Source organism: Haplochromis burtoni, unplaced genomic scaffold (genome assembly GCF_018398535.1).
Source record: "Haplochromis burtoni strain Fernald_Lab_line unplaced genomic scaffold, NCSU_Asbu1 Contig_126, whole genome shotgun sequence".
NCBI lineage: Eukaryota > Metazoa > Chordata > Actinopteri > Cichliformes > Cichlidae > Haplochromis > Haplochromis burtoni.
This window is the reverse complement of record NW_024582487.1, coordinates 986,663-1,058,254: the sequence shown is the minus strand read 5'-3', so window position 1 is coordinate 1,058,254 and position 71,592 is coordinate 986,663. Positions and strand designations below refer to the sequence as shown.

The 71,592-nt window shown below is 40.0% G+C and overlaps 4 protein-coding genes across 10 annotated transcripts in view; 2 read left to right on the top strand and 2 right to left on the bottom strand.

Annotated features, from left to right (window-relative positions):
- pex3 (peroxisomal biogenesis factor 3) overlaps positions 1–4,390 on the bottom strand; it is a 7,123-nt gene extending 2,733 nt beyond the window's left edge. Inside the window, exons 1-10 of the mRNA XM_005929897.3 lie at positions 4,174–4,390; positions 2,667–2,798; positions 2,493–2,574; positions 2,227–2,270; positions 1,947–2,068; positions 967–1,033; positions 811–865; positions 480–618; positions 322–392; positions 106–228 (exon numbers count right to left, since the gene is read on the bottom strand). Coding sequence (XP_005929959.1) covers positions 106–228; positions 322–392; positions 480–618; positions 811–865; positions 967–1,033; positions 1,947–2,068; positions 2,227–2,270; positions 2,493–2,574; positions 2,667–2,798; positions 4,174–4,246 — 908 coding nt within the window. The 5' untranslated portion in view covers positions 4,247–4,390. The remainder of the gene's footprint in view (positions 1–105; positions 229–321; positions 393–479; positions 619–810; positions 866–966; positions 1,034–1,946; positions 2,069–2,226; positions 2,271–2,492; positions 2,575–2,666; positions 2,799–4,173) is intronic.
- Positions 4,391–4,864: 474 nt separating this feature from the next.
- On the top strand, positions 4,865–8,318 carry adat2 (adenosine deaminase tRNA specific 2). Of its 3 annotated transcripts, none has more exons than XR_006054760.1 (6): positions 4,865–5,137; positions 6,397–6,501; positions 7,368–7,518; positions 7,597–7,794; positions 7,903–7,975; positions 8,131–8,161. XR_006054760.1 is itself a non-coding variant. In XM_005929895.2 (6 exons), the coding sequence occupies exons 1-5, from the start codon at positions 5,042–5,044 to the stop codon at positions 7,934–7,936; spliced, it is 483 nt and encodes a 160-aa protein (XP_005929957.1). In that variant the 5' UTR covers positions 4,867–5,041; the 3' UTR covers positions 7,937–7,975; positions 8,131–8,149. The 3 variants fall into 3 exon arrangements, 2 of the variants coding, with proteins under 2 accessions (XP_005929957.1, XP_005929956.1); XM_005929895.2 differs by having other exon boundaries at positions 4,867–5,137; positions 7,597–7,703; positions 7,913–7,975; positions 8,131–8,149; XM_005929894.2 differs by having other exon boundaries at positions 4,868–5,137; positions 7,597–7,703; positions 8,131–8,318.
- A 5,571-nt stretch (positions 8,319–13,889) lies between these two features.
- On the bottom strand, positions 13,890–44,087 carry aig1 (androgen-induced 1 (H. sapiens)). The gene is made up of 6 exons (XM_005929896.3): positions 43,783–44,087; positions 33,432–33,587; positions 29,552–29,653; positions 17,682–17,797; positions 17,223–17,389; positions 13,890–14,495 (listed from the first exon to the last, which is right to left on the bottom strand). The coding sequence occupies exons 1-6, from the start codon at positions 43,921–43,923 to the stop codon at positions 14,476–14,478; spliced, it is 702 nt and encodes a 233-aa protein (XP_005929958.1). The 5' UTR covers positions 43,924–44,087; the 3' UTR covers positions 13,890–14,475.
- A 19,503-nt stretch (positions 44,088–63,590) lies between these two features.
- hivep2a (HIVEP zinc finger 2a) overlaps positions 63,591–71,592 on the top strand; it is a 117,663-nt gene continuing 109,661 nt past the window's right edge. For all 5 annotated transcript variants that reach the window (XM_014336030.2, XM_005929891.2, XM_042224033.1 and 2 more), the window contains exon 1: positions 63,591–64,078. The gene's annotated coding sequence lies outside the window, so the exon portion shown is untranslated. The remainder of the gene's footprint in view (positions 64,079–71,592) is intronic.

Sequence of the window (71,592 nt, the reverse complement as noted above, 5' to 3'; positions counted from 1 at the left end):
CTCCAGCTGCTATCACATATGTAGGGATTTAATAAGATTTCTCCATGTTTCAAATGCAAATTATAGCAGTAAAACAAATAAATAAAACAGGTGTCTATGGCTTACCTATCAGGTGCACAGCTGGGGGCAGAGTCACTTGGAGGCGGGCGGAAGAACTCTGCCAGGTTGTCACAGAGACGGGAGAAACCTCGGTTCAGACAGACTTTGAGGACAGTGGTGAAGTCTGGACTGAAGTCAGACACAAAAAGCAGAAATTCACCTTTCACAGGAGCACAAACACAATCTTGTTAAAGCATACCTACAGACAGGTGTGTCATTTACCTATCCAGCATGTCTCTAGTCTCGTTAAGCAGCTTTATGGTCATAATGTCATTCTCTGTGAGCCCGCACGCCTACAGGAGCAGAAGAAAAGAGATCTGTAAGACTCTGTAATGGGGTTTTCCCGTGAACGGCAGTGTAAATCTGCTTTGAGCAGTCACCTGATCGGCCAGCACGTTCTCGTCATCTGCAAGCAGGTACCAGGACAGAGACCGCCTCGAGCTGGCCTCCACCTCCGCTCTGATCCAGTTCAGCTGCTGCTCCAGCTCCAGCAGAGACCAGGTCTCCTTCAGAGACACGCTGGAGATGAGAAATAAACCACGTTGATGTTTTGATGATTGATTTTTTTCATTTAAAAGATGCACAACAAAGATCAATACAAAGAATTTGTTCCACATTGTTTTTACCAGCCTAAGCTACGTTGTTAATAACTTGTTCTGTTGCTTTATAGATCACTGATGGATAATGAAGAGAATAATTGTTGCAGATCACCTTCCCAGTGAGCTCTGTACCGCCTTCTTCACTACTGTTATCAGCTCTGCCAAACCTAGTGTGAGACAGAGACAGAAGTCTGTTACTACAAGAGTCCTGCACTGACAGATGGAAACAAGGATTTTACAGGTTTATGCTTTTGTGTCAGTGCTATACCGTCTCCCAGTAGGTGCTGGATACTTGACAAGTACTGCTGCTGGACATCTGGGGGGGCAAGAGGGGTCTGCAAGCAGACACACAACACAGACACACTCCTGAATAATATTCACCTCAGCTTTAAACAGGCAGAGATTTTTTGAGCCAATCTAAGCTTATTTTAATCAACAGGTCATTAATTAAATCTTTAACGTATTCTCTTCTATGTTATTCAGTTCAGGCAAAAAGCACTGCTGTGCTGCTCTCTTTAATCACAGCCATGTGTTACACTGCACCGAAAATCTTCACCAGTTTTACTGGGGAATCAAATTAACCTGTTAACATGTTCGTCAGGGAAACCTTGGGTCCTGGCATATGTGGATATCGATTCAAACATTTTCACACAAACCTTAGATAATCTTTCATTTTACAACAGGAAACAGGTTTCTGGTGCAGGAGTCAGTACACAGGATGAGTATTTCCCAGCTGTGGGTACACCAAAATATTACCCGTCTTACTCTCAGACTGACACAAATCAGCGTAACTGGACACAAACTGGGAACTAGCAGGTCAGAAATGGGCATTCTCACATTCTCATATCACTGACAGATGTGGGAAATATTTTCTGACATGTACCACCCACCCAAACAATGTCCACCCTGCCAGTGGACATGTATGGAGCATGACAAAGAACCCAAGGCTTTGCCCTGGGCTCCAAACTCTCCAACAGACAAACCACCCCACAATTCATCACCTCAGTGTGGCAGAAACTGCAGGACGGCCTGAGAGGTTCACAACAGGTCAGGGCTTTTTTGGGGAAACCAGGTAATGTTTAAAAGGTGTATTTTTTATGATCATGGATAAATATTATCAGACCGATATTTAACCTGTCTAATATGTATCTCTCTTTCCAAACAGTTTCCAAAACTCCTGACACAGTGAGCTGCAGCTGATCATTTTACACACAGTCAATCAGTTCTAGGAGTCACTGTGCTCCTCACCGTTGTGCTCTTTCCCACTGAGTTATCCAGGTACAGGTATCCTCCAATGATGTTCAGCTGGACTCTCAGTAAAACCACCAGCATACAGGTGCTGTACACCGCCACAACTGTGCGTGTAAAACCTGAACGAAACGACAAGTTCTGTTATCATATTTTAAGTTTTCTTGTGTTTGTTTTTAAATCCAATAAGTCAATTATTATTTATTATTATTAGATTATTTAGAGGCATTTAGATTTTACTCAGATACACTCAGTGACATCTGAACTGAAAAACACTTACTGATGATCTTTAAATCTTCCCAGATCTCCAGTTTATTAGCCGGTCTGTAAAGTAGATGTGAATGAGGGAAATGGTCGTCAGCCACTGTACACATTTATTTCACTACATGAACTTGTGCTAATTTCAAAATTTAATGTTTTCCTCAAGAATAAAATCAACAACTGCAATAATCAACATAAAATAACAAACAAAAGAAAAATGTAGCCTTAAACAATAAACTTGTGTACTACTACTGTTTGACCAAGTTAAAGAAGCTTTTTCCTCACTTGGACTTGAGTAGTGTTGTGAGACTTTCTGAGTTGAGTTGCGTGACGATGGCTTCTTTGAGCGCTGGGAGCATGGACAGCACTGCAACACATTTAAATCTTTCACTGTAGTGTTGGTCCTCACCTTTTTCTGTCAACTGTTAGTCATAACCAGGTCAAGTGTAAAATAATTACCAGTCATGTTGCAGGTCCTCTGGTTGCTCTCGAAGTGGAACTGTCTTCTGGCCTGAGCAATGTACTCTGTAGCCTCCCTCTCTTGGATCTCACTGAACTTCTTCTGGGCATATTTACCTAGAAGGTATACGCCTGAGGAGGGACGCAGAGAGCACAATGAGGTCACATTAAATGCAGAAAACTATCCTTGGCTTTGGTACGATGCAAAAGCTAACCAGGATTTGCACTGCAGATATTTATGACATGGAATAATACCAGAGGGCTGTACTTTCAGTAGCAGATTTACAGACTTGTGACAAATTAAAGGTGTTGAATCACTGTGTAAAATGTAACAGCTGAAATGAGCCTTGAAATGGATTCTCCAAGTTTCTCCAGTGCAAGGATAAACACTGTTTTTCAGAAGTATATTCCCTAAACCTAACCATCCAATAATTGTAACTGTGAAAACATTATGGTGCAAATTACACAGGACGGGCCATTGGGACTTCATTAAATCACCTTTAGCACCTTTATGGGGAAAGAATTTTAATTGGTGGGTCACAGGTTGACTGGCTACAGTGGCGTAAGGCAGGCATCCTCTATGTATCACATTTATTTGACTGCAGAACCAAACATTTCCTGAGCTTCGATCAGATTGTTAAGCTATATAATTTGCAGTGCAATCAATTCTGGAGATATGTCCAAATGCGCAGTTCTTTATCAAAATGGCTGGAAAGCCCCATGAGTTGTCCTGCAGGCAGCCCTGTGGAAGCACTGCTTTCAAGATCACCCTTTGGTAAAGGTATTACCTCTAAGATGTACCGTTTACTGCAAGACCAGTTAGCTGACCCTCTTTCCAAAGTTAAAAGTTGTTGGGCCCAAGATCCCCCCCACCCCCATATTTACCACTCAGTTTTAAACCAGTAAAGTCAAATAGCCACCGGATCCCACTTACAAATGTGTGCAATGTTACGACTTGCTGCAGATGCTATAGTTTATCAATTAATATGGTAAGTGAGACTGAATTTTCCATAATGCCACGTGAGATAAAAGGCCAGCAGTTATGTGGAGGTCAGCATACACTTAATTAATTTTAAACACGAATAATGAACAGCTACACCAAACTTCATTCATTTGTTGGCTATTTAAAGAGCCCCAAATAAAATACACAGTAAGAACTCCAATGAATAGTATTTAACTTAGTAATCAACTACCACATAAAGCAGTGTTAATTTCGGTGAAACTAAGTGGTTTCCTAAAAAGGTCTTTTCAATGCAAACACACCTTGTGGGTTGTTAAAAAAAACAGGGTAGTTTCACTAAATATTCTGCGGCACGATGGAGAAAACAAATTCCGAATAAACCAAATACCATTCTTTTTTGATGCTTTTGAAATATGGGTTAGCGTGCATTTCTTCCGTCTTTATTTTACAAGGGGATAAAAAGCCCAGTCTAAAGGCTGTTCTGCGGAGTCTGGCGTGTTGCTGCAGTCTTGCATTAGCACGGCGGCTAACAGGAACATGACTTACCTCCAATTAGAGCTCCGGTGAAAATAAATTTCTTTTTATGGCGTTTTATAAAATTCCACGCAGACGAAAACATCCTCGGACAGAGAGAGGGCCACCAACTAAAACAACAAAAACTCTATTTCTAAATTCTTTCTTACTATTTTACGGACATGTTTCGGGTAGCAGCTTGCTAACTCTCAAAAGTGCCAAAGTACTTTGGTCATGGTAACTATTGTAATGACTTCCGGTTATTTATGTCAAAATAAAACCACAAGTCGAACTACAGTAGTCATAAAGTGACTTTGTGTCTGCAACAAGGCTCCTGGAAACATTCTTATTTATTTAGGCAAGGAAAAAACACTTAATGTTTTTAAATGCTTTTAAAATATACAATACAATGCAATATACCAGTGCACATACAAGCTTTGTAAAACTGAGCCACAAATTTTAAAATAAAATATTTCAAAATTTGACGAAAACAAAAATGAATATCTAATATATAGATAGTTTTGAGACACTACTTTGTCACCATCGTCAGACTGGTCTCTGAAGTAAAACACAATAGATTTTTTTTAATCTTATAAACGAATCGTATCGAGCCCTAAAAATTTAGTTTATCCCTGTATAAACTTAATTTTGTTCTCTTATTTTTGGGGGTTAAATCGATAACATCCGGTTTAGATCCCTCCACAATAGTCATCAACTTGACGTCATTAGACCAGAACGAGCGTGGAGCGCAGGTGCAGCGAGTGGTCCGTCCAATATTATCTTCCCCCCCACCGGTGTGAGTTCGTTACATCGGCGCGGCTACGGGTAAAACAGGAATTAAAAATTAGCAGGTGTATTATATGCAGCTTTTTTATATTGAGTTTTGGTCACAGCAGTTGAAATGGGAACAGAGGAGGGTAGTAAAGAAGAGTCTGTGGAGCTGTTCTGTCCGAGTGAAGAGGAAATTGAGAGGTGGATGGCCAGAGCTTTTGACATGGTGAGCTCGTGTTTTTAATCACTCCGTTAACTCTTCAGCCGAGTCACGGCGACTTTGTTTGTTTTGTAAAATTGCAGTTTTAAAGTAATTATTTAATTTTCATTTAAACTACTCGGTATGTGAACTACGAAGTTTCTATTTTTTTATTTGCCTTATTGTATTGATTGAGGTATTGGTTATTTTTCTAGCTAATTTTATATAGTAATGCTACTTAGATGTCTTTATTTGTATTTCAGTTTTTCTGTTATAGACCTCTGATGCCCTTTTTCTGCTGTTTATCCAGGCTCTGATCATGTTTAGGGATTAAGTAGTGATATTATATACAGCTTGAAAAAAGTTTCTTTATAATAGTAAGTAATAAATAATGTAAACATTTGTCAGATGTGGTCACACAGGTGTCTCCGTGAACCTCGTGGATGTTTGTAGATAGCACTGTGATCTGTAGTAAACAGGTTGAAGAGAGTGTAATGAAAATCAGATAGAAAATCTGTGTGTGAATGAGAACGAGATAAATGTAATAGTCAAGGTAGACGAGTTTAAATACCTGAGGTCAACCATCCCAAGCAACAGACAGTGCACAAGAGAGATGAAGAAGAGAGTACAGCCAGGATGGAGCAGGTGGAGACGAGTGTCAGGGGTGATTGTTGACAGAAGGTCAGCAGCAAGAGTAAAAGTGAAGGTGATGGTAGTGAGACCTGCTGTGATGGTTTGGAGATGTGGCACTGAGAAAAATACAGGAGGCCGAGCTGAAGATGCTCAGATTTTCAGTTGCAGTGAGCAGGATGCACAAGATTAGAAATCAGAGGGAAAGCTTAAGTATTTGGAGATAAAGAGGCAAGGCTGAGTTGGTTTGGACATGTGCAGAACATGTACTGGATAAAGGGTGTTGAATGCAGAGTTGCCAGGCAAGGCCACAGAGGAGGTTCATGGATGTAGTGAAAGAAGGGTTAGTATAGCAGAGGAGGATGATAGAGATGGCAGGAGGCAGATGACCCACTATAATAACCCCTAAATCCTTAATAATTAGTGTATAATGTTAAAAATAATTTCATGTGCCTCCTTTATGATATTAAGAAATGTCTAAAAGTTTAATCTAGAGAACCCTAAAGACACCACGCTCTCAAAGCTGTGAGCTGCAGCCAGAGATCTGTGCACAGGTGTATTGGGGATTTTTCTCTTCTGAAGTTCTTCTTAACACTAACCAATTTTCCATCTTTAGTTGCTTCCTGTTAACTGCCTTTTCAAATGTGTTGCTGCAGGCCAAAGAAGCTCTGGAGAATGGAGAGGTGCCTGTCGGATGTCTCATGGTCTACAAAGACGAAGTTGTGGGGAAGGGAAGGAATGAAGTCAATGAGACTAAAAATGTAGGCAAAATGTACAGCACAGTTATTTGTCTCTGCAAATGCAGATGTATGTATGAGTGGTCTTCTTTCAAAACTCATAAGTCAACAACTAAGACAAAGCAAAATGAATAAATTATAGAACTGATACAATAACTACTGGTGAGGAGAAGAAGAAATAATATATTGGTATATTAAAATGTAACAAGTTCAATAGTTTGAACAATTATCTGTTCAAACTATTGAACAAACAGGTCCCAGAGGGTCTGGGTTGATGGTCTCTGTACAGTAATCCCCCACTGTGTAGTTTGCTTTGACCGACCTAATTAGTTTCTGTAATCTGCAAGTGTCAGATCAATCACTGATCAATATTTGTCCTTAAGTAAGCCGGTGACTCTGCAATAGCGAGTCCTCTGCAGCGTGTGGAGTGAGAGCCCATAGCTGAGAAAATTCTTTCATGGTGTGAACAGTTTTCCTTCCAAGTAAATGTGGCTCAAACTAAGGAAAAGTCCCCGCTGTCCCTGCATCATGTCTGATGAAAGATGAGCAAAAGGCCGTGAACAGTGCAGAGATACATCTGGGCACCGAAGTGCAAAAAGTTCCCACCTGACCTCCACAGAATCAGCTGTGCTTTTTTGTTTAATGATTTCAGCCCATCTCATTAAATTACAAAGAGTCTTTTGTAAGTTTTGAAAGTTTCAGGGCTGAACCTCTGTTTAAAAACTGCAACCAAATCAATTTAAAGCCACTCCAAGGGTCACACTCGCCATTAGCTTTTGAGCATCAGAGTTTCAATCAGCTGTTTAATGAAGTAGAGGAACAAATACCTGAGCGTCAACACGATACCTGAGGTTTGCATACGTTTCTTTGTGCGTGGTGGTTTTTTTCAGGCCACTCGGCACGCTGAGATGGTCGCTCTGGATCAGGTCCTGGACTGGTGTTGGCAAAGCAGCTTGGACGTGAAGAGCGTGTGCGAGCGGATAGCGCTGTACGTCACCGTGGAGCCATGCATAATGTGTGCTGCAGCGCTGCGCCTCCTCAGTATCCTCACCTCACCTCTCTTCTAGTGTGTGTGTGTGTGTGTTGGGATTCAGTTGTTGTTCCTTTACCAGCTGTCAGACATCCCCGTGGTCGTGTATGGCTGCAGGAACGAGCGTTTCGGAGGCTGCGGCTCAGTCCTGGATGTCTCCTCTGCAGACCTGCCTCACACTGGGACCCAGTTCAAGGTCCGTGTTTGCTCCTGGTGTCTTTCTGGATTCCGCCTGCATGTTTGTGGAGTAGTTTGTGCTTCCTGCAGCTGAGTTCAGAAATCTTTAGGCAAGCAGATCAGCTCCTTTTCTGAATGGGATGTTCAAGCGTTACATGAATGTAAAGTCCTTGTGTGGTGCAGTGTGTAGTGTGTATTATATGTGTGTGTGTGTTCAGTGTATTTCAGGTCACAGAGCAGAGGAAGCCGTAGACATGCTGAAGACTTTCTACAAACAGCAGAATCCAAATGGTGAAAAACAAAACCACTCTGCATGTCTTTTTTTTTTCTCCTCCTCACGCTCCATTATCAAAATGTTTTATATTTTCATACTTTACTGTTGCTTTTTTTACACTATTATTCCTTCTCTTCTTTTCTCACAGTGTTAAACTTTCTGTCTGTTTCAGCCCCCAAACCCAAAACAAGGAAGGAGTGATCTCCAAGAAACATCCTATTACAAGGATTTTTTTATAATATTATTAATTAAATTATATTTTACATACATTTTTGTCTATTGCTTTTTTTTTTCTTTTTTTTTTACCTTTTTTTTTACCTATTAATATGACATTAATAAAGGACATCTTATTTACAGTTAGAATTTAGCATTAGTGTTTCTGTTCATGCAGACTGCCACCAGAGGGCGCTATAGACCAGCGGTCTTCCTGTCACTGAACCTCGACATAGAAGAAATAAAACTATAGTCTTTGGACTAATAAATACTATATTTAAAAGAAATGTATGATATTTTCCAAAAGTAAAGGCTCAAGTATGACAATAAGAAATCATTTTTAGAAAGGAGGAGGCAAATCTTCACTGGATGTTGTGTGGGTGAACTTTACACGCTCTTTTCTCCGTCTTGCGTATTGATTTGTATCGTTCAGAAGCACACTCTTGGCCTGCTTCAGCTCTAAATGTGATGCATACCACTTCCTGTGATATTTTTCCGAGAACGAGTCAGGCAGTGTGAGAAACTAAGGAAGTGTGCCTGAGAGCGCTTCTCAACGGGAGTGACCTTCACAGCTGCTCGTATAAGAGAAACACACATGCTGACACAATTCAGCTCGTTTCACTTCCTCTCAGACACACACACACTCTGTGGTGTGTCAGTTGGTAGCATTAGCAGTTAGGTTGTATTGACAGTGTCTGTGTGTGCGTTGCTGGGTATGTGTGTCTGTTTCATGTGTCCTGCTGTTTTTATTCCTCCCCCTGGCTCAAAAAAGGGATTGATGGAATTTAAACTTTTTTGCACTTTCTTTTGCTCTTTGTCTTTTCAAGGTTGTCACCACTTCCTTCCTGTCTCCTTCCTTCCTTTTTGTGGCTGATAACTTCCTTCCTTCCTTCTCCATTTCCGTCCTTTTATTTGTTAATTTCCCACTCCCCTTCTTTTCCATAATTTTGTAAAAGTAGTTTTTTGTCTTAACTTTCTTCTGCTTTCCGTCCTTTTTCTGCTTTTTACTTTTTTAATTTGCCATTCTCATTTTTTGCTATCTTAAAGTAGAAAGTTATTTTATGTCACTGCATAATAAAATAATAATAATGATGAAACAGAATAACATTGTGCTAACACGATCAAGCTGATATATAATACACCTGCTAATTAGCACTATGTAATAGACTAAGTGCTACATTTTAATCACCAAAACTGAAGCACAAACTTATTGAAGCTCAAAGCAGTTCATGTTATTTGTTACATAGTAATTCCATTAAAAATGCACTAAAAGCATAAATGTGACGTTCAGATCAGCGACTCTCTTTAGATAATAAGAGTTATAAGCTTTAGCAGTGATGCTTAGCAGACGGCTATCGCACATCAATAATCTAATATTCCATAATGTTAGTTAGTTTGTTTTTCCCCCATATACTACACATGGCTTTCTGATGTGCTGTTTTGAAACTTTAAGATTTCTTAGACGTGACGAAGGAGGCCCTGATTGTTTAACTGGACGCTAATTGTCTAATTACTGACATCTCGTTAGCCAATGAGTATATCATTTTGATACTACCGCCAATCCTTCATTTTAAAACACAAGAATCCTTTTCTAAACAGCTTCAATTTTTTTAGTCTGTATGACTAAAAATGAGTGACTGAGCCAATAAACTCAGCAGGAAAGTATTTACGGGGGTGAAGTCAGAAAGCTGTTTTTCCACAGACTCTTACAGGCCTGGAAGTTTTGTTTTGTTTTTATTTTTTGCATTCACAGCTATCGCCACACTTCCACATTGGCTTCATTTTTCCCTCCTACACATACTCCAGGTAGGCTACGCTGCACAAAAAACTGTATTTATATTTATATATATTTATATGAAGCTTTGCTGCTGACCTACAAATGAATCCTGTAGGATACACTTCTGTGATAAGATGCCTTTTATAGGGTGAATAAAATGCTTTCAGTCTTCTACAGGATCAAATCCATTGGGATTAGTTCCCATAACAGTTGGGATACTGATATGGGAACTAATCCCAATACTTTCTGTATTTCAGCTTAAAATTGACTTAAATATTACACTTTTAGAAGGAAATTGAACTAATCAAACACGGCAGTGGGATTTGAAAATACTTATGTGCCATTATCTTTCCTCTTCTCACCTGTTTTTATTGCTGAGCTTGTCATTAGTTGGAATTGAACTTAACTTGAAAATTAAAGCAGTTAATGGCGAATGAAGTTTTCATCAAGAGTCACAACTAAAGTTTGTTAAATTCCAAATGGCTGTTCTATAGAATCTAATTTTGTGCAAATGTTGGTGTCGCCTCCTGCTGGTCGTTAGAAAGAGTACAGGTTTCTGGCACGTTCACGTGTTGTCTTTCATTTACAGTCTGTGATCTTAGATGGTGTGATGTTTTAAACTGCCTTCTTCCTTTTTCTTTCTTGTGTTAGCAGTTCCTCACCAGTTAATTTACTTCAGCGTTTTTCCACTTCCTTTTATGACCTTTTTCACTTTCCCCTTCATTCCCCCTTACTATCTCTTCTATCATACAGGGTTTTTTTTATTTCCCACTTCCACTTTTTCGTTCCTTTTATTACAAACTTGTAAAATACATGCACACGTTCCCACAATATTTTTTGTTTACTAAAATCATCACAAGAAGCAGCTGAGAATTTAAAGCCGCGTAGGTTTTCTCATGAACCCGTTTTCCTGAGGACACTGAGCTCACAGATACATCAGATATATCAGATACACAGTTCTTTGTATTCACGTGAAACACGTGCCTCAGTCCAGCTCCTCTCGTCTCGTTAGCATGTAAATATATGCTAATACATGCAGAGCAGAATATTCGAGAATGTTTTAATGTGTCACCTCAGAGTGGAGGAGTTGATGTGTTAATGAAGAGACAGTGCGCACACACACACACAGAGCAGTGCAGGGTTGGCTGCGAGGCGCTAATGAACAGAGTGTGTTGTGTCAAACTCTCCTTTCCAAAACGACAGCGAGAGGAGTCTCACACAACCACACTTCTACACACACACACACACACTGGAGAACACCAAAAAAAAGGAAAAAGCTGTGTAATACGAGATGTCACGTTGTGTAAAGGTGTTTTTATTATATTACTGTCACAAGAGAAGAGGTGTGTTTGTGTTCAAGGAGGAAGCAGATGCGGGGGGAGCTTAGCTGCTGACAGGAAGTGTTGCATTGATGTGTTTTTTGTGGGTTCACAATTTTAACCTTTGCAGTCTAAAGAAATCGAACTAAAAGGGTCGTGCTCCACCTTTCTGCTCAGCACAGAGGGGGAGGCATCTTAGCTTCTGCCTCTGCTTTGTTTTGCAAATTCTTTTAAGTCAAATATGTTTCAATCAGTCTGCATATATTTACTTTATGGTCCTAACTTCTCTTTCATCCTTCCTGCGTGTCTGTTTTCTTTGTCACATCTGTCCAACATTGAGAAACCCACCGCATTACTTATTTTCTGTTTGTTCCCGCTTTATTATTTTTTTCTGCTTTGGTAATTTTCTGCACACATCAGTTTTATTTTCGTCTCCTTATTTAATTAGTTCCTCTTTCATTGTGGGTCCAACTGCTTCGGTTCCTTCTTTCATTCTTGACATATTTGCTTTCAGCCTCGCACATCTGGGCGACAGATCTCGATTTATTTTGTTCTGGTTTATTCAGCAGAGGCCTTGGCAATTTACAGCTAACGGGGTGTCATGAGTGTCATTCACATCGTGTCTTATTGTTGCTTGAAGTTTCCATTGTGACAGAGAGCTGGAAAACTCGGGCGCGGTGAATTCTTTCTCTCTTTGCTCACTGCTTTAACCCATCTCTGCTTGTGTGTGCGACCAGCATGGACACAGAGGCCAAATATTACAGACTTTATAAATCAAAGTAGTGTGTAGACTGTTAGCATCTTGTAATGTGTGTGGGTGTAATTAGGGATGAATTTATATTTCTATTCTTGGTTTTAGAGGCCTTATGAAGGTTTTATGACTAAACTGATGTTTTTATTAGTCTGATTATCTGATTATTATTCTCTAATTGGATGACTGAATTCTACCTGGTGTGTGAGTGATTATACGAACACTTTGTACCAATTGGAGGTCAGTTCGACCAAAACCTTGTGACTCAATCAAAAAAAAAGTGTTAAGTGACACAGTAGGAGAAATGTATCATTCATTTTTGCAGAAAAGGCACATAAAGTGAAAAAGGGGGTGTGGCTTGAATCTTAAATGACAATGAATCTGATATGTTGCAGATATCAAATTCAAAATAAACCTTATTTCCTATCAAACTACCTTATTTGTTGAAGAAGATGTCGATGAATCTCACCATCATCCATGGGTTCAACTTCTTATATCAGTGTTGGTCGAGTTACTTGAAAAAAGTAATCAGTAACTAATTACTGATTACTTCTTTTCAAAAGTAATTAGTTACTTAGTTACTTTTTAAAAACATGATACACAACCTGAATAGGTGATAAAGTGATAGATCTTTCAGCCCAATTCTACTTTTTCTGCATAATCCATCATATAAAATGTAATCAAATGGAAAAGTCTCTTTTTAAAACTTGTTTTATTAGTTTTAATCTTTTAACTTTATGCATGAAGCAAACATTAAATTATATGCAACATTCTCTGACTGGAAGAAATTAGTTTATCATTTAAACCTATTTTCTGCACATTCCAGCACATAAAATAAAATCGTTTTTTGTGTTTCGGGGTTTTCTTCGCTGTAAAAAGAAGTTTTCTTCCCACGCAGTGAACAGCGGACGCTAATGTTTTTGTCACTTTTACAGAATCAAACTCAAAGTAAGGTCAGTACTTCCACGCTTCAAACGCTGCACGCTCATCCTCTCTCCCGCACTCGATATATCATCCAGCTGTTGTCACGAACGTCGCACTTGTTTATGTCATTGTCATAAAACACTCTCGCAAACGAAATCACGGTTTCGTAACGCAGCGTGCTTACGGGAAAGTAACAGTAATCTAATTACCTTTTTTGCAATAGTAACCCCTTACTTTACTCGTTACTTAAAAAAGGTAATTGGATTACTGCCCATCTCTGTTGGCGACAGATGTAGTGAAGTACACACATTGGAGGACCTTTGATGAATCTGTCTTTCAGTCTCAAGTACAATATTCAGCTTTCAGACACCTTTTTTTTTTCCAGGTGTTTCTTTGATTAGATGTGTCGCCAGCTTTGCTGATGTTGTTGCAGGAAGCCTCGTCTCCCGTGACATGGTCTTGCTGTGTTTCTTACTCCAAATCAGATGGACTCTGGTCTATAGTATTCGGTAGTACTGACATAAATCTGATTGGCACACTAAAAAGGACAGAGTATGGTAAACGAGTCTAAGCATCACAGCTGAGCAGAGAGCACTAACTACTCTGTTAGATCCACTACTTCAATTTAACTGCCAGGAAAAAGCTACTTTCTATTGCCCCCTTTGTCACCATTTGACATACCTGTAAACACCATACTACAGCTGTCCTGATTATTATCAGTGGCCTCCAACAGCATCAATCAGTCAGGTCATCATGTAAAGTGTGGCTGTATTTCCTGTCTTGTGACTTGCTATTAATATGTTTTGAACTTTGAACAGTTTGTTAAATCGACAGCTGCACAGAGCTGCTGCGGTTGTAACTCGCAGCCAAAACGAACCTGTTCTCGTAAGTTTCTTTGGTTTTTTGCAGCATCGAGTGCAACTCTGGATTCACATGAAGAAAGAAAGTATTTTTAAATCAGACTTTATTGATAATTTACCGACCTCTAGTTTCTTTCACACATGTAGTGAGAGCGCAGGATGAATAGCACTAATAATAATAATAATAATAATCTTCAACACAGCACTGGTTTTCAATCATTATGAAGAAGCTAATAAAGAAATTTGTTCACTTGAATGTGCTCATTCCACAAAAACAAGTCCCATTAATGTGTGTTTCCTTTCCCTGCATACATGTGTTACATACATGTGTTTGCTGCATGTCAGAGTTGATGTCCTATGTTTTATGAAGATGTATGTATGTGCATATTTCGTCCATGTTTTGTCCTTGATCTGCAGGATGGATGCTTAGCTTTCGCTTCTGAGGAAACGAAAGAAAGCAAACAAAAAGATGAGCTCTCATTCATTACCTTTTTTTCTTCCTTATTTACATTTAATCGATGATGCATCTGTCTTCTTCTTTTTACTGCGTAATGTTATGGATAGAGTTCAAAAAGTACGTGTCTTTTCCACGTCCAGAGATGTCGCTTGTTTGTGTTCTGGTGCTGTCCTGTGAGCGCGGGGCAGGAGCAGTCCTCTGAAATGATTCTGAAGATCACTCACCTTTGACCTTTTCTTTGAGACAGAGACAAAAGGGGCCAGATTTAGTGAAAAAGATGGCAGGTGACCTTTATGTTACAAAAAATAGAAATCTGAGCATTTTTTGAGCAAAAACTTGAGCCTGCACAGAGCCACCTTTGGTCCTTAGAGTGTAGGTGACACAGGTTAATGAGCAGGTGTGCGGCTACTCTTCAGAGCGCATTTATGATTATTTGGTCCTTTTAACTGTGCATTTTAAATAATATTACGGTTTTGTTGCATTTAAGAAGAAATGCTCATGTATAGGCACGCTGTGAACACACAGTTACTATAAAGATACATGTTTTTGTGCAAATTAATCAAACTAAGTGACCTAATTTAATAATAAATAAAATAGAATAACTTTGAAAATACTACAAAAATAACAGTGACAAGCTTCATTTCTATAGCAAAGCACTCACAAGGTGCTCCACAATAAATAGCAGTGTTAAAACATTACAAAGTACGTGAAATGAGTAAACGTGAGGCTTGAACAAAATTATTATAAAACATTAAACAAAAGCCAGCCTCCACATTTTGTTTTGTTTATTTACTGAGGGGAACTGATTGTGCTGATCGTAAGAGGAAAATTGTTCCACAGTTTGGGCCAAAACGGCAAAAAGCAGCCAGATTCCAGCCCAGACCTGGAATCTATAACAGGAATTGATTGTCTGATCTGAGGGACTCAGGGTCGACATGTAGTGATTTTAAAGTAATCAGTGAAATTTTAAATTGGATTCTGTAGCGGATGGGAAGCCAGAGTAATTCTGCGAGGGCTGGAGTCGAGTGCTTGTGAGCGATATTTCTGCTGTGTTTTCTACTAACTGTAGACAGGAAACTGCTGCATCACTGAGGCATGTTTACAATGAGTTGCAATAATCTAATCAGGAGGAAATGAGGATATGGATAAGATGTTCGATTGCATTATTTGGAAGAACTGGTTTGACCTTTGCATTTGTAATCTGCGCACAGTGAGGCCGGACAAGACTTCTGATATACTGATTGAAACAGAGACGTTGACAGAAAAAATTGCATTTTTTTGCATAGGTTTCTAGGAAATTGCTTCGGGTCAGTTATCAGGACACTTTCAATATAATTTTGACTCAGGTCCACCCACAGACCAGGCATGCCGCTAAGCCAGCAGTGTTGGTGGTGAAAGCAAGAAATCTGTCCACTGTTGTTTGGATTTAGAGTCCAAAGCTAGGGGGACTCAAAACTAACCTTTTAAATACTAAACACCACAACTGAGCTTCAGATAAACTAAGAGGATAATGAACCAGGTCATAGACACAGACTGTGAGTCGCATTTTAGTTGTCAAAACATGAACTTTTTTGTAAAATTCTGTGTATTTGTTGCATAGTTTTTGCACTTTCAGTGCATCTGGAAAGTATTCACAGCACTTCACTTGTTCCATATTTTGTTATGTTACAGCCTTTATATTCAACTTTAAAATTATGCACATAACACCCCATCATTTGAAAGTGAAAAAAGGTAGCTTGAAGTTTTTGCAAATGTATTAAAAACAAAAACATAACATACACATAAGTATTCAGAGTCTTTGCTTAATACTTTGTTGAAGCATGCTCTTTTTAAGTACGAAGCTAAAAGCTTGGAACACATATTTATGGGACGTTTCTCTCATACTTCCTTGCAGAACCTCACAAGCTCCACCAAGGTTGGATGGGGTGTGTTGGTTCAAGTCTGGGCTCTGGCTGGGGCGCACAACGGCACTCAGAGAGGATCCTGAAGCCACTCCTTCCTTATTTTGGTCGTGTGCTTAGAGTTGTTGTTGGAAGATGAATTTTCGCCCCAGTCCAAAGTCCAGAGTGCTCAGGAGCAGGTTACCATCAAGGATGTCTTTCTTTTTGCTCTACTCACCTGTCCCTCGACCCCAACTAGCCTCCCAGTTCTTCATGATGACAAACTTCCCCACAGCATCATGGAGCCTCTACCATGCTTCACCAGGTGATAAGTGGCGCCTAGTTTTGTTTGTGTTTAAATAAATTTGCAAGAATTTCAAGGTAACTTTTTACATTTTGTCATTATGGGGTACTGTGTGTAGAGCTTTGCGGTATAAAATGAATTTAACCCCATTATGGATTAGGGCTGTAACACAGTCAAATGTGGACCAAGTGAAGCGCGCTGAATCCTTACGGATGCACTGTAGAGAATGGAAAGAATCACTTACAGCAATGATGAGTGAAAATGACACTTGTTTTATTGCTAAAGAGCAGCGTGCAGCTACAGAGTCGCAGGTTCTGTCTTGCGGCAACAATAAAAAGGTTTTTGCTCTTAAGCGTCTGTCCTTGTGTGTTTTCAGATCTCTGCTTGGAGCCTGATTTTGACTCTGTCGTCTCTGAGAAGCTTGTATCTAGTGACCGTTATTTTACAACGTTCGATTGGTTCTGAATCACATTTTATTCAACTTGAAAATAACAAAATAATTTCTTATTATTTCTTATTACTTCAAAAGGATGTTTTGCGAATTTAGCCCTCGATGTGTGACAGCTGAAGGGATTTTTGAGACTCAAAATGTGGTTTTAGTGTCAGGGTTACAATTGGGTTATGGTTATGGTAGGTTTAGGGTCAGCATTAGGCATTCATTTTTGATGCTTAGGGTTAGGGTAAGTGGCTATGGAAAGCATTATGTCAATCAGATGTCCCCACAAGATATAAATGCCCAGTGTGTGTGTGTGTGTGTGTGTGTGTGCGCGTGTGTATACCTGTGTGTGGTTTCTCCCAGATGTAGCTGTTGAGGATTTCTCCGAGGACATAGAAGACACCAATTACTGCCATCATTGCACTGAAGAAGGCGACTCGAGCTACGGGTGCGATGCGCTCCAGCACCGGGTACACCCACACGCCTGTCACCTGGTGCACCCAACATGTCCTGAGCAAGCAGAGATATTGATGGGCTTTATTTTACACATCAGTTACTGTAGTCCTTTGGCTTAAGTTGAACTAGAGGTAGACTGGATGCTACACTGACTATTACTGTATTCTGTGGCATAATAAAACCAGTAGATTTCACCGCAAAGCTAAACATACGGAATTGTTGTTTGATTACTGCACCTTTAATTCTCCCATACTGCTAAATGTCAAGGCACTTCACTTGTTACTTATTTAGGACGTGTGGTGTACGCGGCATTTATTGACTGCTGAGAAGAGTAAACATTCATTACCAGAGGATATATCCCACACCGAAGCAGCACACTGCCGCCAGACCCCACAACCTGCTGGGATACCGATGGTGGGTGGTCCGCATCTCGATGATGATGAAGGGAAGAACAGTGGTGTGCTGAGCGAAAGAGAGGGGAACAGATGAAGGTAAGGATAGCTTCAAAACAGTAAACATCTTTCTGGCATTCATTGAGATGTTTCTCTTGAACTACCCAAAACCGACAAAAGCAAAAATGGGAATTAGGGAACTAATTGCCATTTTTGGCGTATTGTACCCAATATTCATCGGCGCTACATCATGGACAAGGCTCAGTGCAGACTTAAATCGAAAGATGGTAAAGTGACTGCTGAAGCTAGTTAAATCTTTGAAAAAGAAGTGCTTTCCTTTTCAAGGATTATTTTATATTACTAAACCAAAGACTTCCAGTTTCAAAAAGTCACAGTTACACAAAACATCAGGAAAAAAAGTTCACAAATCTTATAATCTTTACAGGACAAGAAGGTTACGGCTTAGTTTTAACCTTGGGGTGCTGAAGGCCATGGAAACACTGGCATGATAATTAACATGGCTGGAGTAGAGACTGAAGATTTTTAAGACTGAGATGATATCCTAAAAGTTTCATTTTCAAGTTAATTTAATTGAAAACGACTTTATTATATTTTTTTTGTTCGTACTGTGATTTAATTTTTTTACCAGCTTGATAATGTTGAAGTCATAATGACGTGGATAAGAAAAAACGAAAGGATTTTAAAACGCTTTTTGATTGAAGCTTAAGTTCCTTTATTTAGAAACAACCACCTAGTGGCCATTTGTGGTACTGCACATGAAAGCAGCCAAGCTATAAACAGCCAACACTTTATTATTATTGTCATCACCATTATTGGAAAAATCTCGATTATGAAGACAGAGCCATGACTCTATTCTGCTCTGTATTCCTTTATCCAACCAGCAAAACAAACAAGGAAATAACACACTATCCACCAGCGTTTAATTTTCTTTAATTGATTCATTTCTGCAGTCCCAGAAGTCCAGAAAAACTGGAATAAAATACATAAAATAAGATCCCTGTACTCTTTTTACATTGCATGTAACCCCAATTGTCACTGGTTTGGTCTGTTTTTAATTATTCATTCATCTCTAAATACAGAATGCGCGCGCGCGCGTGTGTGTGTGTGTGTGTGTGTGTGTGTGTGTGTGTGTGTGTGTGTTCAGGCACCAGAGTTATCCATCTAAACACAAAAGTGCCATTTAATGGAGGTCACGACATGTGGTGCTATTTTCTCTGAAGCCATTTCTCACAAAAACACATGAGAATTGTCATTAATGTGACACACTCACAGCTGTTTGCACACGCACAAACACACACTTCCTGCATGCTTGTAACATCTGTCTTATTCATAATCCACCAAACATCAGTAATTTAATCATTTCATCCCACTATTAAAGTCCACCAGTGTGCACTACTGTCCAGCAGGGGGCACTCACACACATGCCTACGAACCAAAAATCAAGCATAATTGTCTCAGTAGAGTTTAAACCTCTTACTTCACTTGCTCTCAGAGGAGCACAGCTGTTGATCGGTGTGTGTGTGTGTGTGTGTGTGTGTGTGTGTGTGTGTGTGTGTGTGTGTGTGTGTGTGTGTGTGTGTGTGTGCATGCCTAACCTGAGAAGAGTCAAACAGTTGAGCCTTTTAGTCTCCAGCAGTTGAGCTAGTCGGATTTGTTATGTTACAATGGGATGATGTTCCCAGACGGACAGCTGGGAGTGATGCTGTTTGTACGATGCTGTGGGCTACAAAACGCTGGTGCATTTAATTCAAGTTTCTCCTATAAGAATTCTTTATAAGGAAATTCATAAACAATAAATGCCTGCATCAGTGTGAACAGCTAAAAATGGAGTACCCAGCCACAAACTGAAGAAACAGCTGTAACAGAGGCGCAAAAGACAACAAAACTGTAATTCAATCAATTAGCTACACAATTATGCAACAGTATCCACGCTTCACTCAACAAAGTAACAGATTAGCGGCTCCTGTGCGAGTGACTCAGCGTATCTCAGCAGGTTCACTGTAGGAGATGATCTCTGCTGGTGTGTGAGAAAAGTCGCTGCAGTGACAGAAACTGAACGCTTTCAGGTGCCACCTTAGTTACTCATGCATAAAGTTCAGGTAAGCAGTAAATTATGAAGGATCCATATGGTTAAAAATAAGTAGCCTTAAAATGTAAATAATTTCTGCCATTTATGGTTTCCTCTTTATATTCACATGCCGCGTGGGCCAGAAGGTACGAATGCTAATGGACGCCACGTTCACCGTTTTATCATCAACATTCGACAACATCTTTGGCTTTGTAGGTGGGATCATTTTGTGCAGAAACAATCATATGAAATGCCATTTTTATGTGAGAACCTGAAGCGGAAAGATTGGTTTAACAGAGGAAGTTGATAACTTCTGCCATTATCTCAGATGGGTTTCAGACATGTCTGTGAAGGTTCTCAGTCATCCAGGTCATCGTAGTCAAAGGAGCTTGCAAAGAAAAGCGTCTGGACTTCTTTAAGTTGCTTAAGTTGCTTCAGCTAAGATAGAATGATCGGCTGAGTTTTTTGTAGTTTAGCCCTCTGCTCTACCTTGTGAGCTGCAAATGTCTCTAATAAATCAGTATATACATTTCGACAAAGGAAAACAATAAGTGACCTTCAGATTACAGCAGAATTTCAGTGTTAAGTGTTCAGTATTAAACTTCTCATTGTCTGAGAGACAGGATGTGTATGTAGCATACATGCCAGTAAGTAACAATACTGCATCATTTACAGAAAACAATCTTTATCAGATCAATAAGTGGAGTGGCCCACACTGATTAGCATCACTTTCGTTTTTCCCAGCCTGATTAGCTGATCTTGTGGCTTTACAGCCAGACTGAAGAGCAGACAGAGCTAAGTGATGGCTGGTGCTGGATTTTTTTTACAGTTCATAAATACATTTCAAAACAACCACCTTACAAATAAACGAATGAATCTAAAAAGAAGAAAACAGCAAGGAAATCAGTAAGTGGTAATCTTTCCTTCAATCATCAACGGTAGGATGACATTTGTGGCTTGCCAGGCTTTAATCAGATGCTTGCATAACACCAAATGATTATATAATAATGCAGCCAATATGCATAATTTCTAAAGTCCCTGAAAGCTACACAGGCTACAAACAAGTGACATACCCATACTCGCTGCAGCTTACAGCCTTCTGAAGAACCACAAAGTGCATTTGGACTAATGAGCTGATCACGATGATTATATATGTACACTACGGTGCAATACAAACATGTAGACTTTGTTTATCTCAGTCAATGCTTCTGAATGAAACTGGAGAAAATTGTCCAGTCTGGCCACAGTGCTATTAAGCAGTTTCGAGGTCTCTTGCTAGCTAACATGTGGTGCACGAACAATGAAACCGGATTCATTTCTAATCAAAGTCGCAAATTAAGTGGAGCGAAACGAGGGAAGCTTGCAAATAATAAAAAGACATTTGAAAAATAACTCCTAAGTATGTCATTGCATGTTTTCACAAGCTTACCATTAAATTAAAATATTTAAAATTTTAATCCATGTGACAGATTCTTTCATTTACTAAATATCGTGTTTAAAAGTGAATTTAAGCAGGACGCATGAGGCCCACTCACTGGCTGTGAATTCACCGGACAATGACCGCACCATTCTCTTATGTGTGCAGTTGGACATCACAAAGTCTTTGCGCTTGAGAATTAGCAGGCAAAAACAACAGATTATTCCCAATCTATCTACTGTATATATCCACAAATATCACACATGCACCTTCTTCAAAGAGGGTCAGAAAAGTTCAAGGCTGCTGTGCATGTCTTAAAATGGCTTTTGTTTCTGTGTCTGTAGGGAATCGGAAGGTTTTGACGTTCAGTTACAGTTTAGCAATTCTCAAACATTCTAAGTGGTTTTCACAGCAAATTAAAAATTTCTGAGAGTCTATTTGTGAACGCAGCACTGATCTGTACACTGACCGCGGTGTCAAAGCCTGACCTTGACTCCTTTTCAGGCTTCCCTTGAAGCACTCGGAAAGGTCAGCGTGGAGATGCCAAGAATGCACAAACTGAGTAACAATATAGCTCTGTCTCCTAGGGTCTTAAATTTTAGGTTTCTCCTCCTTCATTGTACTGTACACACAGACACACAAGCAAATGTCCTGACGCTGCATTTTTCCCCCGTGCGCCTCAGAGGAATTCCAGTCTCCCGGTCAAGTATAAGTTTAGTATCTGCTGAGAGGACGCGTAAATAATACTCCCTTTATTCCCTCTGTCCCTCTCGCTCTCTATTTTTGCTCCTGTGTCTCTTCCTTTGTTGTTCTCTCTCTCACCCTCTCTATGTCCATCTCCCCCCAGGAGGTTTGCGGTTACACTCCAGCAGCCAGCTTTCGGCCTCCGTGGAAAATCCCCCCTCGCCGGCAAACAGCAGTGGTGCGATCCTGTGGTCTGGGGCTAAAAATGGGACAAACCATCTCACACAGAAATTCACAGCTGGGGGCCGGGTGGGGTCACATGACTGAGGGCAGCTTCGCGAGGTCAAACATCTTCCAGCGGCAACGAACCGCTGAAACTGACGCATCAGAAAAAAAAGCTTTACTGTGGGAAAGGATTTAAAAGGAAACCATCTGACTTGCAAGTTCGAAATTCACCAAAATCAAAAGAAAACATTTTATTCGAGAAACACTAACCATGCTATTGATTGGCTCTTGAGAAAGGTGCTACGGCTGAAATTATGACACTCAAGTGGTAGTTAGTATAACAAGTAGGCAACTTTGGTAATTTTTGCATCACTGCAATCATCAGTGGGTTTTAAATTAAACGATCAAGATGTGACTGAAGTGCAGACTTTCAGTTTTAATTCAAAGGCTTAAAAAAGTATTACATTGACTGATTACAAATTACAGCCTTTTTTTAGTCAGAGTAGTCCTCTGTTTTCAGAAGCTCAAAGGTAACTGAACAATTGATTAGACAACCAGTATCATGACCAGTTGAGGCCTGTTTCCTTGTTATTCCAAGACAAATTAAGCAGACAAGAGATCTTGAGGTAAACTTGCACTTGGAAGCATTTCACAGGAACTGGAAATATTAGATCCAAAGAAGGAGCGTCAGCTAAGCAACAGCAAATGCCTAGAAAATGTGGATGATCGCAGAATTCTGTCCATGGTTAAGGAAAACCCGCTTCCCAACAGCTGAACAATCCAAGAATATGGTGCACCTACCTCACTGGAGGTTTCATTCTCCAAGTCTACAATCAAGACATGCCTTCATGGATGGAAATACAGAGGTTTTACAACAAGGTGCAAACCACTGGCTACACCCAAAACAACAAGGTCAGATTAGACTTTGCCAGAAAACACTTAAAGAGCCTGCAAAGTACAGAGAAAACAATCTTAGGATAAACCCACTAAGGGTTTATTGATGATGTGACTGCTGACAGAAGGAGCCGGATGAATTCTGAAATGAATATGTTTGGGTAACCTTGAAAAAATAAAATTCATGATTGTATTCATTGTATCCAGGGATACTGTGGTGGGTATTATTCCCTCAGAGTAACTGATGATGAAAGTATTAACTGGTTACAGCTCGTTTTACTAGCCGTGTCCACTTTAATCAGTTTAATTTTCCCATGTGTTTATTTAAATGTATGAGAAATATATGATTGGTGTATAAAATATTGAGTGAGTGCCATTCTAGACCAACACAACTTCTTAACTCTCCACAATAACATCAAATTGACTCTTTTATTAAGTTAAACTGACACTTTTCATATCTTTGCAAACTTTTGTAACCTGAAGAGAATTCAAAATAAACTTCAGTGGGTTTGGGGGAAAATATTTCCCTCCCTATAGTTACAGCTTTAGAGTTTAAGCAGTCAGAGGGAAGCAGCTGATGCAGAGCTCATTGCTTAGTCTTTTAACCCTGCACTGATAAAGGTTTTTAACTGAACTCAAGCTGAACTCTGAAAATCAAAAGATAAGTCTCCTGTTGACATTTTTCTCAGCTTTCCAACTAAAGGAGCTTATCATGTCACAGAGGTACAATCCAGTTACACTTTCTATCACTCACTGAAAACGTGTGTGAACTTGAATGATCCTGCGGCAACACTGCCAGTATTTAGCATGATGTTTTTCTTGGAATAAGTTGCATATTTAACACCAATATTAAAGTTTCTTTTAGCTGTCTTCTACTTCTGAAGCCTACTCCAGAGTACTGATCTTTAATGAAGCCAAATGCCCAAAATGTTTTGATAAACTTAACTCTTTGCTTTATTGCATCAACTAAAGGTAAGTAAGACAAAAGAAGTGAAAGCCCTAAAAAAAAAATACAGTATCTCAAGACATTTGCACAGTACTGCACCTTAAATAACTGTAATAGTAAAATTGGCAAAAACCTGCAGCCTAAGTAGCATTTTCAATTTCCCCAAATCAAAAACGATGCTTTCAGTTTGCTTGTTTTAATCAACCCACAATTCTTGCCTCCGAAATTAGTCAGTCTTGGATAATAAAACAGCAGCAGCTCACCTTCTCACTGTGGAGAAGCAATTTCTGATAATTTCCTCTCATTTGACATCACTGCAGCTCCACATGATATGTAAAAGGTAAAAATAGGTTTTCACATTGGCACAGCGAATGAGTCTGACGAGCACACACGGAGTGATAACGATGCAGGCTGAGCAGACAAGAGATGAAGGTTAAGTGTGGATGCTGAATGAGGCTTCTGTGCATGTGTGTGTTTGTGTGTGTGTGTACTGAAACTCCACAGCCAGAACCAGAAGAGCTTTAATAACAAAGCAATGACTGTGTGTGTGTGTGTGTGTGTGTGTACGTGCCATAAGTCAATGGTGTCAGACCCAGTGTGAGGCTATAATCCCCTGTTGCTAGGAGAAACCTTGTGGTGTGTGTGTGTGTTTGCCTTTATAAACTGCAAGATTAACAGAAAAAGAAAACACACACCCTATCAATCTGCTGGTTTTGCTACACTTATGAACACACTGCTCTGGCCACCATGGAGAAGCCTGACCCTCTGTGGGGCTGGGACAATTCTGTTTTAAGTATACAAGGATATAAATATAAATAAATGATGGTCAGTGTTTTTGTTGTTATTTGTGTAGTTTTCCTAGACACCAACACTAAGCACAATGATGGAACAGGATCCCATCCTTGTACTTATATTCTCCACATTTCCTGAATTTCTTTCAGCTTCGGTGTGCGAGTCTCTGCTGTGTGCTGCTGTCATTTACAGGCATGCTCTTTGGAAGTCTTTCTCTCTTCACTCTTGACTACCATGTTTCACAGTGTGCGCTTCTTATTAGAGTTTTATATCTTTTAAGAGTTCTTAATTATCTTTATCTTATTTTATTTTCATTTAGTTTCCAAAGTTGTTTTGCTTGTTTCACTTTGTCTTCTGTTGTTAAGAAATGCACAGTAAGACAATAATAAAAACACTAGACACAGTCAAGCAGGCTGTAAAACCTATAAAAAAGACCTCTGAATTGTTACTTTCAGTGTAAAGAAATGTCTGAAATGTCTTGAGAAAAAAAAGGTAATTTTAATAATACCTCTCACTTTATCAACATTATAAAGAAACAAACCTCTCTTTTAAATGGTGAGTAAGAAGGAATTTTTCTTTTATTAAACTGAATATTAACAATAAAACAAATTAATTTTCTTGCAGTTAATGGTTCATCAGCTTCTCTGGTATATGAAGTTAATTCTTATCTTCTCTTACACATAATGCAGAACCAAGCCAGTCCACGTCCAGGGCTTAAAAAAATGTATCTAAGATGCTGGTTTTACATAAAATACATGAACATCCCTTTAGTAAAAGGACTGATTTATTAGAGCCCACCTAATGTAGCATACTTAAGACTGATACTGATGCTAATATTCAGTGATTCTGATATATCGGGTGATATTTTTTTACTTTCATACAACGTTGCAATGTCAACACTCTAAGCATGGCCGAAGGGTGTAAAATACAGAAATCAACAGACAGATCAACAAACAGCTAATATCAGGCGATAATATCAGTCAGCTGATAAATCTTTTTTTAAAAGCAAGAGGGCTTTTTTTTCTTTTTTTTTGATTCCCTCTCATGCAGTTGCTTTTATTTTCTTGCATCTTAAAAATGGAAAAATGAGAGTTTGAGCTGCACTTGTAAATGGGTCAAGATTGACATTAAAATAAAATTTAAGTTGCAAAAACTGCGCCTTAACTGAACTAACGAGTGAAAGCAACAGTAAAAAGGAGGACAAGCTGCATAACACCAAGGTCCAAAAGGGTGGCGTACCACAGTCTCAGGGCCCCGTCACGGGATGAGAACCAAGTAAAACTAAGATGAAAAGAAAATGAATCTACGAGTTAAAGAAACAAAGAGCACCACATTTGAAACAGGAAATGAACCGTGGTCTCCTGGCTGATAAACCTGTCCCTGATACTGCCGCCAATTATCCACCCCACTTTGCACAGCACTGCTAAAATAGCAGAGAAAATTAGTTATTCTATTACTGCAAGTTTAGCAAAAGCATCCCAAGCACGGTTAATCTGAATCAAACAACAGGGCAAAATAAGTCTCTTACTCATTTCTGTACCCCACCCATCCTTGTGCAGTCAACTGAGGGGAAACATACTTAACTTTAATCCCAAACCCAAGCCTGCAAATGACAAAAGAAAGCAATCTGCAATCTGTGTGTATAAACTCATTGCATAATGAGCATTAGCAAACAGCGGATAAATCACGACAGTTCAGTTACGAGCCTGCAGGCAATCTTCTTTTTGTTAACTTCCAATTAGCTTCTAGCTGTGAGAGTCAGACACATTATTACAATATCATGTCTCCTCTTTCTCCCTCGGTCAACATCACTCAACCCTTCCCTCCTCCAATGGGAACGGCCATATGGTTGCTGTGGTAGCCCAGATAAACAAACAACAGTGATACCATGGAATACCGCAAAATATTTACAACCACACTTGGACTCACACACACACACACATACAAAAGACTCACGTTTTCTGTGTCTAAGGGACACGCATGCACAAAGGCTTTGGTAGTGCTCTGGTTGTTTTGGTCTTTGGCGATGGCACCATAGCAACAATTCTATTACATCAACTCCTGGAGTATGATACATCAAACTACACACACACACACACACACCATCTTTGTCTTTTTCATTTCAGCAAGCGTTAACGGGAACGATCACCTCACACGCCTCTGTGGATCACTTTCTGGCTGCAGGAAGTTTGATGAGGTTTTGCATATCACAGACAGAGTTCTGGAAAATTTTCCGATTATCACTCACAACACACACAGCTGACAGCACTATCAGCCAGGAGGTGTGGTGTGCTGGTCGTTGTCTAAACATGAGATTAAACCTGCTTCCTCTAGATGACAAATCAAAGCGACCCGCCGCTCGCTCTATTCAAATTTAGAGGTTCACCAGCACCAGTGTTCTCCACTGATAAGATTTATCAAGGTTTATGGAGTTATGATCCACTGACGTGACTAATAACCCAAGGAGGACCAGCTTTACATGTCCTGCCATACAGAAACCTAATATGGCGATTCATCAATCAATACAACTGTTTAGTGCCACTTCTTCCACAGCAGGCTGAGGAGAGGGTTTCTCAAACATCCTCCAGGTTCCCATGACAGTCCTGAGGAAAATGCATGCCAGGGGAAAGATGTATGAGTCCTGCACTTGATGTGCTCACCCAAAGTGCCTGATACTGTGCAAAAAATATAAAAACTTTTAGACATTGCCTGTCTCTGCTTTACATTTTACGTCTTTGAACATCTATTATTCTACACAGAGGTCCTCAATTTAGTTAAAAGTTCTTTAGCCCTGACTTGAGACAAATGGGATCACATTTTTAACCATTTTATTTTCTTAACTTGGGGACAAATTCTCCCTCTCAGCTTCAAATTAGATGAGTCTAGAACTTGTAATGTCTTTTTGTAAAAGTGCACAATACTAGACAGAGACACAGCCTGTCGGTGTGGAGTTTACACACTTTCCTGAAGTCTGTGTGGGTTCTCAGGCTTCCACAGTCCCAAGACAAGCTTGTTAGGTTAATTTGTGAATGTAAATCAGCCACATGTGTGGATGTAAGCATGTAGCTGTCTGTCTGTGTTAGCCCTGTGACCACCAAACCACGTGTACACCCCACCTTTCACTCTATGAGAGCTGCCATAGGCTTCAGTGACCTCTATGAACAACATAGACTGATAGAAATCTTAATGGTTCAAATTAAGTCCCAAAAGCTGCAGTTCCTCTAATGACCACTAGAGGCTGGCTCAAAAATGTATGTCAATCCCCACAGACACTCATGTTAAAAAAGCTAATGTAACTGCAGAAATAAACATGTTTAACGGTTTTGGTCATTAGAGATTGGTCAGATGTTGCACCAACTCACTCATTTAAAACGTTTGGATTATTAGCGACGTGGTTCACCAGCTGCATCAGCTACTTCTAATAACTCAACTGGACCCCTTCATGAAGTTATAACTTTGATGTGCAGTTTACGGTTAGTCTACACAGTGCATCCATACAGTTTATACACACAGCTTGCTGATCAGGCTTCTACCACTCGCTGATGCTCATGGTTAATTCTGGCTCCAGGATGCTAATGGCTAAGCTTTAGGCTATTATTTCAGCTCTAGAAAAGGGGAGGACTCTAGTTCCCAAACATGATATGGTTTTACTGGTCTGCTCAGATATGTTCCACAATCTTTTCTGCTCAACAGATGTATCACCAGCTTGGGTGAATACTGAGTATGCATCAGTACCAAACCTTCCATTAAAGTTATATAAAGCCTATCAGCATATTGGGGATACCCTTCTCATTTCTCACTTCTCCCTCACAAGGGAAAACACCTATTTCAGAGCAGGGCGGGCAGATGGTGGTTTCAAAATATGTGCTGACAAAAGTGTAAAGAAGACAGGAAACCTTTGTTTGAATGGTAATTATCTTTCACTCGGTGCGCTGTGTCAAAATGAATCACATTCCTAAAATGCACATTTTGAGGTCTTTTATTTCATCCAACTCTAAACTCCCACTATCATCTGAAAATCCTATACCTGAAAGCCTAAAAAGGAAAGATTAAACTTACATGTTCCTCACGTTCTTCTTTGATGTATTATGAGGTTAGATAAAGCCGTTACAATACAAATGGTTGAATCCCAGAAAAGCTGAATAATTGGTCCCAACATCCCAGACTCAGGTCGAAAAAGTTTGTGAGGAAAAGCTGCTCTGGCTAACTGCATGTTGATGTGCTCAAGACTGAGGAAATACCCTTCATACAGAAGAAGCTACGAAGGAAAAAATGTGTTTCTATGGGTATGTATCCAAATAATTTTACAGTTAATTTGAAGCACTCAACTCTAATTTGGACTACTCCAGGCCAGGAGAATGATTCTTATCATGGAAAAATATGGAAATACGTTACCTTCAATTCATGTGTGGATGAAAGGAATGGCTTCTTGTATTACACTGGTGAAACTAACTTATATCAGCAGATAGCAGCAGAATTTAAAAGCTGCCTTCAGTGACTTTTTTTAATTATTAATTTGAGCAATTCTTTGTTTCTTTAATCATTCAGTGTTCATTATTATTTATCTAAAGTTGAGAAGAAGAGGAAAATTTCCTTCTTTCCATTTCTTTCAGACCTTGATGATTGCTTTATATTAATCCAATGAATTTAAATACATTTACTGCATCTCATCACTTTCCTTCACCATCTACCTCTACAGCTCTTCCTTATGTGTTGTGATCTCAGTAAGTCGTATGATCAGTTGAACCACAACATCTGTAGAGAAAATCCGACTCACCATGCCGTGGTTGAGCCACTGAGGAATGAAGTTGTCCAGTAATTTGGGGTAGACCAGTTCTCTGTCATACAGGTAGAGGCTCCAGAAAGTAAACACCACAAACTGGAGAGAGAGAGACACGCACACAGAAAACCCCCCAAAAAGTTAGCAACTAAAGTGCAACACGCCTTATGGAAAAGACATCAGTGCCAGATAAGTGGACAAAAACAGTGACTTTTAGCATGCAGCACAACGTTTCTGAACTAGTCCTGCCTACACAACGTCTGCTCTGTTGTCAGGTCGGTGATGAGAAACATTCCTCATATCCACCACTTACATTTCATTACACTCTATCAGGGGTTATTTAATATGTTGACGGTACCCCACTGGGACTATTTACCTTGGAAAATGCAGTTAAGCATTACAGAGACAGCCAATTCAATGTTTGTGACATGCTACACGAGTAAAAAAGTCAGCAGAAAGTGAAATCTCAGTATAATTTAATAAAAACAGACAATAGAGAATCGTTCAGGAGGCAAACTCCAGCACTAACAAATGAAATCAATGTGCAAATGCAGTTCCTCTAATGGCCACTTGAGGCAACAGCAAGTCAATGACCATGAACCTCTTGGTTCAAATAACAGTTTTTCACAGTTTTTTTTTTTTAAATTAAATTATTTTAACAAATATTATTGCTTGTTGTGAGGTACAGACTATCGAAGGATTGTGTGCTGTATTTTTGGTGAGTGAAAATTTAGTACTTGCTAGCACTAACTAGCAGATATGTGTGCTGCACCTGAACAGTTTATGATTCAGCTTGTAACCCTCTCAACCCAATTTGATCTTTTCTGGCTTCAAAAACTAAAATGGCAGCAGTCTGGGAGTCTGGAACTGAGTCTGGGAACCAATAGGTGACAGCATCCATCTTTTGGATACAGTCTGTTAAAATATAATATGCTTAAGATGTTGTTTATCTAATTTTTAATTTAACATGTGGATGTAATAATTTAACATGTGCATGCATGTTGACTACTTACATCTTTTAGTTCTTAGGCAGTGAAAACCTGGCCCCTGGCACATGCATTAGGCTACACTCTACTTTTTACCTACTGTTAGAGATACATATACACTGTCCTCATTTATCCATTGGGTAAAGAAGGACATTGGAGGGAGACACATGAGGGTCATCTGTGATACCTTCTGCATGCCTTCTGTAAACCAAAAACTTCCCAATGATACATGCAGCTATTGCAGCAATCAGATTTCCCACATGACCTGAACCCACCATAAGCTGACCAGCTTCCAGTCTAATGTATCTTCACGGTTTGGATCAAGGCCAGTCCAGGTTCTGTAAGACGAGGGTGGAATTACCTGACAGGCATCTGCGTTCCAGTTCGAGGCATCTGAACCAACCAACCTCTTTTTATACCGTGACTGGCGTGTTCTCTGTTTCAACAGGCCAGTGGTGGCGGGAAACAATGCATGCACTTTGTCCCCTGTGGGGCACCCACAATTTTCCACCACACCATACCGCGTGCAAATGCCTGCAATATATGCACACTCCACACTCACGCATATATGCAATGCACAAATAGAGCTATAGCAACATATGCAGGAATGCACACACTTCCTTTACCAGACGGGCAAAGTTTGAGACATTACCTGTGGTAACGTAGTAGCTGCACCTGTTGTGCTGTATGTAACCTAAACTGTGAGGCCAATTCACACGCACCAGTTAACAGCTTCTACAGGTGTGTGTGTGTGTGTGTGTGTGTGTGTGTGTGTGTGTGTGTGTGTGTGTGTGTGTGTTTGTGTGTGTGCCAATAGAGCCAGGAACTATTGGGTTATTTAGGTTTAGAGATCAACTGTGTTTCACTAGTGTCTGGTAGTCTATAGCATGAATATTTATGATCTTGTGCCAGTGATCTAACGGCCAGGACACAGTAATAGTCAGGTAGCCACACAAGTTCTCCAGTATGCCAGCTGTGGGGCACGTTGCCTAGTAAAATCTTGAATAAAAGTGTGTGTGTTAAGCAAAAGACTGCCAGCCTTGCAAAAAAAATGGATTAGACAGAGGTCAAAGTCTGGCTGTCTGGATGACTCGTCAGTGCTTTCTCTGTTCTGTTCATTCACAGCAGGATTGAAAAAGATGAAGCACATCATACCATTACACCCATTTTTTTAACCTCAGTAAATTTTCACATCCAGTTAATCTATGTTCTTTCTCTTTACACAAACTCTCACAAAAGGAGTTCACCCAGGTATGTGAATGTAGCCAAAGTATATCTGGTGACTCTTTTCAGCATTTTTTTCCATCTAACTGAGTGAGCAATCACAGCTGTTGATCTTCTTTCACTTTTACTTTTAAGTTGCTGCTAACCAGCCGGGACCCTTTTCATCTCATGTTTCCCTACTAACACGCTGACCATCCATAGTTGCGGCAGAGCAAAAATGAGCTTTTTAAGAGATGATTTTATTTATTAATAGAAAAAAGCCATCTAAACCTGCCTGACTCTGAGTGAAAAAATAATTCCCCTCTAAACCTAATAAGTGATCGTGCCAGCTTTGGTAGCAAGAACTGCAATCAAGCATTTGTGATAACTGAAAATGAGTCTTTCGCATTGCTGTGGACTGATATCAGCCCCCTGTTCTTTGCAGAATTCTTTTAATTCAGCCACATTGGGGGGTTTTCAATCATGCCATTTAAGATAATTTAAATTAATACTTTAACTAGGCCACTCCAAAACCTTCTTTTATCGAACCATTCACAAGTGGACGTGCTGGTGTTTTTTCAGGTCATTGTTGTGCTGCACAACCCAACTGAGCTCGAGCCTCAGGCATGAACTGATGGCTGGACATTCTCCTTCAGGATTTTTCTGGTAGCAAAGCAGCCTCAGACAACAACACTATAATCACCGACTATCAGTACGATATTTTTTCTGTGAAATACGGCGTTAGTTTTATCCCAGGTGTAATTCGTTTTTCTACACAGGATCAGGTGTGTTTGCACAGCTTTTTTCCCTTAATAAATAAAATCATCATTTAAAAAATGCATTTTGTATTTATTTTTTTAATGATTTGAAACATGAAAAACAAATATTAAAAATACTAAGAAATCACTCAGGGGGAAATTGGTTTTATTCTCCTATTTCCTAGTTGTTTCCTTTTAGTATGGCTTATTCTCGTTTGCCTTTTTTTTCTCTTTTTACCTTTTATTTCTTTTTAGAATGTCGATATTGTATATTTTATTTTGTTTTTAGGTTGCTTTTAAGGTCTAGCCAGGGATTATGGATGAAAAATTAGCCTACGGCATTTACAGCAATGTTTAATAATGAACATTGTCCCGGTTACAAATAAACAAATTAAATAAAAAAATTTAAAAACAATAATTGTTGGCACCAGACAGTGTTTAGATATCACATTGTAAACTGTAGACCTTTGTGCTTTGCAGTGTGATCGTTTGCAGATACCTGGTGTAATGAGATTTTATAGTTCTGATGTTTTTAAATAGTTTATTGTTGTTGTTATGTGAACCATCAAGGTCAAAGGCTCTCGGGCTAACCCAACCATGCGCCAAATCAGAAAAAAAGCTCAATTTAAAGCATCATTCCCAGACATTAATCACCCCATGAGGTGAGACTGAAAATGTCAGACAATTTTTATGCGGTTGACATTAACAATTTCCATGATTACAGGTTGGTAGGACACTGCCACCACCCTCAGGAGTGGAAGAAAAATAAGGGCAAGAGAGGCGTTAAGAAAAGGGGAGCATGGCGGAGAGTTGATTATACTAAAAATGGATTACTCCGGCCTTCAGTTCCTGCAAGGCAAGCCCATCCATTCCCGGGCTATTGTGTGTTTGCCTGTGTACGTGCTTGCCTATGTGCATTAATCCTCTCACCGCTCCGACAGGGAAGGCCAGGACGGCCATCATCCAGTCTCGCAGGCCAATCAGCTTTCTCAGCTGCCGCTCCTGCTCCCTGCTGTCGCCTCCCTTAGTCAGCAGACTGGACACATCGATCAGGACACACAATCCGAAAAACACCGCCTGGATCACCTGCAGAGAGGAACAGGGGGAGTTCAGCGAGCTCTTTGGCAGCACAAACACTTTCTCACAACAAAGAGATGAAGAGAGGAGAAAAAGAGCTTAGACGGTAGATTTTTCAGAAGAAAGAAGAAGAGCCAAAGAGAACAGACTGCAGACAATCGTTAACTCTTTCACTGCTCACTTCTCCAATCAAATTCAATAAAAGCGGTTGAAAGAAAAAGAACAGGCTGTGCCCAGGCACAGTTACGAAGTCTTATGATTTAATAAATGACCAATGTTATGCTAATTCAATATATATTTATATCTGCCACCACTCACCTGAAACTGTCATGAACCAGAGCAACAACACAATCGTTATCTGCTATAACTACAGAGTTTCAAACCTCCTCTGGCATTAACATCAGTACAAACGCTGTATGCTGGGAGCTTCTTGGCATTGGTTTCTATGCCTGTAGGGGTAATCTGCGGGCGAGCCAGTGTTTTTGTCCTTATCATTTATGTTTCAAATTAATTCAACTTTATTTATACAAATCACAACAACAGTTGCTTCAAGGCACTTTCCATTATAAGGTAAAGACCCTGCAATAATACAGAGAACACTCCAACAGATCAGATCACCCCCTATGAGCAAATCAAATTCAAATTCAAATTCAAATTTTATTTGTCACACACACACAACCATACACAGTATGACATGGGGGTGAAATGCTTGTAGCTGTACAATGCCCGACCATTAAATGACAGAAGAAAAGTTTTACAATATTTACAATTTACTACAAAAATTTACAAATTAACTTAGGAATTTACAGTAAAGAATGTGCAAATAGCAGAAGAGATCATAAAGATTATAAATTATAGGAATTATAGGATTATAGGAAATGTGTGGTGGTGCGTGTGGTGACGTGTGTGAGAGTCCAGTCTTATAGTGACGTGTGTGGGAGAGTTCAGTCCTACACCTGGTTCAGGCCCCGAATAGCCTGGGGGAAGAAGCTCCTCCTCATTCTCTCTGTTTTGGCCTTAAGGGAGCGGAAGCGCTTCCCAGACCTCAACAGTGAGAAGAGTCCACTGTTGGGATGGGAGAGGTCCATCATAATCTTCCTAGCTTTGGACTTGCACCGCTTGGTGTAGATGGACAGCAGGTCAGGGAGCTCTGATTGAATGATGCGTTCTGCCGAGCGCACCACCCTTTGCAGATCTCGTCTGTCCTGCTTGGTGCTGTTCCCAAACCAGGTGCAGATGCAAGCACTTGGTAACAGTGGGAAAGAAAAACTCCCTTTTAACAGAAAGAAACCTCCACCAGAACCAGGCTCAGGAAAGGTTGGCCATCTGCCACAACTGATTGTGGAAGAGGGGAAGAAGACAGGATAAAGACACGCTGTGGAAGAGAGCCAGAGATGAATAATAACGAATGATTAAATGCAGAGAGGCCTATAAACACATAATGCTTGTTTACCAGTTCAGCTGCCGATTAGCTCTTCAGCTAAAAGGGCTACGACAGCTACCATGTTCAGTGAAACAGTTTCTCCCATAGACTTCTATTAAGAGTTATTTGAGTGCTATATCTCTATCATTTTAGTAGTTCTGGCTTAAGTTTGCTTCCAGCAACCAACAAAAGCTCACAAATATTCTCTTAGCAGTTAGGATTGGGTTTAGTAAAGACCAGCTGTTGGTATTAGCTAGTTCAAAGAAACTGGCACCGTGTCGAAAAACTTTGTATGAAGTTCCTTTAAAAGGGGTCACCACAGTGGGCAGCATTTATCTGCCAAAAATGTGGAAATCCCTTGAGTTTGTTGGCAGATCAAAAAGTGAAATGAATTTTATTGACTGAACAGACATTCTGTGTTCTAGTAGCTGCATTTCCAGCAGTGTAAAAGCAACTTAGCAGCCGATTAAAATTAGTTATAACTTATATACATTTTCTGCATCGCTAAATGAACACATGCACATTCCCCTACCAACGTGATGCACAGTTTGCGCTTCATTTAGTCAGTGTGGCACAGTTTAACAGCTTGTAAGTGTAAAGCACAGAATCTGTAATGTACTGTAATGTACTTAAAAACCGAACGATTTTAAAGTGAAACTCAGAACAAGCCTAACCAGTTTGTTCAGCAGAGGTCGCCATGGTGATTTACACAGTTAAAAACACACACGAAACTCTGCCTTTAAGCTCAACAAAGCTCGCAAAGCCATTCATTTTGCTTCATAGTACAACTTCAGAGGGCACTCTGGAACTTCACTGTTGGCGTTACTCGTGTTTGGAAAACCACAAACACAACAAGCAGCTGATAGAGTCGGGCTGAGCGCAAATGAAGAATCCGCGATTTGCTGTGAAAGTGAAGATTATTAAGATTAATGAAGTCTTTTTAAAAAACTGCACTGTGATATCATCCTAACAAGGACTGATATAGAAGTACATAAAAAAAAACTGTTAAAAAAATGTTTCGATATGAGTCTGAGAAAAAAAATGTCAGGAAAGATATTGGTTTTTATTAGTACTTTAATTACGAAATATCATTGTTGTTTTTTAAAAGCCTACATTGGTCAGTCTCTATCATAGGTTCACAGCTCTGGCTGTGAGCACGGAAGCTCCATCCACCTGCTGCTCAAACCTTCTACTTGTGAGGGACAGCCAATCACAAGAGTGTTTGCAGAGAAACAGGCAAAGGGGGAGGAGCTAAAACAGCTAGGACAACTAAGGGTCATTTTTAATCAAACCTACTCTTGTGTCCAAGAATAAAAACATGGAGCTGGAATCCAACATTATAGGTCCACTTTAAATAACTTAAAGTTTCAGTGGGTTTTGCTCTTTTCTTTCTAAACTTAATTCAGAAATCCAGTGAACAAAAATAATTTGCTGCCTGCAAAAGGGAGGAGGGATATTTCCAATTCATGTCCATCACTTAGCAACAGTGCTCTCAGGCTTGAAACACTTAAATGCCAAAGACATCCTGCACAGCTCCTGTGTTAAACAGAACCTTACTTAAAAGGCATTATAGTGTAGTTACTGTATATCGAGCAAAGAAAATGGTAAATATACATGACTATAGGCCATGCCGTAATAAGATGCAAAGACCCCGAAGAGCTTTCCTTTAAGCAGGTACAGTGAAGAAACTAGCAGCTATAACTGGCTATTATTGTCGCTGTTTACCTAAAACATATAGAAAACAGTTGGAACAATCTCTAAGGGCACTGCTGCATGAATCCCTGAGAGCAAAATTGAGCTTAACAGCTCTCAAACTGACTTCTGGAGTGTTTGTCCAACATGAAAGAATCCTCCAACAGCAGGAAACACTGTGACCTGCGTGCAAAAACTATTCCTCACGAGATGCACAATATTTCAATAAAACCACACGTGGCTTCTTTCAACATGCACCAAAAATACTTCACACTTCAAATGCTCGATTTCAATAGAATCTCCATTAAGTGGGCTGTGGTGAAGGAGAAAACCAGCTCTGTATATTTTACCCATCTTTGCGTAAGGAAAGACTTTCAACATGTTCGCAATGATGGATGTGACCTTCGCTTCCAGAGGAAGATGGAGAGGAGGCACAGACTACCTCTCCTCTCCTCAAACCTCCCTCTGAGACTATTAGGTATCGCCCGGTGTGATGATGGCTGGTCATTAGAGGCATTTTGGCTTTAAAGCATAGTTATGGGTGCTTCGGTATGTACACGATTCTGCTGGTGAATACTGGCATTTTACAGCGGGCAGCCTAAATAAATGTGTGTGTCTACTCACTGAAATATGTGTGGACAGCAAATATAAATCTTAGACAGCTAGCATGTCTAAAGCAGCATGCCTGCTACATAAATAATAGGTTTCCATGAGAACTATGAGCAGCAACAACACACTCACAGGCACGCACACAAGAAATTCTGAAATGGACCTAAAAGTCCTCGTTTCCGTATCAATACTGCATCAACTTTGAGGCTTTTGTGTTCCTCGTGAGAAACTGATACACACAAACGCTGGAGCCAGATGTTGCAGCGCAGTGTGTTTCCTGGCTGCTGGTGTGTACAGGTCTTTAATGGTACAGTTAACTGGGGGAAGAGGGCTAATGTGGAAAATATGACACAGCTATTTCCCATGCTCACAAAGACACAGGTATGCTCTTCAGAGATTATTTTGCCTTTAAAAGGGCCTAAACTAAAGTTTATACATGCCAAATTGATCAATCCCACAGATTTATAAATATGTAGGTATGTGTATAATTAAGGATTATTATTATTGTTATTATTACTACTACAAGTAAAAAATTAGAAATCCACTTACCGATAGGCCAGACAAACCTGTTTCAGCTGATCGGCTATAACTGGTGACAGGCCAATCAGTCACAGACATATTCAGTTCTGAGCAAATTTAATTAGCCTGTGCTGCTGCCTGACGCGCACCTTATCAAAAACGTAGCTATAGAAACGTGGCGTGTTGATTTGTGCAAAGATATTTCTTCAGAGGAACAACATGTGATATGTAACGGGTCATGATTACATCTGGCATCTTCATAATGCTAATGCACTAACTGGTAATCAGCGAGCGCAGCCATCTGCTGTTTTTGTTTTTATAGCTCTGCTGATCCATGTGTACACTCAGATGGTTCGGGCAAATTGTGTTGCAGCAATTTGAAGGTACACTTCTGAACTCCCCCCCCCCAACATGTGCCTGTATTTGAAGTACAGAAAGAGACGCCATGCATTACAGAAACCTTACCACCGACTAGTATTTTAGAGGCTAAACTGCAGAGCACTGTAGGCACGTAACATGTCTAACATGTCACATCAACTTGGATATACTGTAGCTATTATTTAATTTAAAGAAATGTTGAATATTCTGTTAGGAAACTTCCTTGAATGAGAACGAAATATTTAAAGAGAAATTTTATATAAAACAATTATACTTTCAAAAAGAAAGTCTAATGTATTCTAATCCTGACATGTTGTAGAGCCTGCAAGGTGTCCTTATATTGGCTTACGAGAGATAATGTGCCTATTTTAGAAATGTCCAAAGTCTGCATTAGTAGGTTGGAGGGGTGGAGGTGACATTTTTCCCCACCGAATTATCACCCAGGACACACCTTTGTCTTTTGCACTTTGCTTCTTTTTTTCACCTCACCTTGTACATTAATGAGCCATCGCAGCCAGGGATAAGAATATGGCTAGTGGCCAAAATCGATTACATTTGTAAAAACTGTGAAGCACAATCAGTGGAACATGAGCATTTTTATATATGATATGTGTTGTTGTTTTACTTTTCTTTAACAATGGATGTCAACCAGTGAATGAACAAATGCATCGACATCCCAGCCGCATTTAGATAACGACAGCAAGAACTCAAACGGTGCACGCAAAACAAGAAATGTCAGCTAGCTTCCTCTACAAACACAAACATTGCAGAAAGAAGACAACCACTGGCTGGATATTTCTCTAAAATTGGTTAGCTTTTTATAGCGACTTCACACCAACTTTAAAGCGTGCTTGTGAATGACTGCCTAACAGAACCGGCCTCTAACAGAAGTCCCTCTTTGTGAGTGCATGTGTGAGCGCATTGTTCGGGATGAATGGGAGCTGTGTGTGTCTGCAGTTTTGTGCCTCTCATTGCAGCATAATTTCCTTAATTTAATAACACTTGAGAATCAAGAAAACTGATTGTGAACACTAATGTTTGGCCTGTTGCTGCCTCTCAGCTGATATGTTAAGCAGCTTTTACAAGTACAGTAAAGAGCGCCGAGACAAATGCCCGTTGTGCACATTTTATGGCCTCACAGCGACACATGTGCTGCAACTATTGAAGGAAATACGCGGTGTACTTTAGCCCAAGCACTTCATTTTGCGTTGCAGCACAAAGTAAATATTACCAGTGCAAAAACTTCAGCTTCCGTCATTGCAGCTTCAGGTTTTAGTAATCAATTGCTTTGTTCGACTGGCAGCAACTATAATAATATAAAGTATGTTATCAGTAATTAATAATATATTCAGAATAAGAAGTTTGATAACAATAAACTCATCTAACAGAGACAAAGACAATTTTAAAGCACGAGAAAACAAACACAATATCGCTCTGTCAGCAGTCACCACACAAATGAAAATTCAGCTGACACGATTTACTGATCTCTATAGGAGAACTGATTTTATTAGAGTCACTACTGTAAGTAAATAATGGCTGATGATTAACCTCTGGCAACTCTCATGACGTCTGGCTACCAACGCAATGCTGCGCTTTGTATCATAAAACTAATCAGATATCTTTCTAGATATTTAGGCACAAGGTAATCACAGGTAAATATCATATCATATATGTGCAACGCAGTACAGCCCCGTTTAGAAAGCATAAAGGCAGCAAAAAGAAGCATGAGCGCTTCCTTGTTGATGAATCACAAAAACTTGGAAACTAAAGTGAGTGAGAAGAAAACAAAAGATTTTAATGCAAAAAAAAAAAAAAAGAATTAGGGCTGTTATTACATCAGGCTTTCAATGCAAGAATAAACCACAGAATTCACTTCAATGACATTATTGCACCATCTAAAAAAACGTTTTAATTAGATCTTACTTTTTTTGTTTATATCTCTGTGTTTGTTAATGTGTGTTCTGCACATTTTTAGCAAATAAAATACAAATATGTTTAGCAATGTGACAAGACAACAACTGCACAAATGGATGCAAAAAGAGCACATGCACTGAATGGACAGTGAGACATTATGATACACCATGTAAGTGTACAAGAATAAAATCTACACAGGCACAATCTTCAAAGAACGCTGACCACTGTCTCACTCAGGGTTGGAGCCGCAACGTTCAAACGCTTTATTCAAGATTATGGGATGCTGCGCATTTTCACTACACCATATTTTGACTTTCAAACTGACAGACACTGCGCTCTCATTGGTCCACACCTTGTCAATCACAAGCTTCTGCTAATATCGGCTTTCAGTGTTGTTTTAACTAGAGATGGACCGATCCGATATTACGTATCGGTATCGGTCGTCCGATACTGACTTAAATTACTGGATCAGATATCGGAGAGAAATAAAAAATGTAATCCGATCCATTAAATATCCATGAAACTGATCAATGATCAGCTGATCAGCTTTTCTGTGCAAGTCCGTCTCTCTTCTTTGTTTTTGGCCCACTTTCCACCAGAAAGAGGAAACCAGCGGCTGAACAACAGCAGCACGTTTAAGCTTGATTATCTGTTTTTAGAATTTATTTAATATTACTTTCAAAACCAGGATCTTTTTCTACGCAGCTGATGGCTGGTAACTGTTAGAGGTGGGAATCACCATATATCCCACGATACGATATTATCACGATACTTAACGCACGATACGATATTATTGCAATTTTTTAAAATATTTTGCGATATTCAGATTCTGTACATAAAGGTAAACTTTATCAATATTCATTTTATCTAATAACAAAGTCTCACACTCAGTCTTTCTCTCATTTCAGTCAGTTTTATTGTTGACAAACTGAACGGTTTGTATTACAGTCTAGTCCAACTTAACTGAATGCAACCATCTGGTATAATTATAGCTATTCTGAACTTTGCAATTTATGAAAACTATGCAGCCCATTCAGCAACTGAAGAATTTGAAAGTAAATTAAAACAAAATATAATTTTACATTAAATAAAAAAGTTTTGAACTTAATTAAAATAAAACATGTCTTAAATTAAAATAAGTAAACTGTCATGTTCATTGCTGCCAAAAAACAAGTTAAACACATTTGGAAAGTGAAGGAATGTCAGGATTCTTGCTCAGAAAAAGGATCAACATGCTCTGAAGTCAGAGCACAAAAACCTTTTTTGTAACAAAATATCGATTTCTGCTGTCCCTGTATCGATACATTATTAGCAAACAAAATATCACGATACTACACAGTATCGATTTTTTCCCCCACCCCTAGTAACTGTGCAGGGGCGGATCTAGCAAAGTTTAGCCAGGGGGGCCAATAAGGCATTAACAGGGAAAAGGGGGCACAAAGACATACTTTTCTTTCGTATTCTCATTTAAAATGTCTAGCTTTTAATAAATAATTATCTGTATCTTACACCCAAAGTTTTAATCTGATGAAAAATGTATAGAAGTCCATTACTGTATATAGTAACTGTTAAGTCTAATATACCCTAGTAAACTATAGTACTTTTTCCTTTGGGAAGGTACCATCTGTGTAGTCTGCAATTCTGTTGAAGAAAGATGTTGAATCTATTTAATTATTCTTGAAAAATAATTTATTTCTGTGCATTTTTTTTCCACACTGCATCAAATTAAAGTTGATTATGTCGATTAAGCATCATGAGGTGGAGGGTGGGGGGTGGTTCCCTATTTATTTATTTTTTTTGCTGGGAGTTTTAGAACCCTATTGGTTAGGTTGTTTACTCTTTAAAATACCAGAATCGGGAGGATGGAGTAAGTTTAACTTTATTAGATTGATCAGTATTGCTGAACTATGAAATATTTTGGGTGCAGTATATTTTTTGCATACAGGTATAACAGAATAGCTTTAGTGTTTGTTTGTTTTTCGTAACTTGAGTATGAACTTATACAAAAAGCAGCAAGATATTAAAAAACATTTTTAGTGATTAAAAAACACTATATCAGATTCATATCGGTGTCGGCAGATATCCAAATTTATGATATCGGTATGGGACATAAAAAAGTGGTATCGTACCATCTCTAGTTTTAACATTATGTGTCTTTAGCCCCTGAGAGGTCACTCTCAAGCACTTAAACATATTTCCTTTGCTGTTAACACAGAATTTATATCATTGGGTCAAGCCTCTTCTTGATTTTGATTGGTCACTGAGAAAACAGGGACACTGAGCACTGAAAAAATTCTGTGCATTGAGCTTTGCAGGTGATTGCAGGCACTTATCTTCTATTCAGACACTGTACAGGAGTTTTTGTGTTTTGTCTGGGCCTGATCCTGTGTGATGATCTACACCTGATGAGGTGTGGAAAAAGGTATCAGTCTTTATATTGTGGCTTTTGAGTCCGGTCACAACGATTACTATCTAAATCCAGGTTACATCATTACTGTTTACTGGGGTCACACAGAAATCTAAACGTTTTCCTGTAGACTTCTATGCAACCAAAAGACTTTGTGCAACAACAACAGACACCTTCTGCTGGTTTAAGCCACTTTCTCCAAACTACATCTGTCTTGTATGATGTCTGTAAAGTGGAGAACTAATTTATAAATTAAAACAAGCAAAATTTGTTCACAAGCAGGACCTACAGATAACTTGTGCATATTTTCACCACCATATTTTTATTCCCTTTTGCTATTAGCGTGAGTGTGCACGATGATCAACATCATCAACCTGAAATGCCTTAACCAGCACTTTATAAAGGCCACCAGGAGTTGACCCTAGTGCTGTGCGAAACAACTCCGAGATTATGGGAAGTCTATGTGAAAGCATCCCTCGGTGTCCTTGCGCCATGACCTCGGTAAGCACTTTGGCAGATAGCTTCAAGTTTCACTGAATAAAACATCAAGTCTATTTTATAGAAATCATTTCATTCTGCAAGTCTTTTTCCAGAACGTGTTCTTGAGAAGGTGATTAGAGTCTGATCTAGCCCAACAGTGCAAGCATCCCAGTGGCTATGTCCATCTTTTATATACAGTCTATGGTCTAAAATGGACTTGAGTGTAAATCCCACTTTCTTAGTACAGATATGTTCTGGGCTGCAGCTTGTTTCAAACTTCTTTAAAACACATAAGAAATAACTGAGAAATTGATTGACAGTTTATTACCGATTTTTTTTCTTGTCCAACAATCAGCGAGCACTAAAAATCCCACATCCCTGTCATTTCTGAGCCTCTCAGTCCTTCGTCATCATTTTTCTGACACTTCCCAACTGCAAGCTTTCACAAGGTTCGGTGCACCCGCGGCGCGCTCCCGCAAGGGGAAGCCTTTATGACGGGAGAGCTTTCTGCCCCACAACGCACCTGTTCCGGTTCACCTCAGCACCTAACCACGTTGCGAGCTTCAAACGCGACTGCAGACAAGTGAAACTCCGTGTAATTTACCCCTCCCTCTGCCACTGCCGACGAATCATCGAGTCAAACAAAGAGCGCAAGGAGGCGGAATTTAAATGTGATCGCAGCGCCACGCGCGCACTCTCTCCAGCGCGTGCATCGCCTCGAGCTGCGCGGTAACTTCACCGGGGTGTTTAGGGTTGAGATCAGATTAGACGTGAAATCTCACCAGGTCGATGAAGGTGAGAAACTTCCAGCTGCCTCCGTAGGTCTGGTGTGCCGGCATGTCTAAGGCTTTGTAGTGGCACAGGATGGAGAAATAAGACAGCAGGATGGCGACCCGGAGAACCTGCGAGGGGATCAGCGCCATGATGCTCGCTTTGCACCTGTATCTGTTTGTCCGTCTACCTGCCTGCGCTTTTTTTCACCTCCCTAATGTCTCTATGTGTTCGTATTTTTACTTGGTTTAACCTGCCTGCCTGTCCGTGCTTTTCCTGCCCCCCTACTGTCTGTGTACTGCTTCCGTGTTATGGTGATGATGAAAGGGGGAGGAGTGTAATCTCCACAGTCCGTGCAGTTATAGCGGGACTTACAGTATGTTGCTGTTTTCTTAAGGAACACATAGCTTGAAGAATATTAGAATAAAGCACACTAGGACAATAAAAATACACATCAAAGCTTAGTTTAGTTTAAATCCAAAATAAAATTGTAATTAAATAAAAATCAATCTGCACTTAGAGATACAAATGACCCAAAGGTTCGGGTACTGTGCATTCATTCAGCTGGTGGTGCAGAAAATGTTGATGAAAGTAGTGGGAATAAAGCCAGTAGAACAGTAAACGCATACCAAGAATACCTGTTTAATCAATAAGTGAATGAATAATTTCATTTTGATATACCAACAAACTGACACATCATCTCCTTCACAGGACTATGTCATGGTAGCCCTATGATGTGTCAGAGCTGTAATGTGCAACCAGCCAACATATTAAAAATAAGTGTCAGCAGTGAGAGCGCACTCATAAAATAACTAATAAAAAACAAATTAAAATGTTTGTTTCACCACTGTGTGTAATAAATCATCAGATTTATGGCTTTCTGCAGCATTAGTCTCTTATTTGCAACAGTATTGTATGTTGCTGTTACATTTTGGGCTTTTTTAATAGTTTTTTTTATCGCAATTTTATCATCTAATAACAGCTGATTGAAACAGGCAGCACCCATCGATTCTATATGCACATATGAAAAATCATACGACACGTGAAACAAAAATGGCTGAAGTGAAAAGCTGATAGCTGCTGTAGTGATGGCCGTTATCTTAGACTGGGGTTTTAGGTTTTATAAGGGCCAGCTAACAAAAGCATGGCATTGTTTAACATACTTTTTTCTTTTTTAAAACCTGAGCCATACCAAGTGTCTCTGGTGAAATTATGTTCAACATCCCCATAATTTCGCCTTGCACTTTGTCACTGCCAAGGAAATAGTTTTGAAAGGTGTGGCCTTTTCTGGCTTCATGGTCAGACAGTATTTTCTGTTTGATTTAGAATTATTCTTTTTCATTGACATCATCTAAAGAAGCAACAACATCTGAGAAGCATCTGTTAGTCTGGAAAGGGTTATAAAGCCATTTCTATGGATTTTGGATTCCAGTGAAACCACCATGTCCATCCATAACCGCCACCCATAAATAGAGAAAACTTGGAACAGTGGTGTGCCTTCCCAGGAGTGGCTAGCCTACCAAAAATTACTCCAAGAGCACATCAGTGACTCATCCAGGTGGTCGCAAAAGAAACCAGAAAAACATCTACAGACCTGCAGGCCTCACTTCTCTCAGTTAATGTCAGAGTTCACGATTCAACAATATAAAAGCGACTGGGCAAAAATGACATCCTTGGGAGAGTTCCCAGGTGAAAACCACTGCTTACCAAAAAGAACACAAAGGCTCGTCTCACAATTGCCAAAAAAACATTTTGAGGATTCTCAAGACATTTGGGAAAATATTCTGTGGACTGACGAGAGATCTTTTAGAAGGTTTGAGTCCCTGTTACGTCTGGCATAAAATTATTTATACAAAGAACGTCAAGCCAGCAGTTAAATTTGGCAGTGATACAAATCTTAAGATTGGACCAAATATCTTCAACAGTGATGTGAAAGAGTCATTACCAGTTACACTGTAACAGCTCCTTCTGGTTTTCAAGAGTGTCCACCAGCCTGATGGTGGATTTGGTTCATTTGTTTGTCATGCACTTCAAATATTGTTTTTTTTTTTCTAAACTATACTTAAGCTTTAATGAAAATAATGAATGTAAATGTGTGTCACCTAATTTTATGATGGAGGGTAAACCTGTGTGTTTTTAATAAATCAGTTGCTGAAATAAAAATCGACTGATTTAAGCTATGTAGAGTATCTAAGGAAGCTCTGCAGGCGAGCAGAGAGGTGATGTTGTTGCTATGGTGACGCTGAGCAGCTACTCAGGCAGAAGTGCTGTGCCATCTCTGCACTTACAGCTTTATGGATGGATGGGCAGATAGACCTTACACAAGTCTCTTGTGATTGTCATGTAATGTGTTTCAGTGTGTTTAGTGCAACATAAGTCACGCCTGTGACTGAGCAGCCTGTTCCACCTGCCAAAATACTGTAAAGACCACACACTTGTGCCTAAAAAGGCTCCCTTTTTGGGTTCCTTTGCCAGGCCAAATGTTGTGGTGAAGCTCTGTTTACAGAGCCATCTGTTTATCTGTTCATTTTTTTGTCTGCCAGCAAGACAACACAAAAACTACCAAACTGAATTGTAAAGGAACTTAGTGGCTTGGTGACACATCTGCAAAGGGTCCATCATTTTATAATTTTAGTGTTAATAGTCATCCTTTTGAGTAAAAATAACATGCTTTGGATGAAGATCCACTTTTCATGTCTAATTACAATGTGAAGAACTCAGTGCTAATGATGAACCTACAGAGATTTGTCAACAGGATGTGCAGCTCCATTCTAGTATTTTAGCTCATATATTTCATATATTGAAAATTTCTATTCATTTGGATAACATAAGTAGGCACAGTACAGAGGTTATTACTGTCACCTCACAGCAAGATGATAAATTAATGATGGAATAGGAAACTTCAGTCAGCCTGACTAGCCAAGGGGTGACCACAAGAGGTGACTGTACATCTATCCCACCATAGCTGCCCATCTGGTTACACCACACAGCCAGTGGTTGTGGTGGTTAAGTGGCTAAGCTACATGTCATAGACCTAGAGTTACTTTCTATTTAGTTTTATTTGCAAAGCCCCAGTTCACAACAGCACTTGTGACAAAGTACCTTCAAGAGTAAAGATCTAGAGAGAATACAGAGAGAGCCTCAGTGATCATGTGATCTAAATAACACTTGGTGATGGTAGGAAGGAAGAACTCCTCCAATTCCCTTTCAGAAACAGGCTCATAGAAGGATGGTCATCAGCCGTGATTGGCTGGGAGCTGGAGCTGGAGCTGTACCAATGCATGAGGAAAAAGACCAAAAACAAAAAAACAGGTTATGGGGGTTTGTTCTCAGTTTGGTCCACCTAATAAAAACTTCAGCTGAAACCCAATTTTGTCACGAAATGTTTTCACCTTTTCAGAAATACGTACTTCTCCACCACAGTGTGGTTAGGAGGGAAAAAAAACAGGGGTAGATGCTATACATGGAAATAATACCTGTCAATGACTGGTTCTTATACAGTAAAGCACTTTTCTACTCTACCTTAGTACTCAAAGAACTCGCTTTGTACAACTTTACCTCATTCACCCATTCATGCAAGCACTTCATTCTATGCTTAAGTGCTTTCTAGTTAACATTCACACACATCTAAACTCCGATGGGTGGATCTGAGAGCAATTTGGGGTTAGTTTTTTGCCTAAGGATATTTGGCAGGCAGACTGCAGCAGCCGGGGTTTAAACTATGAACCTTCCAGTTAGCAAATGATCTGCTCTACCTCCAGAGCTACAGCCACCCACGAGGTTGTGTTTTCCATGAAGGAACACCAAAACTCAGGAAGTGGATCTAAGTCCACTTCCTGTTCCAGAACATTCAGCATTCCTCCTTGTTCAGAATAGACATTGAGATGATGGTTAGCTTTCCCCTCTTACCTTGTTTGGACTGTCTGCCTGCACTGACGGTTTTGTAAAATCCAGTCCCTTTTAGCTGCTAGATGCTTTCCGTGGAACCAGCAAGAGTAATGAATTGATTTGACTCAGTTTGTGACATCTTTGTTTATAAGAGTAGTGACGAGTGATTTAATTTTGTGTATCTATCAAGTTTGGGAACTCATAAGAAACAGGTCAAAATCAATACATCCATACTTCCTAATATAGGTCGAGCCCAAAGCAATTAGTTCCTTTTCCATAAAAAAGTATGACTCAACACAGTAGTTTATACTGTAAAACCATTCACACTTGGTAAAACTGTCGATCTCTGCACCCCCAGTTTACGTTGCAAGCTTTTTGTTATAAATTGGAGGGGTCTGAGCTTGAAGTCAAACTGGTAAAGCCCCCTCTTAAAATACTGAGTCATTTATTTAGTCGTGCCAGAGACATTATGACTTCATCCAGCTGCCTGCCTGCAAGGCTTGGAACAAGGAATACTGAATATGTTTTGGTGATGATCCAGATTTGGGAAGATTTGGGATTTCCGCTGTTAAATTACCATAACATAGTGATAGACTTGTCCAAATCCAAGTAGTCAGTTCCATTTAAAATGCAAGTAATATGTCTGAATGGAACTTTGAGATTCAGTAACAAAGTGTGAACAAATCTGTTGTCAACTGCCATTGTTGCTTTCCTAGTATCTTTTGTAAACACAAAAGATTCCCAACAACAGAGCTAACAGAACAACTCCACTTGAGATATTTAAAGATTGAGTGTCTTGCTAAAGGGCACCTCAGTCGTCGTTGCTGAGTGACTGAAAACAGTGTCTTATTCCGACTGGCAACTCAAAGCAGTAACCATGGCTGCCATGGGAGAAAGCTCTTAATACCGCTTGTTTTGGGGTTTGGAAGAGTTTTGTGGAAAATGCCAGAATGATTGGATGGAATACTTTGACCCTCACAGATCCCTGAGAATCCTGGAAAAAGCTGGTGCTTCTGAGTGTGTGAGAGAGTGTGTGTGCATGTGTGTCAGTGTGTGGCTGTGTGTATAAGGCTTGTGAATGAACTGCTGGGCTGTATCTGTGCCCAGTAAAAGGTAAGTAAGGATTATTTTGAATAGCAAATCATAAAAAGCTAAAAAAGTATAACATTTTGGAATAATAGGTCCCACTGCTGAAGGGTTCAGGTTTGAGTTTAGGTCAGATTAATGGGGTAGCTGCTTGGGTAGACTGTGGCATTTAGTTGCACTGATTAAGGTAAAGTAAGATTCTAGGAAATTATGTTAGTATATGACCTCACAAAGATAGCTCTGTTTCTGTCAGTGTGTTAGGGGCATGTGAGTTTCCCATTGTGGAAATAAGTCAGTTATATCAGGATGCCAGTTTCCAGCCTTGTGGAGACACACTTTTAATTCTATGGAGGGTCTGCATAGAGCTGGCAGAAACTTGCTTCCTCTTTCCCCTTTTCTCGTTCTTGTTGTCTTCCTCTTTTCCTCTCCAAAATATTCCAGTGTGGAAACATTATTGTGACTGTTGGGGAATAAGAGGGAGAAAGTAAGAACAAGTCAACATATTCCAGAGTTTAAAAACTAACCACACTTCCTGAAATAACTTGTAGAACAGCAGTAAGATCTGAATGACTTTATCCAGCTCTCGCATTTGTTTTGGTGTTTTGCTCTGAGGCTCTTTGTGATGTCTATCTAGAAAGGTGCTATACATATAAAAGATTACTTTACTTAAATTGTTGTGGAGGAATATTGGTCCTCTCTATGTTCATTGAGGTTTGAGGGGATTCATTTACCCACATCTCTCTTAAGGTCCTGCTACAGCACTTCAGTTAGGTTCAGGTCTGGACTTTGGTTGGTCCATTGCAGCACCTTGACTGTTGTCTTCTTTCTATTTGCTCGTGTGCTAGGCATTATTATCCTTTTGAATGAACCAATCTGAGCTAAGCTTTAGATGTCACACAGGTGACCTCACATTTGACTCCAGAATACTTTGGTATACAGAGGAGTTCACGGTCAACTCATCGACTGCAGGGTGCCCAGGTCCCGTGGCTGCAGAACAAGCCTACACAATCACCCCTCCATCACCATGCTGACAGTTGGCATGAGGTGTTTGTTCTGATATGCTGTGTTGGGTTTTCACCAAACACAGACACACTGCTGTGGTTTTGTCTGTCCAAAGGACATTCTTACAGAAGGTTGTTTTTGTTGTTGTTAAGAAGTCATGCATTCAAATAAGTCATACTTGTTAAGTCTTTTTATGGTCATACAGCCATGAACTTTAACTTTTAACATGCTGACGCCTGATTCCTGTAGGGTCTGAGATGTATCTCCTGGGGTTTGTTTTTTTTTAAGTTTCTCTCAGAATTGCACAGTCTGTGGTGAAGTAGTAACTGAGACATCCACTCATGTGAAGATATGTGAATGTCTTGACTGTTTCCACTTGTACCTTTTCATTGTAGAATGATGAACTTGAAATTGTAATAACTCTTATAACTCTTCCCAGCTTGATAGGCAATTTCTCTAAGCTTACAGTTGATATCTTTCCTCTCTGACATTTTGTTCATCTGGACCAGCACAAAATCTCCTTTTTTTATATAGGTGCTCACACTTACTGGTGATCAGTTATGGAAGTGCATTTGATCAGCAGCACCTAGCTATTTCCTAAAAATGTCATTTTATGTAGGTTTGTTTACTTTATGTTATCTTTAAAGCTCGATGAAGCCAGTAGGTGTGATGAGTTATTAAAAAGAAAATAAAGTTATTTAATTACAAATATTTTGTAAATTAAATAATACATTATTATTCAATTAATCAAGTCAAAGTATATAGCATTTTGACCAAACAAGGTCTATCTGCAGAAGAATAAACACAGGTCCAGGTGATTTCGCAGATTCTCTCTGTCTTGCTTTCTTTTATTTTGAAATACTAGTTATGATCCACCACAAGAGAGTAAATGAAAACAAAATTCTGGGATAGAAAAAAAATAAAGTGGGGAACGATTAGACATTTTCTGATTGGCTTAAAAAGTGGAAGCAATAGGTGAACAATGTCATGTTATAATGACAGCAACAGTAAAGAATATAAATAGATGTCAACAGAATACTAGTTGAGAACATTATCCACATCATGAACATAATTATTAATAATCACACTGATTTTTAACTCCTTGTTTTTCCAAGTTCACAATGAAGACACTGGTTGAGTGTGTCTGTGTATCACAGACCAGCAAGGGGCACTGTTTAGCCCTAAAATCTCTGGTATGGTGCTATTACTGTTGGAAGTATCACACCACCTATGAAGATGCCCCTTTGAACGATATTTTCATGTGGTTTGACCTTTGCCCTCCCAAGCTTTTACGTAACCCTTAGGCCACGCCTTAGTAAAATGTAAGCATGTGCAAGTGTCTGTGTCCACCAGCAAGAAACAGAAGATGGTAAGATAAAGAGTACAGTACGTATGTGTGTGTGTGTGTGTGTGTGTGCGTGTGTGCATGTTCAGAAGTGTGTGTCACTCTGTGAGAAACTAGGTGTGGTAGTAAGGGGAGCGGTCTTGCTCTGTGTGTGTGTGTGTGTGTTGAATATGCGTATCCTTGTATGAGTAAGCATTAGTAATCACTCAGCTGTCATAGAAGTGCTTTGTCTTGCAAAGCGTTACAGTTCAACTCAAGCACAAAGCTGAAGGCAACTACTTGACTGTCTGCATGTGTGTGTGTGTGTGTGTGTGTGTGTGTGAGTGTGTGTATTCACTTCTCTTATGTAATGGATTATTCACAACTTCCCATAAATACTCAGCAGGTTCCTTGTTCACGGTTGTTTTTCTTTACACTGAGCAGAGCATACAGACCATGAATAGAGAGGATTAAGAGTTCCAGTCTGGGACTACAACCAGTACATTAAAGCTTGATAAATGACTTGCTTGATGGGATTGTGGCCATGCTTATTATTTTAGCCGATACTCAATGTGATGAGAGAATTGGCACCAAAACCATCTCTGTGTCATAGAAGGTTCTGTGAATACTAATGCTAAGTAGTTGTAAATGGCTGATTTAATTTGAGTCATGTGCCATGATCTCATTTTTCATGAATTGCCACTCAGTACTTCTTATATCAGCTTTAATCAGAAGAACCAAATAACCTGTGTGTGAGGCGAATCTTGAAATCCACAGAGAATTATGACCAAGCAGCAACTTCAGGGGCCGAAAAATAAAGTCAGTGTGTAAGTGCCAACACACGTTTGGACGTTCGGTGTGTTTTTCAGCATATTGATGTAATTATCTGACAAAGAAGATGGCTTACTGTGTGAGACAGGCTGTCAAAAAGTGTGTGCATGAGTTTTAGTGAGTAAAATTGTCTTTTTGTGCATGATTTGGTTCTTCGGGCTTCATCAGGCTGTGGTCTCCACCTGGGTCTGGGGTGGTTTGCGGCTGAGTGTGAAGCTGCATAAGAATTGTCACCTCCAAAGCACTGGTTCTCATTTGGAAAAAGGAGGAATGATCAGTTCATGTCTAGAAAGACTTGCTGCCCCAAGTATCTCAGATTCTTGTTCGTGATTGGGGAAGATAGATTGGGGGGAGCTGGAGATAGACAGGCAGACAAGTGTTGATCTATTGTGGTGAAGAGAGAGCTGAGCATGAAAGCAAAGTAGTTGACATCTGACCAGGACACCTCCTAAATGCCTCGTAGGTAAGGTGCTTTGTGGTGTCTGTAGCTCAGGAGCTAGAGCCGGTCATCTCCTAATCCAAAGTGGTTTGATCTCTGGCTGCTCCAGCCTGCATGCCAAATGTCTTTGGGTATGAGACTAACCCCACGTTGCTCTCTGACGCATCCATTGGAATGTGAATGTGTGTGAATGTTAGATAGAAGGCACTTCAGTGGGACAAATCATAGAGATAAGTGCTTGTGTGAATGGGTGTAAATGGGTGAATGAGTCATGTTGTATAAAGCGCTGTTTAAGAATCAGTCCAATTATCATTTCCTATTGGAAGGAAGCCCTGGCAGAAACCCAGAAGATACTTGAGAGATTGTATATCTTTGCTGGCTTGGGGGCAACTCCATGTTCCCCTTGATGAGCTGGAGGAGAGCTTCTGAGCTTCTCAGTGACCACAGATATCATTTAGATTAAGTCAGATACACCATGGAAAGGTGGAGCCAAAAATGAGGTGGGTTGTAAAGTGGCTTGCAGAGCCAAGCAAACACAACTTCTTTACAGTAACAGTGGGCTGAAATTGACTTTGTGCTTTTGTACCTGAACTGATGTCATGCTTGACACTAAATAGTCTCTAAAAGTTAACCTGTAACCATCAGAAGGTCATTTAAAATAATGTGTAGCTGTTGTGAAAGACTTTTGCTAGAATCCTCTGAGACTTGTTTAGTCACCGGGATCACAAAACGTTCTGTCTGATGAATGAGTCGCAGCTCTATTTCCTCTCCTCAAATCTTTGAGGGCTACAGTCTTTGTTTTGGTTTTGAAACAGAAATTAGATTACGCAAATGTACACTAATGCAAAACTGGTAATACAAAACCATGATATTTTTCTCAGGAACTGATGGAAACCAAAACAAAGATAAAGTAAAACTGGAACTTCTCCGTTGACTGTACTCAGAATCTCATAATAAAAGGTCAGCTGTGTCAGTTTGCTGTGAAATGTTAGTGGAAAGATTTTTGTTACTTTTTAATAAAACACTTAAATGATTTTCATGATAGAAAAGAAGCGTCTACTGTGTACTATAGACATTTCACTCTGTGTTACTCTAACTCTTTGGTAAGTATTTTTATATTCAGCAGGATGTGGAAGCAAGTTGAAGCTAAAATGATGATGATGATAATTAAAAATAATACTGACCCAGACTGCTCCACCAATAACATACATGAGAAGCAGTTTTTTCTTTAACATCTCACATAATTTAAGAAAAAAGTATGAGCCATGTGTGATAAATGCTTTTGTATTATTGTATATGGAGACATTCCAATTTTAATCCATTCGATTACCCTAAATTTACATTTTTGAAAGAGCAAAAAAAAATAAAAAATAATAATAATACTAAAATCCACGTCTAAAAAGCTCTAGGGTTGGTAAATGTTATTCCTTTTTATATCGCAGGTGATGCCTGTTTTTTCCCCTCTTATTTTTAAATTATCTTTCAAAGCAGAGGCACACTGCATGGCAGAAGAACAGTGTATAATCAAAAGATGTTGATGTGTTTCATTAAAGTAGAATGACATATCCACCACATGAAAACAGCAGCTGGCTTGAAAGAAAAACAAATTATTAAAGCTGTGAGTCATACGAAGGCATTTGCTAGAGATCGACTAATGGCATTCAAGTGTTTTCCACGTGTTTTTGTTCATGTATGGCACTGGGGCCTGAAATCCTGCAAACATTTCTGTACGTATACAATATTTGTACAGTATACATTGAAAAACACTGCATGGTCTCCAAGACTGCATTCACCTTCCCGCTGGGCTTCGTATGAAAAGCAGATGCAAATTGTCACATCAGAAAATGCTCCAGCTCCCTGTCGCCATGGTGCTGTGTTACCACGGTGTCGCCATGGGGACTCCGGGGCCAGTGGTGATGAGGTCATATCCCGATGAGCCTCTTATGGGAGATGGCAGACATTAATCCACTTATCTGTAACCGGCACAAACACACCCACAGATACAAATACACATGAACAGGAACACAAAGCAACAATAAGCATGTATACAGGCCAAGAGAGAAATCTGTCTGTCTGTCTGTCTAGTGTGGCAGTAAACAATTCATTGTTCCCCTGTGACATCACATTATTATCACGTTAGGAACGCCCACATGGAGAACAAGACGAGGCAAGCCAGCTATTATGACAGGGTACATGATGTTCAGCCAAATGCTGGATAGTTCTTAAATCAGACGCAATAACGAGTAACCCTTGCGAAGTGTAGCTTAGAGCACGTATGAACATACTTCTCCCGGCCCAAATCCCTTCTTTTACTCAGGTTTTTCAATGCTGGGTCATTGAATCTAACATTGGAAGTCAGTGTTGATCAGATCAGATGAGGTACTGTGTGAAAGTCCTTAGCCACCCATCGCTTCTTTACATTGTTGCTTGGAAAATGGGAAGTACATGCGGCAATTTTTGAAACATGTGTAAACAGATATGGAAATTAAGTATATAAAGCAATAACAACAATATTCGGTCTGACCACCTTCTTCAATACAGCCAGAACTCTTTTAGCAGCTTTCTTGTAATTTCTTGACGTAGTCTTCAGGAACGGTTCTCCAGGATTGTTGAAGGACATTCAAAGCTGTTTTGGGATGTTTCTGCCTTTTGATGATCCCACTCTGCTACAATGAAGTTAGACTCTAGGCTGTGGGGAGGCCAGTCCATGAATTGAATTTCAGTTTTCTTCAATCTGGGTATGTTTTTACTGCATTGGGAGTGTTTTTGGGATCATTGTCATGCTGAAAAGTGAAGCTATTCTGATGGTGCTTTTGTATGTGTTCAAATGTAATCAATTTTGACAAAATGTCCAACAACACTGGGTAAAATGCAGTCCCAAACCATGACAGAGCCTCCACCATGTTTTACACATGGATGTAGACATTTACTTTTGTATGTCTCTCCTGATGTCCTCTATACTGACAACAATTTGAACCAAAAATGTTTAATTCTCTCCACTGGACCTGATTTTCAAGTTACAAGAACTGGGCTGATTTTCATTCCAGTAATTTAGCATACCTCAGCCACTTCTTCCTTTCCCCCTTCAATTAGAATGGCTTTTTGACAGACATCCTTTCACTGAGACCATTTTTGATGAAGCATTAGATGAATCAGCTGAAGAGCCAAATGCATCTCTCATGTCCAGCTTGTGGATTTTTTCCCCCCAGTTTCATAATGGTATGACTTTCAGATACTGTTCCTCTGCTGTGGATATGTAGGCCTACAACTTTTCTCTTCCACTTGTCCAGTTTTCTCAAAATCTTTAAGACCACACTGCATACCATGCTGAGATATATATGTTTTCAGTTAATAGCTCTTTGGCACTTTGTTAGGAGAAACATACTGTGTTAGGCTCCTTTATAATGCTTGAATGATTGAAATGTCAGTGAAAATAGATGAAAAATGTTCAAAGAAAAACTTCATCATACCATCAGAAAACCTGGAGAACTAGCCCTCCAAATCACTAAAAAATGACGAGAAAGGCCTGGACATTTACACATCAGTTCAGTTCAGTTCATTTTTATTTCAAACATTTCAAACATGTGCCTTCACAATCATTACAAACTATTATTCCATTATTTGTTTGAAAAGGAGTAGGCAGAAGTATTTACTTATTTGTCCCTACCCCCTCAAGTTTTACCTCTCATTCATTTAATTGTTTTGTTTTTTTGTCTTAAATTAAACAAACAACATATGCAACAAAAATAAAGCAAAACAAAACAAAACATACAAAAATCAAAAACAAGAAATTAGCAAGCCCCACCACAGTATAGTTTCTTTCATATGAAAAATACAGAATGTGTATATTTGCAGATACACAAGTTATGGAAAAACAAACAAACCAAAACCAAAAACACCAAAAAAGAACCACAACACCATTACCAGCAACATTACCGTCCTGGATTAACCCCGTTTTCTTCATTCTTATACTTATTTAAAATTAGGTTTTTATATTTTACTTTAAACTATTTTATGTTTTTACTGTCTTTTATTTCTTCTGTTAGACTGTTCCATAATTTAACTCCTGCAATTGAGATAGACATCGTTTTTAAAGTTGTTCTAGCACTTTGTATTTTTAAATTCCATTTCCCTCTTAAGTTATACCCACCTTCTCTTTCTATGAACAATTTACAGATTTCTTTTGGAAGCAATTTATTTCTTACTTTATACATTATTTGCACTGTTTTAAGCTTCACCAAGTCTTGGAATTTAATAGCTTGCATTTTGACAAAGAGTGCATTTGTATGGTCCTTGTACCCCACATTATTTATTAATGTAATGGCCCTTTTCTGTATTATAGTTATTGTTTGTGTGTTACTTTTGTATGCGTTTCCCCAGACCTCTACACAGTAGCTCATATATGGCAGTAGTAAAGCACAGTATAAAATGTGGAGTGCTTTCTGATCCAACATATGCTTTGCTTTCCCCAGGACGGCAATGCCCCGTGCCAATTTTCCCCGAACATAAGTAATGTGTGGCTTCCAACAGAGCTTGTGGTCGATGATCACCCCAAGAAATTTTATTTCATTTACTCTTTCTAAATATACATTGTCAACACATATTTCTACTTTGATGTTTTTCTTTTGGTTTCCAAACAACATAAATTTGGTTTTATCTAGATTCAATGATAATTTATTTATATCAAACCACTTCTTTAATATCGTTAATTCCTGTGTGATCATCCCCAAAACCTGCATGTCATGACACCTAACCATGATATTACTGCCTTGTCACTATACTGCCTTAGAGCAGACCACAGGACCCACTGAAACTAACAATCAAAACACTGAAGCGCTCACCTTTGCTTTAAAACACGACAAATCTCCGTAAACGAGCTACCGCGGATCGCCCCGTGTGTGGGGCTGGACAGCATCAACACGTTAACGAGCAAACTGCGCTAACGCAGTAGTTCCCACCCATGTAATTGAGCATTGCGTGGCACATCCAACATACTGTTTTACTTTTGTCCACGACGCGCTTACCTTCAGGGTCATACTTCACATGAAGACCAAAATAGTTCCAAAGGCCAGATCTGAAGGTGGGTGGGGGAGGTTCAATTTGCCATGTTGCAACGAACTTAGCTTCTGTCTTGCTAGCTTGCGCTGCGCTCAGTGGATCTGCGCTCGACAGTGCAGCCTAAGCGGAGTAGTCGAACGCAGATCCACTGACCTGTCAACACAGACAGCATCGTCAGAAGAAAAGTTGATAAAATAAATGAAAAATGTTGTATTGTTCGATACATATGCGTACCGAACCGAAAGCACTGTATCGAATGGTTCAATATCGATACAAGTATTGTTGCACCCCTAGTATTTATATATTTATCAATGTAGTTTGTTGTTTTTTGTTTTTTTTGCAGCCTCATAAGAGAACAGATTTTTCACGATTGCTTGCAACTGCCCAAACCTTGAAGCTTTTTCAGATCTGATTTATTTATATTTTCCTTTTGTGAAGAGGTGTCATAAATGTTTATAGTTTTATACAGATGGAAAATTGACCAGCTTTTGCAGTAGCTCCACCAACTGTCCTATGTAGCAATGTTTTTCCCCCTTCCAGGTCTCTACACCAGTAGCATGACTAAAAAAATGATGAAACAAATCAAATGAAAAATTGAATAATTCATGATAGCAGAACCTTCTGCTATACTTTTTCTTATTTTCTGTTTTAAATATATGTTGGAAAGGTCAATGATGACATTAAACAAGTTTTAAAATGAGGTCAGCGTATGTAAACTAAAAGCTGAGGTGTTTCACTGCTCTGTCATATGGTCGTCATAGAAACACAGCTCTACTGGTGAGCACAGAAGCCCCACCCATTACTCAAAATGTTTTGCTTGTGAGGGGCTGCCAATCAGAAGGGATTTAGCTTAAAAGGAAGGCGGCCTTAAAGGGAGCAGAAGTGAATTAAGCAAAGCTGTTTTAGTAGAGCGCATGAAAAAAATATATGAAGTTAAAAAATTTGTGGATATCTATTCATCCAGGAGCCTATCCCAGCTGCCATAGGGAGAAAGGCGGGGTACACCATGGACTTCTCACCAGTCTGATGCAGATGAATGGAATATGTTCCCTTTAAATCATCTTTGGGTTCAATTTACTAAACCGTTTTGCTAGTTTTAGCTTATAAATGATCAGTCATATTATAAACTTTATATAAAAGATGATCATAGCTACTGGGCCTAAAAAGCAAAGACAATTCAGGAGTTCCTCAAACCAGTTCTTCCAGTTTCAAAAGGATTTCTTTGCGAAGTCTATGAGAAAACAATCCTTGTCTCTTTTTACTTCTGACCTTTGTAAACACATTCCTTATGAGGTCTCAGTTGTTTATATCAAGTCTTACTGAATGCAGTATTACGTTATATTCCCCATAAGCGTCAAAGTGGATGATAAAGCAAGCCAAATTTGAGTAACTGATTTTTTAGTCAGTACCAAATCAGTCTCTGATGACTTCTCGGCATCTCAGACTGCCGATTGTTTGTTTAGAACTCAAGTGTTCTTTGAATAGCTGGAATTGCAGGGGAGCAACTGGCATCACAACTGTGAGCGGAAGGTGGGATTCACACTCTGCAAAATTCACACCACTCCAGACAAACACTATGTCCTGGAACACTGGAAAACAAATTAGAAATAAATCACTTGCTTCTTCTGGTGGCTCTATTACCACAGGAAAAGTGCTTGAAATGTGACTCAGGACAGTCATATATTGGTTTCTTTACTGTAGGCCTTGAAATAATAATGCCACAAATACAACCCTTTGAGATAAAACTTTCACGGTGTTATCGGCTGTGGGCACCAGCGAAGCCTCGACAAGAAAAAAAACAAAAAAACCCCACAGTGTTTCTAGTCCCTTCACTGATGGCTCCATCTTTGCCGAACAAGATCTTTTCCTCTTTCTCTTTCACTCTCACCTTGGGTAACTTCTCTAAAAGGACGGATGCCATCGAGACAATTATCAGACCATTATGTGTCATTATGTGTTCCCGGGTAAAATGGGAGCTATTTGAAGATGTCTGAGGGCTGTGCAAAAGGCCTGACCTGTTTATTGTCAGAGTGAATGGTTACGTCAGAGCCCGTGTCTTTGGCTAATGCTGTACCTGTCAGAGGCATCAAACCTGTGAAGCTGCAGGTACAAGGTCCAGTCATTTATAAAATCTGCCACCTGCTACTGAAAGGCACTTGCACAGCCTAATGTAACTTAATAGCACAAAGAGATAGCCACATTCAAAAAAAGAGGCTTTAACAAGCCTAATTTATTAGCAGGAGGGCTGCCTAAATGAGCTCTGCTGTATTTCCAAATGTGTTTTACACATGAAAGGAGCCAGAGTAGGTATTGTGTGAATACTAAGGGCCCACCTAAAAATATAGTGCAACCCACCAGATTGATGCACAATTGTTGCACTCACTTTCTTGGATTTTCAGTGGTAAGAAACATGATTATAACCATTAGCACACGGTCATCTTCTGGCATCATTATGGTTATTTTTCAAACTGTTCAACACTGGCAGAGTGTTCTGAACTAAAACTAGAATATAGTAGCTACAGTTTTAGTTTCATGTGATGTTGGCTCTTGGCAATATGTAACTCTGAACTTCAAAATCAACTGACATAGTCAAACCCTAAAACAGTTCAACATTATTAGGAATACGTGAAGATTAATGTCACTTCATATGGCGCTTTAGCCAAGATCCAGTCAGCTTAGCTGAGCATAAGTATTGTGCAGCAGGATTGGCTGGCTTCCCTTAGTCCTGAAGTACATAAAGTCAAACAACCAACACCTTTGCTGTTCACACACAAAAATCCTAAACACGTCATAGTGACATATTATTCTATCAGAGCACTTTGCTCTCAGACTGCAGGCTTGCTTGTGCTTCCTGCAGTTTCCAAAAGAAGAATGGGAGGCAGAGTCTTCAGCCTTCTGGTCCCTTTCCTGTGGAAGCATCAAGCTCCTTGTGTGGCTTAAGGAGACACACACTCTTGATCTTTAAGGTTAGAATTTAATTTTTCCTTTTCCTTATGTAGTCTGCAGTGAATCAGATGAGCCTAAACCATGCCTTTGTCATGCTACACTAGGCTAAAGTGGCTGGGAAACTTGCTGCTGCTATTGTCTACTGTCTCCTGTGACCTGTCCATAGTGTAGACACAGATTTCACTGTATTATGGCACATCCCAGATAGGAATGAATGCAGCTCTCTTGTGGGCCACATTTGGCCTCGACTGAGGACACTAGCTCTAAGTAAGTACGGGTTACTCTTGCTTCTACTGTTGTTGGTCCATCAGTCAGCTGTGGAGAAGAGTGACATTATAAACACAAAGAGCTGAATCGAAACCGAGCATTTAAAACAATGAAAAGTGCCCACTGCAGCCACTGCCTCCACTTCTCACACTGTATTTTTTTTTTAACTTAAACTAACGTTTTTTGCACTTCTCCCATTCCCAGTGAATTCTGCTGTCACTTCCTTCCCTGCTCTGGTCAGCTCATCAACCAATCAGGATTCAACCTACTGCTACGGCTGAAACTCCTTTCTGCAGTCTCTCTGTAAGCAAACCTACACAAACGGACAGAACTATCACCATAAGACAAGCATTTTATAGTGCCAGATACTGATCTGGCACTAGAGAGTGAGTTAGAGTGTAGTCAAAAATGACAGTGAGGAAAAATCTTTTATTTTTTATTGTTTAGACAATAAGTTTTCTTCCTGCCAGTCACGTTTAGACTTGTGCCTTCTGTGACGTCTGTGGGAAATCGAACCAGAAACCCCTTTTAACCTTCCACATGCACCTCACCAGAAATGTAATAACTTAGTTATGCTATAGGTTTAAAATGGGTTTCCACTTACATCAGATTTCCAATGTGGATTTCCCTCCGAAGTCTTAACTTTTTAGCGCTACCAGTTTGACTGGTGCAGCTTCAGATTTTTCCTTCCTTAACTCTTTTACTGCCACGCCCTGCTGTAGAGACTACTGTGAAGCAGAAAGGACTGCTGCTAACATGTATACACTGAGCACATAATTTTGGTAAAACGGATGCAGCATAATTAAAAGTCATGAACAATTCTGATGAAGATTTTCTTTTCCACACAGGTGGGAAGGTCACGCACCCTCTCCTTCCTCAATCAAATACAAGCACAGTAAAACAATACAAACTCACATAAGAATGAAAAAAACACAACACTCATTCACGAACAATTAAAGATAGAGTATAAAGTGATAGAGAGAACACTGCGTACATAAAATAGGTCACGTAGGTCAAAACAGACTCCGTTGTAATTCAACCCATGTTGCAATTTAGAGTCTGCATAACTCCTGGCCCACCTAGTTTTTTGCTGTATAGTCAGCACTGATGCATGCCTGAGTCAAATGTTTAAGAGCTTAATGGTCAGTATGAAGGTAACACCAAATGCCCAGATGAGAAAGCCGATGCTGAAGGAAAACGATGTGAAAAGAGTGCAGGACTGAGAGCCTCTTTACCAAGAGTTGGCTGTGCATCCATCTGTCTTCAAGATGATACAAGAGACATCGACAGCAAACAGAGACCACAGAAAATTACTGAAAGAAGCACGTGACCACACCCAAATATGTTCCTGCCAGCTAAATCTCAAAATGATGGAGCACAGCAGCACAGGAAATGGACCAGTCAGATATAAAGTTTATTTTCTGTGCAGTCAATGTCATGGCAGACGGCTACTTTTCTTCATGTAAACCACACAACCAAAGAGTTTCTCCTGTTCTTTTTTTAACACGTCTCACATAGCCTTGACCAGTGGCTTTAGAACAGGCTTTGTGAGACCTGTAGAAATGTGTGCATCAAGAAATATTTAAAAAATATCATTACTTTTACATTAGCATATATTTTGTTTAATCACATGCCCCAGTCTGCCTTTAGCTTTCATACTGAAGCCTGTGTGGAAGCTTGCTTTTACGATTGCTTTTTACAATTGTAACCATTATTTTGCTTGGATAAAAACTATTTTCTCTGAAAGACTAAGATTTTAAGTCCCCTGTCTTAAAATCAAACATTCTAATTTCGCAGACGTGGTGAAGGCAATACTCAGTTAAAGTGTGTGATTTAGGGATCAATTACTCATGATGTAGGTCTTGTAGAAGAAGAAGAATGCACTTTATAAACCATGCTAACCAGTAACAGCTAAAATAACAAAAAACAGTAGCATCTGTGCCATTAAGCAGAAAGAAAATAATTTTTCAGGCTTTGTGCTCATGCTACCAAAAGCAAACAAGGCTGAGCAATAATGAGATGTTCTGTTTATCTCTCCAATGCTCTATTTAGTGGTGGAGCCAGCATCTAGCAGCTCCAAATGTTTCTGTAATGGGAAAAGAGATTGAATGAGAAAACAAGCTTCATGTTCTGCAGGTGAAAACTTCAAACTAAGGGTTTCAATCCTGTTCCTCAACCAGACGGTACATGCATAATAATGAAAGTAGAGGAGTGGCAAAACATGCAGCCCCTCATTCATACTCTTGGTTCTGGGTCCAGCCAAGTGTCAAGTCAGGCGAGACATTTGGGCCACATCTGGTCCATGCTATTCACATGCCCTTTAATGCGTCAAAAACAGCCCATGGTAGGCCCATATGTGTCTGCTACCAGCGATAATTCTCAATTAATCCGTTTAATCAAATCAATACACTGCACATGCGGGAGCCTAAATATTCCAGCAGTGACTGCATGCACACACTGTATTAGAGAAAGAGGGAAATGAGGTGAACGGGTTAATTTTCTGCCATGGGGAATTAAGACATGTTCCCTGCATCCAGCTGTGTAGTAAACCCATAAGAAAAGGTAAGAAGATGAAATAAAACAAACACATATATAATATTAATAATATCTGTGGACATCTATAATTCAATAAGGTCGTGCCATCTGTAAACAATAGAAATATTTGATTTTTTTTAATACGACGACATGTGCTAGATTTTGAAGTACAATTTGCAAATAATGCTTTTGAATGTGTTCCGTTTTACTATATATCTATGGATGTGCAAGCAAAAAGAAGGCACGGAGACAGGCAGGCAGTCAGACAGACAGGTCGCTCCAGAGGTGACCGGGGAATCCTGCTCTCTCTCTGCCGGCAGACAGAGCCTCCTCCTCGGCCACTGCTCCTCCTCCCCTCCCCTCCCTCTGCCCTGGTTGCGCGTTGGGGGATCCGACGACGTCACAGCGGCACACACATTTGCACGGACGCGCGCCTGCAAGCGGACACACACACACTCACACACACACGCCCTCTCTCCTCGCTCTCTGCCGCTCCGTCTCTCTCACTCTCACTCTCCTCTATGCTGCTATTCTGGGAAGTGGCGCTTGGAATAACCCCCGTGTGCGTATGAGTGTGTGTGTGCGTGTGTATGTGTCTCCTGATTTCACCCTGACACACGCACACATACACACTCACAACACAGTCAGACGCACACATTTACTGTCTGTCTGACTGCAGGAGTGGAGCTCTGGCAGCAGAAATCCGCTCGCAGAGGATTCCTTCCAATTTTACGCGCAACTTTTCCTCGTCGGCTTCTTCTCTGCGGCGTTTCCAGCGCTCCCCCCTCGATTGTTGTGGATTTCTAACAACCACCCCCTGGCTGTTTGTAGCGGAGCGACGAGCGAAGCTCGCCCGGAATCGGATCTGCTGTCACCGGGCTGCTTGTTGTCATTTTCGCACGGAGACGCGCAGCCGGAGCGCAGACAGAAGGTAAGAGCGGAGAGGGGAAAACGAAAGCTTACGGATCATATTCTCACACACATCACAGTGACAGTGGGATTTTATGCGCCATGGTGGACATTTATGGCATCTTTTCAAGGCACTTGAGCTTTTGCTTAGCTTATAAAGGCAAGGCTATGCTGGGGGAATACCCCGGGCACGCATTGCATTGCATGCAGATTACCCAGGTTGCGTAATATCCTGAGGAATTTGCAGTAGCCTGCCCGGCCAGGCTGGTTGCAAGGCCGGGGAAGAGATAGACAGTGAGGAAGAGAGGGAGGGTACGTGTTGGTGGATAGGAAGCAATGAAAGTGGAAGCTCGGATGGTGTGTGATTGGTGTGATTTTTGCGTCCGAAGGTTGATTTGTTTTTAGCACAAACCCACGGCAGGTTGGTTTGATTAATAGACCTTCACCTGCAGTTCTCTCTGACGTTCATGTGGGACTTCTTTAATCACTCTATAGCGCGCGTGGAATGTTCAAAAGTGAGTTGAAGCTGTGACCTCCGCGCACTCTTTGGTATTTCCTTGTTGCTGCTACAGTATGATCAGTGTGACACTCCTCAGAGAGTCACAAACGACTCTTGTTGCTACAGTACCTAAGCGTTGGTTTACACTGTGCTTGCCGAAAACGAACAGGGGAACACTGGCCATTTCTTTTTCGGATGGGGGTGACTTTATCTCATATGCTCATCGTTTGTTTCCTCTGTGTATGTGTCTGTGTATGAGAGGGAGAGAGAGATGGTGGGTGGTGCGCTGGCTGGTTCCGGGAATGTTCCATGACGTGTTGCCGTATAGAGAGGGGCCCCAGCCGGGGAGACTGAGACTAACGGCTCGGCCCTGCCGCTCTTCCTGCTCTCACTCCCTCTCTCCCTCTCCCTCTGTACTCTCCTGGAAAATATGTTAGCCTGTCTTCATTTCCAAAGAAGATTTGCATTATCATCTCGTAGTGGTCATCTCTGCAGGCTGGGTTCCATTAGGTCAGAGGTCAAAGATCAGGGTCAAAAGGAACTGCATGCAACAGGTGGTAAGATCCTGCTCAAGGACACTCACAGCAGTGCACATGATTGGCAGGGTGAGGTCTGAAGTGCAGGTTTGAAACAGCTGAAGGGCAGCATGCAGCCAAGCTGCAGCCAATATGACTTTGTGGATCTCAGAGCATTTGTTTGATGTTTAATGTGTGACAGAAAGTTCAAACAAAGAGCTTCTCTTCAAAAGCATGCAGTTATCAAATAAGTAACATTTTATGATAAATTGTAAGAAAGATTAAAAAAAAGAATAAAACAAAAGTGACAGAAATTATAGATTCATAATTAATGAAAAGTAAATGTCAAATTGCAAAAGTGGAATCAATAACAATTTTATATAAATAATGCATTTGTGTGTTTTTATTATCTTTTTGTTCAGGGATGGTGGCTAATTTTAGACTACAATGGACACCATGCGCATGCTATTTATAGAAACAGTAAAAAGCTTTGGAGACTGTGAGATAATGAGAAATGTGGCAAGAATAACTGCAGATGAATGCCTCTTTTCCGCCAGTCAAAGCTGCAGAAGGAAAAAGCAGCCACAGAAGTGAGTCCTGAATGTGCTCATGGTGTTGGTGGCATTTGTAGCCTGCAGCTGAAGAGATGATTACAGTATGTATTCTGCTGTCAGGGAACATGCTGCTGACTCTGTGCGTGCACGTGTCAGTGATGGATGGATGTTTGAGAGCGTGCACGGGGGAAGGCCGACCTACGTACCATCTGTCCTACTGCCACCTCAGATGGCCATCGCGGTGTAGCTACTGCGTAGGAGCAAGCATCCAGGCACGCACACACACAAGTACACTGTTACCAGGGAGGACAGGCGTATGGAGAACATGCATGAGGTGTGAGAAGATTTTCAGCACTAAACATTCAATTAATTTATTACTTAGGCCTTGTGGGAACTCTTATGTCTTCCCAACATACAGCAAGCTACCCTTGTACAAGCAGCACGCAGCGGAGTTGAAAAGGTTCATAAAGTGCTAACAGTCCTTGGCTTAATGTCTTGGAGATTTTTTTTGACATATATCATGCTTGTGCCAGGGCTGGCACAGTTTCAGGAGCATTTTAATTTAGAAGTTGCTGTGTTAGCATTTGGGACACACCATTCTTAAGCCTATGGATAGCTCGGTGGCTTGGCCGTAACAGCGGTGTTAGCTCAAGGGCAGCTGCCTGCATGGATCAGTATGCCAGATTTAAGCAGCAGCTGTCTGGAAAGTCATTTATGTCGGCGAAGCAGTGTGAGCTTATGTAACAACAAGCTACATATGTAACAACCTACAATAACAGCGGGTAGCACAGTCACCTCACTTCAAGAAAGTTGCTAGTTCGAACCCCATCTGGGGCCTTCAGAGTGTTATTCTCCCTGTGACTGCATGGGCTCCCTCTGGGTACTCTGTTTCCTTCCTGAAGAGATGTACATTATGCTATAGTCACCCTAGGGCAACCAGTGGTTGGTGACACTAACAAAAATTATGGCAACTGTGTGCAATGAACTTGTAATCTCATTGCCTTTGAAACGGTTGCTCTGAAGAACGGGACTGGGCATGTGACCACTTGTAGTCAGTTGCCTTCTTCAACGCAATTTTAATGTGTTAACATGGAAATAAGACAGAGTTCATCTGCTATCAGTTTGCAATTGACTGGGGTCAAGTTGTCAATTACATGCAGTCTGGTTGTGTTGATACAGCAATTCACTGTTGGTGTTGACATACACAGAAATACACATTGAACAGAAATTGACGATAACTACTTCCAGGATCTCAAAGATTAGAAAATGAAACTATGAAATTCCTCCATAAATCCCAAAATAGAGTCCTGGAATTCCAACCCAAGAATTTAAAAAAATCATTTAGCTTCAATAAAGCTTTTAAATAACAGTTTTTGAAGTTATCTGTGCAATATGTGTTCGTTGCCTTTAAGTTGAGTGGTTTGTGTTTGTGATTATAAATAGACTACTTTCCTTTATTTGTCGATTCATTTATTTTTATTTTATTTTAATGTTTATTGACTCTTTGCTAAGATGTTTTCTGTGGAAGCAGTTAAATCCACAGCGAATTTCCCAAAGGAGATTATAAAATATATCATATCATAAATAGTGATACAAATGCTGCAGGATGGTGGTGACAACCAGCTGCCTAAGAGTGATCACAGTCTGTCTGAATCAGACCGCGAATGTTTGGCGACAAGTTGCTTTCCACCAGGCGACCTGTGCGATTGCCGTCAGATTGAAAGTTGCCTCCCAACTTGAGTTTGAGGTTGTTGTTTGTTCAACTTCAGGTCGACCAGTTTGTTATGATCGTGAGCGATTCACAATCAGTCACCAAAAACGAAAAAATTCAGTGCAACTTTCTTTAGTTGTAACAAGGTTGTTACAACCGACCCGGATGCTGGTCAAAGATGATGATGAATAAGATCAAGTGCTTTAAGTGTGTAGAATAAAGTGCTGTATGAATGTACGGCTAAAAATGTAATTGTTTAAAGTGCTTTGAGTGGTCAGTAAAACTAGAAAAGCACTGTATAAATTCAAGGACATTAAAATTACGTCTGGTGATGTACTGTTCTGACCTTCTCAGGCCTGATACTGATATTGAGTCTTCTTTGACTCTAACTTCAAGAAAAAGGGACGGAAATATATATTTTTCTTGTTTAACATAAAGTTTGACTAAAACAGAGAAAGAATTGTAACGAAGAAATCAATACATTTATTAATGAAATAACACGTAACAGAAACAAGATAAGAAAACTTAAACTGTGTAATGTATTTATTCTTCACTCCTTTAATTTTAGCAGACAAGTGAAAGTAAAGTGAAGATAACAGTAGTGTAAGTGCCATCAAATGTTCCCACCAAGTAATGAAAGAGAGAGGAAAGGTTGCAGACAGCGCCGTGGATACCGTTCTTCACTTGTTGCTTGTTTGATGTTAAATCACAATTAAGTCACAAACTAGCAAAAAGACACAAATGGAACTTGTTGCTGTGTGACTGGGAAGTGCCTCTAAACTGCTGACCGTTTGTTGTTAGAATCAGCACAGGACTACTATCAAAGATGCCGTTTCTCACGTGCAGCACACAGCAGGAAGTAGTCCACTTCAGACGCTCTTTCACTACAGCAGTGGGGTGCCTGGTTAGAAGGTCCGGGAGGTTGGACAAATGACACGCGCTCACTGTGAATTCTCTGGAGATTTACCCATGCCATCCTCACACGCTGACAATCAGCATCGTGCACGCTCGACACTTTCACTGGATAATGAACAGAAGAGTTAAGAGCTGTGAAAGCAGCTCGGAGTAGAGCTGCACCGAACGGGCTCAACCGCTCGGCTGTTGTCACCAGTGCCTGATGTGGGAATTTGAGTCAGACTCAGTGAAGCAGTTGATTGTGCTACTTTTCGTCATGCCGTGGTTCCTGGATGACTGGTGTTCTGTGAGGTGTTGTGGGATTTTGTGAAATCCATACATCATTGTTGAAGTATAACTGCGAAAAACATTATGAATGACTTGCAAATTCACTGCGTCTCTCCTTTTTTTAAAACTCATTTCCCCTAAAAAGCCTCTGTCACAGAAAAAACCCAGGCTGCTTGTGCAGTTTCCAGGTGATGGCATGGCTCATCAAAGGCCTTTGCAAACACGGTAAACAGCTTGTTTCTTTTGTGGGGCAAATTACAACTAACCACAAGTGTGACCCACCACCTAAAGGAGAAATTACCTATAGACAGTATTGCAAAAGCTATTGTGGAGGCTCTTGAATGATAACATATGGCATGTAGCTCAAAAGGCACTTGTGAAACTAAACATCCCTTCAACTGCTTCAAAAGAGCACTGGATATGAACCAGAAGAACAATGTGTGGAAGTGTCTGATAAGAAGATATAGGTCCAGATTCCACTGAAGGGCTGTCAAAAGTGGCTGCAAATGACAATACAATCAAAGAAGACCAGATCAGATAAGCGAGGGGCTACTTTATTATCCACATAGGCTTTTCTCTTGTTCTGCCTGGAGAACAAAAAAGTCTGAAAACCAAATGTTTAGCAGACAGAAGTCACAGTCCTCTGAAAAACCTCCACACCTCAAAAGTTTGGGCTTATACTGAGTTTAAAAATACAGCGTTTAGACTGTTAATCTTACACAACAGCTTCTTTACAGCTTTAAATTTAAATAGTGGGAGAATTATGCCAAATAATAAAGGATCTCTTAACCATTATTTCAAAATTCAAATTGAAAAACTCAATGTCCAGTTTTCTTCAAGGCTTTCAAACATGTCTCCTTGTTGGATTTGCCATAGATGTAATAAATATTTCTTATCTGTCATGTGGCCACACATATATTCATGCTGTGACCAGAATCCTCATCTGATTACATTACATTTATCTGCAAGATGCCACTGTCCAGAAAGTCTTATGCATGCAGCAGGAACTTTGGACTCACGGTGTCCGGTTTGGCTCAAAAAACAATAGCAAGGCTTAAATTACTTTGAATAGTTGGAATTCAACACAAGAATTCAGAGAATTCAATTCCAAATGTCTGTTTGACAACCTCCATTTTTCTTTTCACATACTTCTTATTGCAGCGCTCTGCCTCTCCTCCTGTCTCTTCGTCTGTCTCACCGCTGACTGTGCTGCAGCCGGTTCGCTGCAGACGTGTTAGGTTAGCATTTGCTGTCAATTATCACAGTGCACACATCATAGCTGGAGAATTTGAAATGACTGCAGATGTATGGCATGGTGTGAAGACATAACCCCTTCACACATACAGATGCACACAGCTTTCATTGTAGCTGGGACTCACTGGTGTGCAGGGTGTTCATTCGGAACTGATTCGCTGGTAAAAGCATGCACGTGCACATGAACCTATAGACCCTAATATAAAGAGTAAATATTGTATTTTTGACTGATAAACAGTTTGAAAAGTTGAAAGAGAACCAAATAGGGTTACATCTAGTAGTTCGTTCTCATATTTCATATTTTACTGCCAAAAAATACATTCCACATGTCATAGTTCAGTGAAAAAATAGCCGCTGATATTCAGATTATATCATTTAACCTTGCTGGATTTCACTCCATGAGAAAAGATTTGACAATAGGAACTTTGTTCCACTCTGTATATTGTTGTCCTTTGCCTCACTCACTCTGTTGTTGTACTACCATTGTATGAGACACCTCAGAGTGGATTATTACTAACAAAGAAGTGCACAATTTGCTTTGCAACATAATGCACCCACAGCACGCTAAAACTGCGCTCAGCGAACGGCACACTGAACTCGTATAAAGTTTATCTCATTGCATTGTGCTGCTTTTGAATGCAATTGCACAATTTTTCCCTGTGTGTGTGTGAGTGTGTGCGATCACCTGAGAGCTGTAAAGGAACCTGAGAGCGCTCTGGTGACCGAGGTCCTGACAGCGACGGGTGAATTATTAAGACACATCCACACATATGCACACACAAAGCCTAATGAGGTGGTTGACTGGGTGTACCAGATAAATTGTTCCACAGTGGTTTAGTTTCATACCGTTATACACGTGGAGGAGTGGAGGACTGGAGGAGGTGAAGAAAGAAGGGAAAAAGGAGAACAGTGTGCGAGCATGTCATGTGCTGGGACATTAGTTGTCCCTCAGCCAATCAGCGATGAACTCTTTATTGTCCATTGGTCCATATCAGCCAGTTATATTGCAGGTTTTTAAACAAAAAAGGTAGAGGGAGGGGGAAAAGAGGCTGATATTGAAATCTAATCTCTTTTTACGCAAAGTCAGGCGCTGAACATGCTGTGGGCTGTGCGTGTTTTTGTGTGTGTGTTTGCGGCTTTTCAAATGGACATAGCGATGCTACAGAAATAAATGGAGAGAAGGAGAAAGAGAGACCTTTACTCAAACTGGCCTACTTTCTCAGCAGCTTGTAATTAGTCTCACTTCATGCATTTATGCATCAGACAGTGGAGCTAAATCAGTGTTTTGTAATCAGGAAATCCCAGATGACACCACCGTCATCCTGTTCTCCTTTACTGTACTCTACACTGCCAATTTGACAACTTAAACTATAGTTGAATAATTTTGAATATCATTGTAAAAGCTGCTGTTTTCTGTCATGACACTGTATGCTATAAGGGCCTGAAATCAAATACAACACCTTCTCTGCCAACATGTCTTCTATAACTGTACACTGGATGCCTTTGGACTTGTGATCAGACAGAATTTGATCGCCTTACATTTATATGCAGTTTTACTGGCATATTTTCTCAGTTTTTGGAGACATTTGGAAAGATTTAAAGGTGATCTATATGCTGCTCTTTCTTCTTATTCTTGGACTGTTTATACCGAGTCTTGCTGCAGCCCTTTACTTCATCCCAACCAGTTTCAGCTCCTTTCTGAGGCCATCTCCCTTTTCAATGTACTTAGGCATGTAGACATGGTCCAGACAACCTGCAAGCTGAAGTTCAATCTAAGCATCAGAATAAGGAAGAAAGGTGATTTAAGTGACTTTTTGTTGC

What these genes read in the sequence shown, in the direction of transcription:
- adat2 (XM_005929894.2), top strand. Translation starts at nt 5,042, where the DNA reads ATGGGAACAGAGGAGGGTAGTAAAGAAGAGTCTGTGGAGCTGTTCTGT. An exon ending in AAGTCAATGAGACTAAAAAT is followed by an intron (nt 6,502 to 7,367) that starts GTAGGCAAAATG and finishes GGTTTTTTTCAG; the next exon opens with GCCACTCGGCACGCTGAGAT. An exon ending in ACACTGGGACCCAGTTCAAG is followed by an intron (nt 7,704 to 7,902) that starts GTCCGTGTTTGC and finishes GTGTGTGTTCAG; the next exon opens with TGTATTTCAGGTCACAGAGC.
- aig1 (XM_005929896.3), bottom strand. Translation starts at nt 43,923, where the DNA reads ATGGCGCTGATCCCCTCGCAGGTTCTCCGGGTCGCCATCCTGCTGTCT. An exon ending in GGTGTGGGATATATCCTCTG is followed by an intron (nt 17,390 to 17,681) that starts GTAATGAATGTT and finishes CTGCTTGCTCAG; the next exon opens with GACATGTTGGGTGCACCAGG. An exon ending in CTGGGAGAAACCACACACAG is followed by an intron (nt 14,496 to 17,222) that starts GTATACACACGC and finishes TCTGTCTCAAAG; the next exon opens with AAAAGGTCAAAGGTGAGTGA.